Source organism: Primulina tabacum, chromosome 10 (genome assembly GCF_025594145.1).
Source record: "Primulina tabacum isolate GXHZ01 chromosome 10, ASM2559414v2, whole genome shotgun sequence".
Classification (NCBI taxonomy): Eukaryota; Viridiplantae; Streptophyta; class Magnoliopsida; order Lamiales; family Gesneriaceae; genus Primulina; species Primulina tabacum.
Genome location: NC_134559.1, coordinates 9,229,196 through 9,301,284, shown reverse-complemented (window position 1 = coordinate 9,301,284; position 72,089 = coordinate 9,229,196). Strand labels below are relative to the sequence as shown.

The 72,089-nt window shown below is 34.8% G+C and overlaps 4 protein-coding genes and 1 long non-coding RNA gene across 11 annotated transcripts in view; 2 read left to right on the top strand and 3 right to left on the bottom strand.

Annotated features, from left to right (window-relative positions):
* LOC142504832 (uncharacterized) overlaps positions 1-4,242 on the bottom strand; it is a 5,140-nt gene extending 898 nt beyond the window's left edge. For 2 of the 7 annotated variants that reach the window (XM_075617658.1, XM_075617662.1), the window contains exons 1-5: positions 4,087-4,242; positions 1,732-2,426; positions 1,482-1,631; positions 956-1,084; positions 373-854 (exon numbers count right to left, since the gene is read on the bottom strand). In XM_075617658.1, the coding sequence (XP_075473773.1) occupies positions 373-854; positions 956-1,084; positions 1,482-1,631; positions 1,732-2,386 (1,416 nt within the window). In that variant the 5' untranslated portion in view covers positions 2,387-2,426; positions 4,087-4,242. The other 5 variants (XM_075617659.1, XM_075617660.1, XM_075617663.1 and 2 more) reach the window with 5 other exon arrangements.
* On the top strand, positions 2,574-3,561 carry LOC142504833 (uncharacterized). The gene is made up of 2 exons (XR_012804352.1): positions 2,574-3,451; positions 3,516-3,561. It is a non-coding gene; the product is annotated as an uncharacterized LOC142504833 (long non-coding RNA).
* A 10,665-nt stretch (positions 4,243-14,907) lies between the features above and the next one.
* Positions 14,908-24,516, bottom strand: LOC142505742 (protein STRICTOSIDINE SYNTHASE-LIKE 4-like). The gene is made up of 6 exons (XM_075618842.1): positions 24,195-24,516; positions 16,342-16,554; positions 16,182-16,249; positions 15,657-15,893; positions 15,432-15,564; positions 14,908-15,306 (listed from the first exon to the last, which is right to left on the bottom strand). Exons 1-6 carry the CDS (start codon positions 24,372-24,374, stop codon positions 15,034-15,036), a joined length of 1,104 nt encoding a protein of 367 aa, XP_075474957.1. The 5' UTR covers positions 24,375-24,516; the 3' UTR covers positions 14,908-15,033.
* A 3,852-nt stretch (positions 24,517-28,368) lies between these two features.
* Positions 28,369-30,825, bottom strand: LOC142505479 (purple acid phosphatase 5-like). Its single transcript, XM_075618466.1, has 8 exons — positions 30,624-30,825; positions 30,287-30,493; positions 30,101-30,212; positions 29,788-30,014; positions 29,401-29,539; positions 29,059-29,279; positions 28,818-28,939; positions 28,369-28,710 (listed from the first exon to the last, which is right to left on the bottom strand). Exons 1-8 carry the CDS (start codon positions 30,786-30,788, stop codon positions 28,506-28,508), a joined length of 1,398 nt encoding a protein of 465 aa, XP_075474581.1. The 5' UTR covers positions 30,789-30,825; the 3' UTR covers positions 28,369-28,505.
* A 37,823-nt stretch (positions 30,826-68,648) lies between these two features.
* LOC142505602 (guanine nucleotide-binding protein subunit gamma 3-like) lies at positions 68,649-71,625 on the top strand. The gene is made up of 5 exons (XM_075618660.1): positions 68,649-69,440; positions 70,586-70,638; positions 70,802-70,846; positions 71,053-71,103; positions 71,185-71,625. Exons 1-5 carry the CDS (start codon positions 69,297-69,299, stop codon positions 71,462-71,464), a joined length of 573 nt encoding a protein of 190 aa, XP_075474775.1. The 5' UTR covers positions 68,649-69,296; the 3' UTR covers positions 71,465-71,625.
* Positions 71,626-72,089: the final 464 nt, after the last annotated feature.

Here is a 72,089-nt window from a genome sequence, read left to right as displayed (position 1 = left end):
AACAGAGCGTCTGTCACTATACCAAATATCATAGTTGGTGTCAATCATGCAATTTAAACCTTTCAAACAGGAAAACAAACTACACAACACGTTATAATTGTTACATCTTATAGACCGCCATGATTCCAAATAATCTCCAGACAATAATTGCATCAGCATAAAATTAATGAGAATCGAGTTCTGATGTTAGCTCACATACAATGTGTACTTTTCTTCCTCTTGTTGTGTGTTGGTAGGGGAACCCTCCATCGAAGCAAATAAGGTGTTTAATAAAAAAAGTTTGCACTACAAGATCCAAGTGATTTCAAGAATGATTTAAGTTGCAAACATAACCATACGTTAGATATGAGGAAGTTGTGAAGTTATACTTACCTTGTACCAGTGTAACTCACGCTGCATTTGTAGAGCTGCACCAGATACAAGATTGAGTTGAGCTGGAGGTGCAAGTTTCCCAACAAGGTGCAAGATGTTGTTCCCTTCATTGTCCGTAAGCTGGGTAGCCAGCTTTTTATGCTCACTCATCTGATACAAGAGGTTGAAAACATTCTCTCTACGGTTTATAACAGCCAGTAGAAATATATTATGTCCCATTGGATCTATTGACCAAATTGCGTGAGGAAAATACTCCAAAATCTCTTCGACTATCTCACTATTTCCCGAACTTGCTGCTGAAAGAATCGGCATGTGAAACATTGACGCAGCTGTCAAATAATCCAACATCGCAATCTCTTTGCATATGCATTTCACAAGTTGAAGAACTTGCACATGCATCATTCTAGTGTCTCGAATATAAGTCGCTTGTGGTACTAAACATTCAATAACTTTCCAAATTGTTAATTGCCACTTACGGAATGCTGCAATGCCAATAAAAGTACTCGGAAAAAGTAAAAACTGAACTCATTATGATGTTCAATCCTTTTTTATTTACAGATAGTGAGAAGGGAAATCAACGAACCAGATAAACAAAGCCGTTGGAGAAGTGGAGAACAGTAACACAGTTTCGAAAAAATTCCCATGACCACAGATGGATTTTCCTCGACTCTTTCATCATGACTATACAACTTCCCAAACTTTGTAGGCACACCTTTGACATTGAAAAAAAATTGAACTGATTTCTCATAGAGCATTGATATATATTTTCACGTTGAATCATCATTGATTACGTTCTGTAACTCATACAAAACCGTGATCGTAAAAATGAAGGTGAATAGGATATAGAAATAGACCTAACAGAAAACATTAAACTCCTATATCCTGAACGCTAGGTTTGCTGTCATTCTATCTTGAGAAACTCCATTGACCATATTGTTACAGATTGAGACAAACATTGCATCTTAAGTTGAACAATCAAGTGGTAAATAAAGCTAGCATCATGACGGAGTTAATTCCAGTAGTGGACAAAATAATAAGCACGATCATGATATAAAAGACAGAAATAGAACTTTAGTAAATGGGCAGCACAGAATGAGCTAGAAACTAACATGAATATATGAATCGCTCCCAAAAGCGAAGTGAACTTTTTCTGAAGAATGCAGAAGGCTTCCTAGCAATCGTGTTCAGTGCAGTGTTACCAGCGCTGGATCTCAATGTGGCCAAGTAAGGGTAAAGCTGCACCAGATAAAGAGCCAAATCTGTGGAGCAAAGGAAAATGTTGTAATCAACAGATAGTACATAAATAACATATCATTCTCTCTCAAATTCTTTAAAAAATTATGCAAAGTGTATCATTACCATAGAATTCAGCAAGAATCACAAGATTCAGAATATCTACACCAGATCCATCTGCAAAGGGATTGTAACCTGCATCATCTCTCGTGACAGTTAATAAGAAAGATACCATATCCTTGTTGGCATATCCAGCAGCCGCATGTAAAGGGAGAAAAGACGAGTTGCACGGGGTATTTGGCAAAGCAGGGTCTTTTGACACTAACAGTTTTGCTGCCTCAACATTGCCAAATATGGCAGCGCTGTGTAGGGCAGTTTGACCAATCTGATCACGCAGAGTCACCAATGCCTCTGTTGGTATCAATTCTAACAATTCTTTTACAAAATCTATTGCCTTTCCTGACCCAACTGCAACATGTAGTGCTGTCTCTGAAACTTTCGTGATTTTAGCTGTGATTGCATCTGGATCCTGATCAAAGAATTTTCTGGCGCTCTCCCAATCACCATTTATAGCAGCTCTGTATAGTGGTAAATACCAATTGAGATCCTTCTCGTGTTCCTTCTTCTCCACCAGCATTGAACCGTGGGCATTATCGGGTGGTTTTATTTCTACCTCCGTCGAACTTTTAACATTTTTATTTCTTGCCCCGAGGAGCATTTTCGCCAAGGGTCCCGGCTCATTCTTGCTATCTTCTTGTTGTGATGAAAATTCCTTCATCATTCCAGCAACATTCGAAAATTACTCCACGCAGCACAAGGTACTGATAAAATTCAGAACAAGACCGTCAAAAATTACATTGTCATCACTTGCAGTACAAAACCATATTACCAGGTTTTGAGGTAATCTTCCAGCAATTGTAAGCTATCGTTTTCGATAAAGCACACCAAGCGCAGTGGTTATTCTAACATAAAAAACTAGAAATTCATGAAAAACCGACCGTACAACAGGTATATCATATGGCACACAGTTAGGCACAATAGATTCTTAGCAAAGATAACAGACCTTGCATAAATGGGCTGCGGCTTGTCATGATGAAAATTATTACATTATTATTCACAGATTTCAACAAAGTATGACTTTGAAACTTTTTAGTATGATCATATAAACGAATAATAATCATCCTTAACAACTCTAGGTACAATTGACATCTTTACATGTGTTTAGTTCTTTCAAAATATGAATTTGGATTTGGATTTTGATTTGGATTGGATTTGAAAATTCAAGTATTTGAAATTTAATTTCGTGTTTGGTTTAAAATTTAAAATGATATTTACAAATCCATTTCTTGTTGGAAAAAAAAATATTCGAATTTGGAATTTTAAAATTTTACTAAGCTATCCTTAAAAATCATCTAAAATAAATAAAATTTGATGGGATTTCGATAAAAAAGTAATTGTATGTTTTTAAAATCCAAATCCCACCAAATCTTATCAAATTTGATGGGATATGGATATACTCATTGAAATCCCATTAAATCTCATAAAATTCTAAACAAATCCGAATTTTTTTTTTGAATCACCTTGCCAAACAGTAAAAATAGGAATTTGAAATCCAAATCCCATGAAATTCTCCCAAATCCTGGTTGCCAAACACAATGTTAGAGTAGTATTAATTCAAATTATGCAAGAACAATGAGCCATGCTATCTATGTACCACTTCCAACTTCAAGTGACAATATGGTGAAGGATTCTTAATAGGGAAAAAAACTAAAGTTTCTAGTCCTTTCCTTCTACATCCTTATGGTATGTCAGATATTTTGGAAACACCCGAAATGTATTTTTTTAAGTTAAACTATGGCTTGTGATTTATATTTGGTGATGTTATAAATAAGCTATTTTCTCATATTAAGTTTTAGGATTATTTAACTTTTCTGATAATAAATATATCATTTAACAGTATTTTAAATTAAATATTATAATAGAACTATTTTTGTAGTAGTAAAAAGTTAATTTTGAAATAATCGTACAGTAAAATGTGAAAACTAAAATTTAATATATCAAAAAAATTAAAATTAACTTAGCTACGTTTGTCATACAAAGAGTTTAATTACATAAACATTTATTTGTAAAGAAAAAAACTTAAGGGTCAGTTATACTCTGCGCATAGCATTCCTTCTAAAGATAGCAAATTTATTTTAAGAAATACCCACAAATTTGCAGCAAAAGATGACCGAGCAAAACAGCATTTCCCAAGCACAAAAAGGGACGATGTAACAGGCAGAAGCTCAAATTCCTACCAATCAAAAACAAATCTTGCGATTATATAAGCTAATCCAGCAGCAAAATGGAGTACAAAATACAACACAGTACACCAAAAAAGGCCCGAAACAGCAAACTATGGAGAAATTCTGCAGATCGTGCAGTTTATAATCAAAATCGGAAAGAAAATAAATCGATCCAGGGAAAGTAAAGTGAACTGACCAAGCAGGAGAAGCGACAATTCTCCGCATTTACTCCACCTAGTTTCGTTAGGTTCAATTGACTCCTTTTCAACTGCATTTAGTTTTCCTCCAATCGAAATAGTAAACCAGTGAAACTTTGCGTTCATCATTTATAAGTTAGATAAAAGAGAAAAAGTAATTTTATATTTTCCATTGTTCGTCGGTTTATTTCTTTAATTTGAATTTTAAATTTTGGATGATATTGTTGACGTGATATATAATATTGTAATATATTAATATTTCATTGAAAATTAATGTCTTATATATAAGTTCAATTTTTATATTTAGTTATTTTAGTTTATTAATAATAATTTTGTAAACGTACTTATAATTTTGTAAACGTACAACCATATTTTTAAATTAATATTTTTAAATTTAGTTATTTTATTTTATTAATATTTTTTATTAATTAAATTTTTGTAAACGTACAAGAGCAAACTTGCAATAACTTACTACTTCCTTTCTCAACTTTTTTCTTGGTTTCTGTCTCTACAATTCTTTGTTTTAACTCCCTGATTTTCTAAAATTTCCCAAATTACCCTTACTCTTCATACTTAATGGTACATGGCATTATTTGATCTATCGAGCCTGTTCTTAAAGGCTTATAGCCTCAAGACATACAGCTTCGCAAGGTTTTCAGCCTATATAAAATGATTAAATGATCGATTTTTTGGTTGGCCCATAATGCTTCCGTATAATAAATTGAACAATTTACCTTTTTGACCAAAGTGCCGTCAGGTTATATCCACCAGGTTTTACAGACTGCTCCTCACAGCCTAACCACGCAGTCGCAACAGATGGTTCCTAAAGCAGATTCCTTTAACAACACATAGCACAACCCTATTTCGTTTCCTATCTCAGGTGGTATAGTAAAATAATTCAATTTGAAACTAATACATGAGAGTGACAAAAACCTTGGTTCTTTTATTCAAACACACTAAATATTATTACATAGTAACCTCTTGTAGAGGAGGAGAAACTTGTTTAGTAGCTGAACTTACAGGACACATAAACTTGAAAGAGAAAATATTAAAAATATTTTGAAGAAAAACGAAGAGGTTGAGTGATGCATTCACCTTCCTTCTACCATCTTATTTATAGAAGCCATTTGCGAGTTTGAATCCCAGACTTCAATTCTTGGCATAACTTTTCTTTACTGCCTTCCAGCTGTGGTTGGCATTATCTTTTCAGTGGGTCGAGTGAGTGGTTGAGTGGTCAATCCACTTGAATTGTCTTCTTCCTAGATTATTAATCTAGAGTAACTCGTTCTTGTGATATTATCTCCTGGCATAACTAGTTGATATGCGTTTGTATTATATCAACTGAGATCTCATTACCTGATTCTTTTAGCCTTTTATGATAAGTTTTGAAATTCATCAGCTGCTTTCTTGTTACCTTAATCCGTCTTCTAGAAACTTTAAGATATGTGAAATAAATTTTCTTTTGTTCGCAATTTCGTTTTAGGTCTTGTGTCTTTTTATTGTTCCCATTTACTCATTATCTATAGTTGTAATTGGGTCCAATTTTTCTTGTTCATTTAGTGGGTGTTACAAGCCCACTATATTTTGTCGGTGAATCTTTACCTTTTGTTATCCCCAAGGAAACATGATTAGGTTCACATGTCCACTTATTTTTGTCGAGGAATCTTAAACTTCTGATGTCCCCGAGGAAAATGTGGTTGTGGTCGTTCACCACTTGGTCCTGTTTCTGCAAGATGCTTCCTGTCTGACCGAGATCTGAAGCCCTCTCCAAATTCTGGCTCTTTTGGATTCGGGAACTTTAGGCAGATCTATTCTGACTATCATCCCACATGAGCCATATTGTAGAATTTTCGACGAGTTTCTTTACTCCCCGGCAGCTTGCTATTCCACAGAAGATTTCTTTTCTTGTCGAATAGATCATATGCAAAAATTGTGGTTTTTCCTGTCACAGTATTTTACAGGAATGATCCAATTACCGAATTATGATAAAACTTAAATGGAAACTTGACTTTGTCCATCTCAGTAATACAGACCCATAGAACCCATGCTCTTCTGGTAGAAATATCGTCTTCAGTAATTGAAGCAACAAGGGGTGTTTCTTCTGACGGAAGATCCTTGATCAATCTCTGAATATTTGTATCTGGCCTCCTTAACTTGATAAAATGAAAGGCTTCGTGATAGCCTTTTCCTGGTGGTTCTGGTGCTGTACTGAAAAATTATAGTTCCAGAATATCTCATATGGACAAATAATCGTTATTTGTCCAAGTTTCATGAACAACTTCCTGGATCCATTTTGGTAGACCTGAAATTTTTGGGAAGCTTGGTGATATGGTATAAACTGAGGCAAGAGCCTCGAATTCATACCAAGCTTTGACCTCCTTTGGATATGAATTTGGTTTCATCCATACCCTAGGATATTTTCTTGCAACATCAACCCTGATAGTAGTTGGGTTAATGCATACTCTTGTTTTCAACTTCTCCCAATTTTGTTGGTACACCTGTAATGGAGAAATTGTAGCTTCATTAGTATCAACCTTAGATTTACCCTTGTCAGTATTTGGTCTAAGGTTGATCTTTCCTTCTTCAATCCCCGAGGTGAAGGGTTGACTTGATAACTCGAGATAAAGATCTGGAGTCTCAATTTTTGTTTCAGCCGACTCATCTAGAGATGATCCCGACTTAATACTTGTGCTAGGGGTATTTGAATCCCCTGCGCTCCAGGTATAGAGTCATGTACTCGAAAACTCTCCATTTGGGAAACCAGTGGCTTCTCAATGCCTTGGAGAATAGGCATTTGTATTACAGACCATAACTGAGTATAAGCCTATAAACATCATGTAATTCGATCAGAGACAACTCTCTTATCGGCTTGTTGTAGTCTTTCCGCAACTTATGCGTTTAAGACCAGCTTGTTAAACTCGATTTGAAGCATTTCAATGTGTTCTCTCAAATGCCTATGTATTTTCATGATGGCATCGATATCATTGTTGTCCATCTCTTATTAAAAAATCTGCAAGAATATTCTCATGAGATTTTATAATTACAATATGAAAAATATAATTTTGATATAGAGTTTGTCATCTTAATAATATTGCCTTCTCAAGTTTAGATTTTATTCTATTCCTTAAGAAAGCTTTCACCTATGTGTTATCAACCTTTAAAGTAAATTTCTTTGCAAGTAAAAATAATGGGCATTTTTCAAAAGTCATTTTTACTGCATATAATTTATTTTCGTTGATATGACATCTTATGGCTTCTGCATCCGAGAAAAGTTCACTGCAATATCTGCATGGCTGTTCTCCTTCTGGTGTGAGCTTGGTTCAAACTATCGTCCACCATTGATCACTGGCATCTGTATATAATATCAGATCATCTTTATCCTGAGGAATAGCCGTTTTCGGAAGATTTTTACAAATCTCCTTTCGTTGACTAAGTCTCTGTATGTGTTCTTTCGTCCATATAAATTTCGCATCTTTTTCAGTAATGGACTGAACACTTTCATGTGTTTTGCTAGGTTTTTAATAAACATCACAGCAAAATTAACAACTCCTAGAAAACTTTGAAGTTGTTTCTTTTCTTTCAACTCGTTTGGAAAATTTTGCATTTTTTCTATTATATGATCCTGCAAAGTTATTCCTGACTCATCGATTTCTATTCCGAGGAATTTAATCTTTCTTGTAGCAATGACTGCTTTCTTTTCTGATAGAATCAGTCCTTTTTTTTTTGCGAACTTTAGAAAAGATTTCTAAATGCTTGATATGTTCTTCCATATTTTTAGATGCGATTAAAACATCATCAATATAGACAAACATAAACTTAAAATAATCTTTAAATAGATTATCTATTTTCCTTTGAAATATCTGGGGTGAATTAGCCAATTTCATTGGTAATACTTCTCAAATATAGTGTCCTTGTGGAGTGAAGAAAGCTGTGAATTTCTTGCTTTCCTCCTGCATCCGAATTTGATAAAATCCAGAATTGCAATCGAATTTAGAGAATATCTTTGCATTGCGTATGCAACTAATTAGATGTTCTCTACTAGGTATGAAGTACCCATCAAACTCCAGAATCTTATTAATTTCTTGATAATTAATAACTAATCTGGGTTTGTTCCTTTTAATTTCACCATGATTTCTTACAAGAAATCCTGGACTGCTGTATGGTGAAATTTCTGCTTTGATCTAACCAAGGTTCAGATGTTTCTTGATTATAATCTGCATATCCCTTTGATCAATTATATTCATTGGGATAGGTATGCATCGGAGAAATTCATATTCTTTGCCTTCCTTAATTTTAAGGAAAGCTTTGAGTTGATTTTTGTCTCACCATGTCAAGGGATCTTCATTATCCTTTTCTTGACATCCTCTAATGATACATTAGATTCAAACTCTACTTCATTCTTATGTAGAGCTCTCTTAAGGTATTCTATTTCTTCTGGTTGGAGCTCTTTATCTGCTCTTAGTTGGAGCATTGTTTCTCCAAATCGTTTAGAATCCTTCATTTTTGGGTTCAGAAGTTTTCCTTCATCAACACGCTTGCTGTGAAACTGTATGGCAATTTTCTATAAAATTTCTCTCTTTGTCTCTGGACTATAATTTTGTGATCAAAAAGTGTTGTGAACACTGATCTTCTAGTCTCATTTTCTTGCATATAGGACTTAAACATTTGTAGGAAATTGTTTCCTAGCAAGATGTCAGCTCCTGTATCATGAAAATAAATTGGTGGTGTTTTTACCTTGTACCAAGGTGTTTGTCCAGCACTGCCGATTACTATTTTAGTCATCTTAATCTTATCTTAATCCCTTTGCATAAGATTAAGATTCTTCTGGAAAAATATCTTCCAGCAATCTTTGGTAATTCTTCTTCCAAATTATTTGGAAAAATTCATCTTTTTGCTGTACAGATTCAAGTACCTGAATCAATATAAGCAGCAAAATATTCTGCCTTATATTGTTCATATAACATTCATACTGGAATGTATATCGAGAATGAGCTTGTGGTCATTGGATTTTCCACATCCTATCATCTGTCATAATCTTCATTCCATACTCTAGACGTTTCCAAGGTTTGTGTTCCTCCAGAAACTCTAGTCCAAGAACCAGTCGATCTGGTTCTTTCCCTGGAATTCCTTTGATATAAACTTCCAATTCTCCGATATTGATCATTCTTTGGTAAGTTCCTATCATAGGTTGTTCTAAATAATATATGGTATTACAAAAAAATTGATTCATCTGTTTCGTAATATCAAATACTATTTCTACTTTCTTCCACCCTTCTGGGCATCTAAGCTTTCCTATTGTGGAAAAACTTTTTAGCTCCTATTGGGTTTCTTGGACTTGCGCTTTTCCCCACCTGTAACTTGTAATTCTATCTCCCTGAAAATATAGTCTTCTTGATTCCAATATAAGACTTTGGTTCTTTTGTAGAATCGGTTTGTCTTGTATTTTGATATCTATTTCTTGCATTAAAGGAAACTCAACTCTTTCTGGATAAATTGCCTGAACAAATTTTTCAAATATCTCAGGTATTTCAATGAACTCATTTCTAATAAACAACTCTTAATTATGTGTATTAAATAGAGCATATGAAATCTGATATGTAATAAAATATGGTCTATTAACTTCTTTCATCAGCCTTTTTTCTTTGAAATTCTGATGTAATGTCAAAGCTCGGCTGAAATCTCAATCTGCCAGGTTTTAGACTATTCTTGGATTGATTACTCCTACAATCTTTCCTGCGCAGAGATTTCTTGAAATAGTTCCCAGTACTAAATCTTGAAGATTCCTCATTCTTTTATCGCATATAGCAATATCAATGGGTGAATCTATTCTTTCTTTGAAAGTAGCTTTTATCATAATCTGGATTGCTCCGATATGAATCCAGGACATAGTCCTTGCTAATTCTATCTTGAGTTTTTGTAATTCCTCCTTAATTTCTTCATAAGGAATTAGTTGCATCTACATTCTATTTCATGTAAGTTCCATAGGAATTGTCATTTCCCTCCTAAAAACTTTATAGATTAGATTATGCTTTTTGTTTCTTAGACCAAGACTTCCTAAGAACTTTTCTACCTGTCCTGCAGAGAATCCTTGATATCTCTGAATACTTGATATCTCTGAATACTAGGATTTTCTCTCATGATCCTTTAGACCATGTTATGAGACATTGTTGTCTGACTAAAGAAACCAGACAAATCTTCATGTGTTTCGTGTCGAAACACCTCGTCTTCAGTTAGATTCCGATTCAGTTCCATCAGATTCTTCCTGACTCAATACTTCTTCTTCATATATACTTTCCTTTGAGGCAATATCATCAAATCGATATACCTGAATAAGATCTTGGTAATAAACTGCATCTTCAATATCTGGGGTTGGATCGAAGCGTTTAATACCTCTTTTTTTCATTTTCTGGAAAGTTGGTTGAGATATGATCTCTTGCTCCACATTTCCAGCAATTACAATCCTTGAAAATTTCATTGGCTCAAGTATGAGCTCTTCTGAAAATTTTCTTCGCAGGTGTTCTTCCTGGGCTTCGAGATGTACTCGATGCTTGGGATGATATCCTACTTCTTGATGGTCCACTTCTTTGTCCAGGTTTATAAAATCTGGATTTCTGTCTAGACCATACTGTTCTTGGTTTCCAAGAACTTCTTCCACTTCTGGTGTAAGGATGAGATCTAAAATTCTTTATTTTCTGCCTTTGTGGTTTACTTCCAATAATTGTTGGAAGATCATTTTCTTGACAACACAAATGAGTTTTTTTATTGATACCCATTAAACGTTTGTAATTCTTTTGTAATGTTGCCATATGACATCATTCTGCCAATTTTCCTTTTAGAAAAGAGGCTCTTCGTGCCAATGTATCTGGATTGCCAGGTACATATTTCTTATGAGCATTTCTCTCCAGGGACTTGGCATTTAGCGAAGAAAAGCTGCATAGCTATATTTTCTTCGACCCCTGAATTCCATCTATATTTAGTGAATAACATAATATATTCATCCATCAAACATATGTCATGTAATTCAAGGCTATACAGAGCATGAGTATATTTCTTTCTCTTCTCTGTATCTTGACTGTTAAAATAGTCTATCCCTATAAATTGTGCTTTAAATATGGTAGCTATTTTTTCAGCTATCTCACTAAGAGATTCTTCAGCTAGGACTTACTCTTTGGTTTCTAATAAAGTCATGTCCCAAGCAATTTTAACTGATCCCATAAGACTCATTTCTAGGAGCTTAATGAATCCTTCTCTGTTGAGATCCAGTGTTTCTGCAGCGATTCTCATAGCAGATGTCCAGTAATCTATGAGATCTTCTCTGTTTTTTAAATCTAGTACATCAAGGTTAAGCATAAGCCCATAAGGAGGTATAGGTTCTAAAACATTTTTCCCACAGGGTTTTTGGTGCAAGGGAATTTGATTTCTCCTTGTCCTTATTCTCACTGTGTGTGATTCTCCACAAGTATGGAAATCAGGTTCTCTCGTATTTATATTCTGAGATCCCACACTTTTCCTTGGTGGTTTCTGAGACGATGACCACGTTATAGAAGGTGGTTCACCTCCCATTGTGTTCATCTTCAGATCTACTACTTTGAGATTTGCAAAAGATTCTGCAAGCTCTTGTAGATCCTCTAGACCAATAATTTCTAAAGTTGTCATCAGATTAATTTTTTTTCTGAGACACATTTATTTAGATTGATCATTTTTTTTATTCAGTCAAAGGTTTTGACACTACTTTGGTCTTCCTTTGTTGATGTAACAAAAGTTCAGTTCCAAATGATGTTGGTAACATTTCTTCTGAATTTCTCTTACTAGAACTTGTTATTGTTCTAGAATTTGAATTCTTGTTCGAATATTCTTTAATATTCCAAGAATTTCTTCCTGGTTTTCAAGGATTTTCTTCACATTTTATGGTACATAATATAGTATATTGCCATAGTTTTGTACCGTTTTTTGAATTTCTCTAAGATTTCCTGAGAGTTTAGAGGAATCCGGTACAATTTCTAGGAATCTGTTATTTTGATTCATAAGTTTACCTTATGACTATGATAAGTTCCTTCTTGATATCTAACCTTGGTTAGATCTTCTTGCTTCAAATATTCCAGAGTTCTAGAATAAATCATGTAAATAATCAATCTCGAACCTGGGTTCGGATTCATGTTAATCGAGAAATTTCTCCTCCCAAACATTTAATTACTCTGATAATAATAAATTTGTATGTTTGAAATAATTTTTACCTCAGGTCTGATACCATTTCTGACCTCAGATCATCAATCATTAGCTTTTACACATATAAGGGTATTTTCGTCATTTTTATCATTTTAGGGAGTTTAGGCAAATGTTTTTAGGCGTAGGGAGTTAAAATAAATTTGAGTTGAGGTTTAGGGATTTATCAACAATTTACCCAACATGCAACCATATTTTTGAATTAATATTTTTAAATTATCTAAATAGAAATAAAATAAAAAATATATATAAATAAAAATTCAATAATTTTATTAACATGTGCAAAAATGTCAAATCAATGAGACTAATGTCAAACACTTTAAATTGAATATATTCCAACTAAATTGAAAAAATACATGGACAATTTGGAGAAAAATACATATGTATGTGATTTATTTAAGATTCAGTATCATCCGTTTTTTTTTTTTTTGTGTGTTTTAATACTTGACAAAAGTCCAACTTACTTTTTACTCCATGTTTCATGCATTTTTACTTTTTTACCATTTTTAATTAATAAAAAATTTATAAATCCCTATTTTTGTTGGTCATCTTCTTTTTCACTCCTCCTTCCCGATGCATTTGGATGACATGTACATTTAATTTAAATATTTTTTTATTTAAAAATACAAATTCGTAACTAAGCATTGAACTTTTTGAAGTACTTAGTTTTACTTGCGAAATATTTAATTTCAATTTTAAAATATTTGATTTAGTAAATGAGATACTCATAATGAGTATTAAAATACTAGATATTCGAATATGCAAGAAAGTTCACCAAGTGCTCGCATTTCCATCCAAGATCCATTTAGATGACATGTTCATTTCATTTAATTATTTTTTTATTGTTAAAAAAACAAACAAACAAATTCGCAGCTAAGCATTGAACTTTTTCAAATACTTAGTTTTACTTGCGAAATACCTAATTTCAGTTTTAAAATATTTGATTTGGTAAATGAGATACTCAGAATAGGTATTAAAATAATGGATATTCGAATATACAACGTAAGTTCACCAAATGCTCGCATTTCCATCCAAGATGCATTTGGATGACATGCTCATTTCATTTAATTATTTTCTTTATTAAAAAAAAAAAACAAATTCGCAACTAAGTATGGAACATTTTGAAGTACTTACTTTTATTTATGAAATACATAATTTCAATTTTAAAATACTTGATTTAGTAATTGAGATACTCATAAAAGTTAATAAAATACTGGATATTCTAGTAGGCAATGTAAGTTCACCAAGTGCTCGCATTTTCATCAAAGATGGATTTGGATGACATGTACATTTCATTTAAATATTTTTTTTATTAAAAAAAAAACAAATTCGCAACTAAGCATTGAACTTTTTGAAGTACTTAGTTTTACTTGCTAAATATCTAATTTTAATTTTAAAATACTTTATTTGGTAAATTAGATACTCAGAATGAGTATTAAAATACTTGATATTCAAATATGCTACATAAGTTCACCAAGTGCTCGTATTTTCATCCAAGATCCATTTGTATGACATGTTCATTTCATTTAATTATTTTTTAATTTTTTTTAAAAAAAAAACAAATTCGCAACTAAGCATTGAACTTTTTCAAGTACTTAGTTTTACTTGCGAAATACATAATTTCATTTTTAAAATACTTGATTTGGTAAATGAGATACTCAGAATGAATATTAAAATACTGGATATTCGAATATTCAACGTAAGTTCACCAAGTGCTAGCATTTTCATCCAAGATGCGGCGCCAATGATGTGATCCAGGTAAATCGGGTAAGCTGGGTCGGGCAATTTACTAGATCGAGTATAAATTGATGAAGGATGAGAGCACATCGAGATGTGTCCAAACCATAGACTTTTCTCCCAAAAAAAGCTGGTGCTCACCTGCAAGCACGAAGATAATCACGTGAATGGGCGTCGAAGAGGTGTACGGCGCGGCCACTCCGATGCTAAAGTCAACAGGTGGATGAAAAGAACCAATGTAGCAAAGAGAATACCGTGCCAATAATGTATAAAATTTTTGGAGAGTTTTATAGTAAAATGGTGTGGGCAAAATATATATGTGAATGAATGTTTAAATGTTAAGCAAGCCTGATATTTATAGTAAGAAAGTCAATGATGACTTTGTTTTCAGTGTCCACTTACTAATTATAGCAAAATAGTTGCACATACCATGTTTTCAACACAAACTTTTCTGACACGCCAAACTGTTCCTTTCGCCCTGTCAAATCCATATGATTTTGATAATTATTATTACCAAGATAAGTTATCACATACTTGTGCACTCGAGTGCGATGCTATGATCGAGGTAACTCGGGTAGAGGGCCATCACCCGTGAACTCGTCTGAAATCCCAGGCCTCTGATAGCCTGGTGAGATTATGTCTCGAGTAGTCATTTGCCCGGCTGGTATCAGATCGGCCCAAGCTTTTCATGACCTAATCCATGGCCTGAGATTATTTAGAACCCACGACCCGGGCCTCCCCGAGGGCTATCACCAACCAAATTTTTCAAAAATATGAAATTTTTGTTGTTCATGGATCACTCGATCAACACGTTCATTCAAGAAACACAATATCCTGCAAATAAAACACAATTTACAAAATATGGGAATATATTTTATGTATATCATATGGAAGTTTTACTTTTTCTAAAAAAAAGTGTTTACAACGAGTCTCGAACATGAAACGCCGTACCAAGAAAGAAGGTAGGCCAAGAGGCCTTTGGTGAATTACACGGAATTTAATGGTAATTTCCCAATGAAATTGGTTTGAAGACTTCCCAAGTACAGATGGTCTTCAAACTCTAACACAGATGTTACAAAAGCCATCACTTTTCCTGTTGGATCATCAAAACTCCTCTTGATCTGCTTCCCATTACTTGCTACATTCACCACCGTTGCTTTCTTGTGCAAACCAAAAACCCATTTGCTCACTTGGAGAGATGCTATTACGCGTTTTACAACTCTCGAACCGTGTATGAATTTCAGCCTAGGAGAAACTAACTGCATCACCAATATAATTTTTTTCCCAGAAACATGTTACACTCCGGTGAAAATTAGCGAAATCGATTCAAAACTAACATGGATAATCACATATAGTTCATATCATAATTTAATGTAGGAGGTACCTGTAACAAGGCAATCCAGAATGAGCCATCCGGAGCAAGATTAATGTTGTCAGGAGTACCAGGAAGATTATCAATGAAAATCTCTGTTTCTCCTTTAAAATCCCCTTTCAACCAATATTTCAAGCACCTAAATCTGATCCAATAATCACATTAACTCACTCGAATCAACCATAGCATGTAAAAGGACGAAGTAGACAGTAATTTGCTAGAATTTTTACTGCTTACTTCAATGTTTCGCATACGACCAAGAAATCTTGATCTGCAGAGAGAGCAACACCGTTTGCAAAGGCAAGCTTGTCCAGCACGATGGATGTCTCCTCCGACGCAGGATCGTATTTTAGAAGCCGGCCATGAGGCTTCGCTTCAAGCATGTCGAGATGCCAGTCATGGAGGCCGAATTTGGTGCTTGCATCACTGAAGTACAGCGTGCCATCGGATGATTCGATCACGTCATCTACCAGCCTTACATTAATGATAGAATCACGATCAAGATTTTTGAATATTATGTTCTTTAGAATAGAAGAATTCATTATCGGAAGACAAATATGTGCACTTGTAAGCTACAGCCTACAGGCAAGACAAAAATCGCCAAATTCAAAATATCAAAATTATTATGCCAAGAAAAAACATCATACCATGCATTAAAGAACTCAAATCAAGAACCCTTTTAATTTCGAGACAAAATAAAAACAATAATAAATCAATCTTTGCTCAACAAAGAAGCAACCTTCTATGATTTAACATTGTTACCTCAACTTGGAATCGTTAAAATGGGATACAAGAACCTTGACACCCTCTTCATTAACCTTAAGCAAACCCTGCAAGCCCAAAAACATGCATCATCGCAAGTTTTAATCCTAAAAATAAGTTCAACAAAATATATTATGATGTGATACTATGTTTCACTCACATTCTCTGCATCGCATACGATAACATCGCCGGCCCGTGTTACGGTTAGCCCGAGTAAACCTTCACTCTCAACATGCCACCAATTCTCCCATGTTCCATTCTTGTGCAACCTTCTGATCCAACCATCTCTTGTAGCTGTATAAAGTACGCCATCTTCGTCTATTGCAACGTCTTCTGGTTTATCTAGTAATCCTTCTCCTAATTTAATCACTTCCTGTGTTATCGTAACAGTGAAGTTAGCGAAAATGTAATCTCGATCCGCCTGAATTACCGGACAGCATGTAGTAGCCCTTCGAAAAGGTCGAGGGGGGCGGCGATCCTTGAAACTAGATAAATTTTTAAAAAAATCAAACATTATATATTGTTTGTTTGAAAATAATAAAAATATTATATTTTGGCCACCAGAAAATATTCTATTAATTTTAAAAAACTGCAATGATGGTCCATTGTTTCTTTGCAAATTTCTTCTTTCATGTTATCTGATTAGTCTTACTCACGTATTTTTTTAATTTTTTGACGATTTTAGCATTTCTTATATGAAGTTTTGATATGACACTTCATACATTGACTCAATATCAGAGCCATGTAAACACCACATAAGTATCATATTAGCGTCACGTCAGAAAAATAACTAAAATTGCAAAAATAACATTGGTCTGAAATCCGGCAACATAGACTAATAAAGACTAAAATCACATAGAAACATTGGATTTCTGATTACCTTAGCGAGTTTTTCATTTGTTTTTAATGATATACCAAACATATTTAAAATTAGAAAGCAAGAAATCTTTTGTTTTGTTATATCACAAACTGTTGCGAAAAAGTAAAAATTTATGGTAAAAAGTAAAAATCTCAAACTCTCAAAATTTACCAAACAACACACTTTATAATATTTTTCTCTCTACTCAATTGTGATTTTCTTCACAAATGAGAGATCTATTTATAGAAAATCTTTACAAATAATCCAAAAATAAATTCATCATTACCTACATCATCACACACTAATTTTCAATATTTACAATTCTTATTTTCAACATTCAAATATTCAATACACACATTTTAAATATTATTTTTCAACATTCCCCCTTGTGATAATGATCATAGTGATTGTCTTCATTACGTGTTTTTATACTGCATCGTTAAAAACCGTACTAGGAAAAACCCATTGGGATAAAAACCATAGTAAGGGAAAAAGATTGCAGTCACGTAAACTCCCCCGCATGTTGACACGAACAATTATTCACAAATTTCGTAGATTGCGCATCCCAATATTATATATGTGCATTCTGAATATTGTCGTAGGAAGTGCCTTTGTGAAGAGATCTGATGAGTTTTCACTTGATTGAATGTGACAAATATCAATATATTTATTCTTCTCAAGCTCCTTGATGAATGCGAAGAACTTAGGAGGAATATGTTTAGTTCTGTCGCTTTTTATGTATCCTTCTTTCATTTGAGCAACACATGCAGCATTATCTTCATATAGTATCACAGGCTTCTCGTCAAATGATAATCCGCATGAGATTTGGATATGTTGGGTCATTGATTTTAATCACACACATTCACAACTTGCTTCATGTAGTGTAATAATCTCGGCATGATTTGATGAAGTTATTACGAGCGTTTGTTTCTATGAACGCCAAGAAATTGCAGTGCTTCCACGAGTAAATACATATCCAGTTTGGGAACGTGCCTTGTGTGGATCAGATAAGTATCCAGCATGGGCATAACCAATTATACTTGGATTAGCATCTTTTGAATACAAAAGTCCCAAGTCTGTCGTTCCTCGTAGATAACAGAATATATGTTTAATTCCGTTCCAGTGTCTCTTTGTTGGATATGTGCTAAATCTTGCCAATAAATTTACTGCAAAATATATATCGGGCCTTGTACAATTTGTAAGATACATAAGGGCACCGATAGCACTTAGATATGGTACTTCTGGACCAAGAATATCTTCATCATCTTCACATGGACGGAATGGATCATTTTCTATATTTAATGATCTAACTACCATTGGAGTACTTAAAGGATTTGATTTATCCATGTTAAAACGTTTAAGGATCTTTTCTGTATAATTTGTCTGGTGAACAAATATTCCACATTTTTTTTGTTTAATTTGTAAACCCAAACAATACTTCGTTTTTCCAAGATCCTTCATTTCAAATTCTTCCTTCAAGTATGACACAACTTCTTGAATTTCCTTATTCGTTCCAATGATGTTTAAATCATCAACATATACAGCAATAATTACGCATCCGGATGTTGTTTTCTTAATGAAAACACAAGGGCATATTGAATTATTTACATATCCCTTTTTCATCAAGTGATCACTTAGCCGATTATACCACATTCGGCCGGATTGCTTTAACCCATATAATGATCTTTGTAATTTCACAGAATAACATTCTCTGGGTTTTGAATTTTGTGCTTCAGGCATCTTAAATCCTTCAGGGATTTTCATAGATATATTACTATCAAGTGATTCATATAAGTAAGCTGTAACAACATCCATAAGACGCATTTCTAAATTTCAGATACTGCCAAGCTAATTAAATACCGAAACGTAATTGCATCCATCACGGGAGAATACATTTCTTCATAATCAATTCCAGGCCTTTGAGAAAAACCTTGCGCAACAAGTCGAGCTTTATATCTTACTATTCATTTTTCTCGTTTCGCTTTCGAATAAAAACCCATTTGTATCCAACAGGTTTTACACCTTCAGGTGTAAAGATTATAGGTCCAAAAACATTATGTTTATTTAGCGAATCCAATTCAACCTGGATGGCTTCTTTCCATTTTATCCAATCCTGCCGATTTTTACATTCACCAAAAGATTTTGGTTCATGATTTTCATTATTATTTATGATGTCGATTGCCACATTATAAGAAAATATATCATCAATTTCTTCTATATCTTTTCGGTTCCATATTTTTCCAATATTAATATAATTGACAGAGATTTCATGATTCTCGTCAGTTTGTGGTTCTGACAGAACATTTTCATCATCATGTGTTTTTTCATGAACACCATTCTCTATTTTGTGATCATCATGTGTTTCTTCAGGAACATCATTTTTTATTTTGTGATCATCGTGTTTCTCTATGAATTTTCTTTTTCGATGATTTTTATCCTTGGAACCGACTGGCCTTCCACGCTTCAGGCGTTTAATGACATCATGAGTATCTTCAATTTGTTTATTCGGAATTTCAATTCGAGCAGGGACATTTGCAGCATGTATATATGATTTAGTTACCTTTTTGTGTCTGCAAATGCATCTGGTATTTGATTTGCTATTCTTTGCAAGTGCACAATTTGATGTACATCTTTTTCACATTTTTTTGTTCTTGGATCCAGATGTAACAATGATGATACATATCATGTAATTTTCTTTTCGGTATGTTTCTGTTCTCCCCCTAACATTGGGAAGATTTCCTTATTAAAATGACAATCAGCAAAACGTGCTGTGAACACGTCGCCTGTCTGAGGTTCAAGATATCGAATGATTGATGGACTATCATAACCGATATAAATTTCAATCTTTCTTTGAGGTCCCATTTTCTTTCATTGCGGTGGTGCAATAGGCACATACACCATACATCCAAAAATTCTCAGATGAGAAATATCTGGTTCTTTACCAAATGCAAGCTGCAATTGGGAGTATTTGTGATATGCACTTGGTCTGATGCGAATTAATGAAGCAGTATGTAAAATTGCATGTCCCCATATAGAAATAAGGAGCTTTGTTTTCATAATCATTGGTCTAGCAATCATTTGCAGACGTTTAATCAATGATTCCGCCAATCCATTCTGTGTATGTACATGAGCAACATGATGCTCAACAATGATTCCCATAGACATACAATAATCATTGAAAGTCTGGGAAGTAAATTCACCAGCATTATCAAGTCTAATTTTCTTGATTGTATAATCGGGAAATTGATTCCTCAATTTTATTATTTGAGCAAGTAATCTTGCAAATGCAACATTTCGAGTTGACAATAAACATACATGTGACCATCTGCTGGAGGCATCAATCAATACCATAAAGTATATGAATGGTCCACATGGTGGATGAATTGGTCCACAAATATCACCTTGAATACGTTCAAGAAACATTGGTGATTCAGTTTGGATTTTGGCTGGTGATGGTCTTATAATAAGTTTTCCAAGAGAACATGCTTTACATTGAAACTTATTATTCTGAAAGATCTTCTGGTCTTTCAGCGGATGACCATGTGTATTTTCTATAAATCTTCGCATCATTGTTGAACCAGGATGTCCTAATCGATCATGTCAATTGATCAGTATTGAAGAATTATCAACTACCATGTTTGATTCAATTGGACTTATATGTGTATAATGCAATCCAGTAGGTAGCATTGGTATGTGGTAAGACACATATATTTCTTTCCTGATTTGTATGTGGTAAGACACATATATTTCTTATTCCCTTGATTCATTGTTTGAGTATCATACCCATGAGAATGTATATCATTAAAACTCAACAAATTTCTTTTCGATTATGGTGAATATAAAGCATCATTGATCAAAAATTTTGTACCATTAGGTAACAAAAATTGTGCTTTACCACATCCTTTAATCAAGTCTACATGACCTGATATTGTATTCACCGTTGTTTTTGTTGGTTTTAGTTCTAAGAAATATCTTTTATCTCGGAGGATAGTGTGCATTGTACCACTATCGGGTATGCAAACTTCAGCTTTGCTCATAGCATTTTCCATATTTGAACTTCAAAAAAAAATATGCAATGAAATAAAATTACTGACAATACATATGTAAATATAACACATATCATAATTGTACAATAAAACATTATTATATGAATACATGAAAAATAAATTATTGTACATTTATATTCTACCATTATATTGTTCATTTTCAGATAAATCATTGAGAAAATATGTAGCATCAATATTGTTCATTTCTATCCCACAACATATTGATCATTTCCAGAGAAATCATTCATAAAATTAGCAGCATCAAAATGAGTTGAATCACTCAAACGGTCACTTCGTTCAGTGAAGTTGGTCTCTTTTTCTTTCCCCTTTATCGATTCTTTATAGAGCTTGCAAAGGTGCTCAGGGGCTCGACAAATACGAGACCAATGTCCTGGAGTATCTGAAACAAGAACTTTCAAATCTTTTCGAGTGATTTTCATTAACACTCATGTTCTCATGATGCCTTTTCTGTGGAAGATTCGTGACGTCCTTTTGAGATGAGTTATAAAAATAACTATCTCTATTGTTTTCAAAACCACGGCCTCGACCACGACCACGACCAATTCCACGTCCACGTCCACGACCACGACCTCGACCTCGACCTCGACCAAAACCTTGTCTCTGGATTTGATTTTGGTTTCCAGGTTTAAATTCATTTTTACTCACAGCATTTACTTCTGGAAATGTTGTTGATCCAGTGGGTCGGGACTGATGATTTCTCATTAATAACTCATTGTTCTTTTCCGCCACAAGAAGACAGGCGATGAGTTCAGAATATTTCGCAAATTCACGCCCTCTATATTGTTGCTGTAAAGTTATATTTGATGCGTGAAACGTGGAAAATATTTTTTCAAGCATTTCTGATTCTGTAACCTCATGCCCACAAAATTTCAATTGCGAGATTATTTGGTACATCGCTGAATTATAATCACTGACTCTTTTAAAATCTTGGAATCTCAAATTATTCCATTCATCTCTGGCGGTCGTAAGTATAACTTCCCTTATATGTTCGAATCTTTCTTTTAATCCCTTCCACAAAGCAATGAGATCTTTTTCAATTAGATATTCACGTTTCAATCCATCGTCGAGATGTCGACGCAAAAATATCATGGCTTTTGCCTTTTCTTGTGATGTCGATATGCCATTTTCTTTTATGGTCTCACTTAGACGCAATGACTCAAGATGCATTTCTACATCGAGAGTCCATGACATATAATTTTTCCCCGTAATATCAAGAGCAATGAATTCGAGCTTTGTCAAGTTTGACATGGTGGTACTAAAAAAAATTACGATGCATTTTATTAGTTAATGAATATTGCAATACAAAGTAATGGATAAACAACAAGTACAAGCATTTGTAAAAATAAAGAAAACACACGAGTAGGATATTCTCCAATAAATACAAGACTCGTGAGTATGATAACAAAAATAATTAAAAATATCCTTGAGAAAGTCATCTTCTTTTTCTTCGAAAATTTGATGAAGAATAATTTTTAGAGAATAGGAGAAAGTTGGAGTGATTGAAAGAGTTTGTGAGATCATATTTATAGGGCAAAACCTAGCCGTTTTGTTACCGTTTATGACCGTTGGTGTACAAAAAAATAAATGTATGTATTTGTATAATTTTATGGTAATAATATAGTGTATATAATATTAGTCATAATTATGTATATCATATCACATTATTATAATGAAGTGTCATAAGTTATTTTGTTTAAAAACCTTATGGGCTTTTATACTTGTCGTATCCCTTACCGGGCTTTTATACTTGTCGTATCCCTTACCGGGAGTGTGGGATGTCGTCTTAACATCCTTCCAGGATTTATAACAAGTTTTTGAAAAATTTATTTTTATTATTTCTAATAATAACATTATATTTTATATTAAATATATACACAATAAATAAATAACATTAAAATAAATATTATTATTTTTGTTACCTTTTTCTTCTGTTTGGAGCTTGGAAAAGTATGAAGGACTTTTAGAGTTTCGTGCTGATAACGTGTTGTAAAAAAGTAAAAATTTATGGTAAAAAGTAAAAATCTCAAACTCTCAAAATTTACCAAACAACACACTTTATAATATTTTTCTCTCTACTCAATTGTGATTTTCTTCACAAATGAGAGATCTATTTATAGAAAATCTTTACAAATAATCCAAAAATAAATTCATCATTACCTACATCATCACACACTAATTTTCAATATTTACAACTCCTATTTTCAACATTCAAATATTCAACATTCAAATATTCAATACACACATTTTAAATATTATTTTTCAACACAAACAAGTACTAATTAGTGAAAACATTTTTTTAACAATCAATGAAAACAATTTTAGTTCAAAGTAGTGAGAATGGGAAAAGAAAGTATCTCATAAAGATACATTCCATTAGCATTAAAAAAGAAAAATCAAACCACGTGTTTTTTAATCATGGAAAAAGAAAACAACCCAATCAAGCAACATATTAATCCAAACTACTATGTAACAATCAACTATTAAACCTAATCCAAACTTGTCTACGCAACCTGAGGCGTGCATCATCATCTCTAATAAAAAATTATTTAAAAAAAATATTTTAATACAAGATTTTTTATAGTAAAATAGTGTAATTTCTATATCAAATATAACTTTTATCTCTAATTCATTTATTTTAAATCTTACACATAAAAAAATATTATCTAAATATTTTTTTATTTTACATACATTATTTTTATTATGTATTTAATATCTATTTATATATTTAAGGATTAATATTAATATGATATAAAAATATCAAGATTGTTATATATTAATTGAATTATATAATATGAATTAATACACATAAATTATTAAAATGATAAATAACTTGAATACATAAAATTCAGTAAATAACATGATAATTTTATATTTGTACATTTTAAATTGCATTATTAATTTCCTATCTATCAAATTAAATTATTTATAATCATAAACAAATAAAATAATAATAATAATAAAGCTTTTGCTCCTGCGTCAAATTTGGTGCAAGGGATTCGAGCAATCCACCCTGCATAGCAGAGTTGGAGATGCCCTAATATATATTAATACATGTAGAAGATGAGAGAGTACTCGATGCTTAATTACCTGCAATTTGCTGTTGGATTGAACTAGTAAAACAGAAGAATCCGGAGGAAATTCAAGAACTTCAGGAGATATCGGTGAGAAGAAGATAACTTGTAGGGAAACCGCTACTAGACAACCTATTACGAAGCTAGAGCATGTTTTCCAGTGATTTCTTGGTGCTATGGCCTGATCAGAATCCATTCAATTTCTGGGTTCTGTGTTTCTTCCAAGTACTCGAAGAGCTTGATTGGAGAGGCGATATAACTTTCGAAGATAAGAAAAATAATGGGCTAGAAGATAAGTTGGGAAGATTAGACGTGCCAACGGGTCATTGTCACTTCCGGGGGACACATTGTCTGTTAGCCAAAAACGCTGGGAAGCAGTGCCATGCTACGGGTCATTGAGTTACATCGACTGTTGTAACTTTTCTCTTTCAATAATTTATGTTATAGTACATGATATTCATGTATTAATTGTCTTATATATTGTACAAAAGATAAGATATTTAATATAAAATTAAAAAAAACTATATTATATTAACATTTGTTACACTTATTTGTGTACTACAATATCATATATGAGAATATCATATCTGAAATAGTTGATACTGAAATATCATATATTAATATCACATTTTAATGTTGTGTACCGATTTTCATTCGAAAAATGACATATGTCATTAATATCAGTAATTATTATACATGTTTGATAACTTAAAATCATATATTAATATAATATCTAAAACATTTTGTACTAGTATATCATATATCAGTATCATATTTTCAGTATTTTATACTTATTTTCATCCGAAAAAATATGTTTAATTGATATAAGTTATTATCATACATGTTGGAGTACTCAAAAACGATATATATTAGTATCAGATATTCAATGTTTTGTATTGAATTCATCCGATAAAACAATTGGGGCCAGAGAGTGCATGAAATTTTTTTGTGTTAATCATGGATTGCAGAAAACTTTTTAGTCCAACGGAACATAACACAAATAAAACTTTTTAGTTCAACTATAAGAAAAACACGGAACGGTCTCTATTCGGTCTCTAAAGCAAAATAGAGACCGATTAACGACTGATTTGGTTGGTATCAATAACCTTGGTCGCTATATTAGAGACCGATACAACACAATCAGTCTCTAAATTAGAGACCGAAATCGGTCTCTAATTTAGATTTTTTTTTCTCTGCAACCTCTATTATTTACACTAGTCCAGGCACAACACAATATGCGAAATCAATCAATATAACCCTCCAAAAAGCACAACAAAATATTAACATCAATACAACTATTTCAATCCACAACTTATCAACACCAAAATCAATACGAATATTTATACCAACTATTAAAGTGTCAAATATCCAAAACAAATGCCCATTCATTCTACAAAATGTTCAACCACTTCCAAACATTTTCAAGTCAATCTAATCGAAACTCAAAATTTAATTACTGGGACGGTGTCTAAGGAACTTGAGTCTCATCAGAATCTATAATGGGTGAAGAAAAGTCTGGAAAAGCAGAAGGACGGTCTATTGTTTAAGAAAGCACCATACGAGCCATAAATTCACACATCTTTTCCTCTAATTCAGTAACTCGAGTCTTCAAATCTGTGTTTTCTGCCCTCAACTCTTGTATCTCAACACATGAGCTACTTGGACGAACCCTTCCAGTAAAAGCAGACGTCGCCTGGGGAAAGACAACTTTTGCTTGTGAGCCAAGTCCATAAATGCATCTTTTCTTCATCCCTCCAACAACCTCGTAATATATGTCGTTTATGGCATCCTATGATAGAGTATGTGGCTCCTCCCCCTTTGTAGTAGCTTGATATATCTCGAAAATTCTTGTGGTTATATTATCCTATGTCAAAGAAAAAAATTTCAGCAAGTAAAATTAAATCCAACAGAAAAAGATGAGTTTTTAGCACTCAAGCATTGAAAATAGTGGAACTATATTATTTACTAATAACTTTTTAATACTTACATATATAGACTGAGATCGAGCATCGACAAATGTTCCATCCTTGTGACGATGTTTAATTTGAAACACCTCCCAGCATACATCTTTTCGTTTTAAATATGCTTCCTGCACAGACAAGTTTAAATATGCTAAGTTCGTAATATTAACGAATGAAATATATTATTTGAAACTCACCAATTTCAAAGTATGCTCAATTATAGAGCGTGATCCGGCCGTGTGCTTAGTAACTCCAGTGCCTGTGCCAACCTCACTATTTCTGTTATTTTTAGCTATCTCTGATTTTTTTTCCATTTTACCTCACCCCAAACAATCTGCCATGCAGCCCATTTATTAATTGGAATTTGTGTTGGTGGATGAATCCTTTGTTGTTAACAATACAAACTCCATGTTGATTTAAATTGTTCCTCTTCCCCAAGTTGCCATGTATATATCTTCTACAATGTTTAAACCAATAGAAACAAAAAATTATTATTATTGTTCTACTATTATTATTAGTATTTAACTTCTTGCCAAAAACTATTTGTAGTAAAAATCTTTTCCGTCTTCATCTAAATGTCCCCATGTATGACCAGATGCATACTGTCGTAGTTTAAACTTAGAAGTGATATATACAGAAACCCTATGTCCGTGAGGAACAAAACTGCAATAAAAAATTCATCAATATTTAAAACATGAACAAAATGAAAATGGATTAAATATTATAACATCTCAAATGAAGATGCAGAAATATCCTAACTACATCTCAAATGGAAAACTAAGAAAATACTGTATCAAAATTCTGGCATCTTGAAATTCTAGTCACCATTTTTATTCCATTAGAAAGATTATTTTATTGGTATCTACAAAGAAGTCCTACATTTTATCGTGAAGGAATGAAATTGATTTTCTTCATTTCTCCCCTTATTCTCTCTTGTATTTAATAAATTCCCAAACATAACCAATCCCTGTGTGTGTATATAATTGTTCCCAAAAATAATTGTTTCCATACCAAGAAAAATGACAAATTATCCTTTCTCCTGAAATTCAAGAGTTCCAAATTGTTCATGAATATATGAACAAGCTTAATTTAAACATAACCCAAATTCTTGAAGGCGTTTACATAAATACAGACACACAGACACACACGTATATATCTGTATATATGTGTGTGTGCCAGCAATTGCCTCCCCCATTTGATATTCCTCCACACATTATCAGAGACAAACACAATATCGGTCACAAGGATGGAACATTCAGAGACTGATAACATATTTCGGTCTCAAATCAGAGGCCAACACAATATCGGTCTCATATTAGAGATCGATATAATATCTCGGTTCCAAATTAGAGACCGAAAAAATATTGTGGTCTTAAATTAGAGACCGACATAACATCTCGGTCTCAACTTAGAGACCTTAATAAAAATTCGGTGAGTAGAATAAAAAATCGAAATACAAAAATAATTTTAAATTATAAACGCGACGAAGAAAATAAATTTAGCGACCGATATTACAAAACTCGGTCTCAAATTTGAGATCGAAAATATTGTCGGTCTCAAATTCGGTTACAAATCTCTCGTTTCTTATATGGTGTATGTTGTTGGGGATTTATTGATCATTTACTCTCCATTTAAACTGATCTTATATATTAAATAATTTGAGCTATTAAATTCCTTACTGTTACTGAAATGTTAAATATTAACACATTTGAGAATGTGATAGGTTGATTATCACGTGATTCAATTCACTTGTTTCTAATATTCAATAACATACGAGGATTTTATCATATCAGATGAATAAGTCTATGCACCATTTTGGATTAATGCGACAAACAGAAGAGATCAAAATGGCTGAAAAAAGAGAAGAGATAACTGATAGCAATTAGGGCTGGAATAAAAACCCAAAATCTCAACCTAATCATTCCCCAAATTTATTCCGACTCGAATGTTTCGCAAACCCATTTTTCTTGATTATTTCAGTCCCAATCAATGTCGGTACTCCTATATTTATCGGCCTACCGGATGAGGTCCCGAACTTTGGAAATCTGGAATATCCAGGTCCCGATATTATCGGATACGAAATCGAGAGAAAAAATATTTCTCGATTCTTATCGAGATGGGAATAATATAAGAGGGTAACGTCCAATCCCACCCCAAATAGCAATAATACTAAGTTCCAAATTTTTAGACATGCATGAACTGTATAATTCTACCCGATAAAAGTACTCGTTGAAACCAAAATAACACATCCCCATGGTAATGCAGAAACTCCAAGTTTAGCTAGAAAACTTGACTGAAATCCAGGGCAGCAAAAAGAAAGAAAACAGCTACACAATTCCATAAATTATGTTCCATTTATTTCTTCGTTAAACCAAGCTTGAGCTGGAGCTAGGCTCTTCGTGCGGGTACCAATATCTATTGTAAAACCACGTTGAATCGGCAACGGTGGGCTCGTTATCTTGGTTACGATGCCAAGTATAGAATGCATGAGTCCGGTTTTTTATTTCAAGAATCGCGTGTCCAAAACTTGCTTCCCGAAAGGCTGAGTAACTCGGCTGTGGATCGCCAAAGCTGCATATTGTATGACGAATATTAACAAAAAAATAACTTGTCGATGAGCAAATTATGCGACTATAAAGAAAGAAGAGCTATAAAATAAGAACATAAGATGGTCTCACTTATCGGCCACGCCTTCGATGTTTCCACCGTCACCAATGGTTATATACACTGGAGCAGAAGGGTCCTTAACGGGTGCACTTAATCCATTTGTTATGTTGTATCGAATATTCGATATTCGTTCCTTTTACGCACGAAAAAACAACATGAATAGATCAAGAAAAAGACACGCTATGTTTAATTGGAAATGTACACCACATATATGTTGAATCTTCATTTAAAATGTGTAACTCTAAAGCTTACCGAGCGTTCATAGGAGTGAACATGTCCAGAAAACACGAGATCGACTTTGTTTTCGACGAACCATGGTTCAAACATAACTCTCATGCTCTCTCCTTCCATATAGTGATAGTTGTTACTATTATACATGGGGGAGTGAAGCAGCACAATCAGCCATGAAGTTTCGGATCTGTTAACTTTTGGGAATTCTCGTTCGAGCCAATTGTATTGAGGGGTATATTTACCTTATAAAATTAATAAATGAACAACAATTCAGCAAGTATCTCAATTATTTCCAAAAGGGATTTTATAGGAGCAGGCTTGAGATAAAACGAATATCGCGACCAGAGAAGGCGAATTTCTTACCGTAAGCCGAGTAAGAAGATAAGACAATTATGTGTGCTGATGCACGTTTTATCGAGTACCAAAGAGGAGACGTGCTTTTGGATGCCTTGTAAGGAACGTGATACCTGTGCATATACGGCTTGAATGGAGTATTTTCCTCCTGTAAAACATAACCAGTCACATTAAAACACATCCGTTGCTAATCCAAATTGACAGAGCTTGTTCTTCAAGAAATAGCCTCTAATACAAGTCACGATATGTTAAAAGTGAGTCAGCGCATAAAAACAGAGGTGACATGTTTTTCTTGTTTCAATGCTTCTAGAAGGGATTCGCAAAATGGAGAGGACGATCGAGTGCGCAAAGTGTGCCGAGGGGAAGGATTAACTGTATTTGGACAAGAAGCCTTACAATCTCAGGGGCATGGTCGATTTCGTGATTGCCTGCAGTCCATATCCACGGTTGGTAGGCGGTACTCTTCTCAACGAAACGGCCCCAAATATCCCACTTGACATTGTCGTGAAAGGGATAATGATCTGCATATGAAAGATCCCCAACGAAAAGCACTGCTTGCCCTTTTGGGTTGGATACATAATGCTCGAACGTTTGATTGGAGTCATATGTTTGTCCCAAGTCCCCTGGGTGGATAAACAAACAGAAAGACTAAAATCTTGGAAAATTGTACATTTTACCGTTTAGAATTGAATTCTTGAACGATGCTCACCCATAACACCGAATGTGTAAGGGACATCAGGCCCTACTTTAGGAGGAGTTGTGAAGGAAAATTTCCGGGCCGCGTTGTGCTTACCAAGTTCATAGATATACCTCGTATCATACTACACATACGAAAAATCATGCAAAATGCATCAGGAAATTAGAAGAACACAACAAACAAAGGTAGCCTCCTCACCTTAAGCTTTCTAACAGTCGCATGATGAATGAAACCAGAAGTGTAGTTATAGTATCGATAACTCGTGGTCGCAGCGTGAACCTTGTGCCTGTGCCTATTTACCCCCTCCGCTTCCCAATACGTAACCACATTCGGATTCTTGTGCACTCGCGTAACCCAAGAAATGATCATCCCTCTCCCCTCATGATCTCCCTGCGTTATATGAACCTGCAACATATTCACGAAAACGACCATAAACTACGAAAACACACCACGAATCGGTACACATTTAGTCGGGTTCGCATCAAAATTTCCCGAAAAAGTCGAAACATCACAAAGTTCAACTGTAACTCTTAACCTGTTCGGGTGCATTGAATATTGCAGGAGAAGGGAAGTGCTCCGGCGGCATATCAACGGATGCATGCGGTTTTCTCACGTACTTGCTGGTGATTCCGGCGTTGCATATTGCGGAAAAATGGAGCCATAGACAAAGAATTGAAAGTATCCACGTTACAGAAGCCATTAGAGTTGAGAACTAGCTCGTTACCTCGGTAGATTTTATAGGAGGAGGGAGGATTTATAGAGTCTAATTTGTTAACTGTTGGGATTCTGATTACAAGAGCCAATCTCGAATATTCTACCCTTTTTTGAGATTCAGTTTAGTTTTCGAATCATTTGCTTAATTTACTTTTATTCCAATCATGGTATTGATTTAATAAATTTGAATATCATATGTATATAAAAACTCATATTTAGATTTGGAAATCAAAAAGAAAAGAAAAAATAAAATAAGATTGTTCAAGAAAATATAATTTTTGACGTGTAAAAGAGACCAACAAAATAAGAGAAAATTGTTTTTCAGTTCTTTCTGATTTTGGTAATCTATATTGTCAAATTTTAGTTTTAGTATGTTATCTATCAATGTTGGTTTTCTTCAATTTTAGTCATTTCCGACATCGTGCCGATGTGATATCAATGCAACGATGATGTGACACTGACATATGTTGTGACACACAACCCGAATAAAAAAGACTAAAATTTTCAAAATCGTAAGATGCATGGTGTTTGCACAATATTTCGATTTGTGGGTCTCTCAGGTGCAAAGATGCACCGATTTGTGTGAAAACGGTAAAAATCTAACTTCTAAGAACACAACGACTGTAGATACTGAATTTGACCGTCCGTTATGATCTCCTAAACAAATATGACGCTAAAAACAAAGAAACTAGAGAAACACTACTGGAAATTGAAATATAAACTCCTAACATTATCTATACTTTTAATAAAATGTACGAATTCACGTAATATTAACATAAAAACAAAAAAAAGAACGTTCCTGAAATACGAAATAAAATGACTCGAACTAATGAAATCTAGACCGAAAACAATGAAAAATGACTGATTGATGCTACGAGAATTTTTCAGGGATTTTGCTAGAATTTGTGCGAGAGATTATATGTTTTTTCTTTGTAGCCAATGCCCCCTTTCTTCCTAACAACTGTGCGATCTTTCTCCACTCCCCCGTGATCTCCTCCTATATGCTCCACGATGTCCTGCTACAAACACGTCATTTGACTTACTCAAATCAATTTAAATTATTAATGAGTTTATCTTTTTCTTTTGATTTTTTTTTCCTTTTGAACTTGAGTTTGTTTATTCTTGAGCCTACTTAAAATATTTTCCCAACAATGCACCACCCCCCCCCCCCCCAGCCTCGAAAAATAACCCAACAGAGTGTCTAACAAAATGGAAGCAGCTTTGTCAACTTTCTCGTGGATATCATTGGTGAGTTGGGGATGTTGTTGCTACATGATCATGTTTAACCATTCATTGGCCAAATTGTGAAATTGTTTGATGGTCTTGATTGAATTCTGGAGTTTTTGTGATGTGGGGTTGCTCTTTTTTACGTATCATATACCTCTGGTTCTGGTGTTGGTTCTGAACTTGCCAAAAAAATAACTATTATGTGTGGAATCGGCACATAATTAGGAGAAAAGTCCAGATTATAAGTTGTTGGAACGTTTCATGTTCGCAATCTTGATTTTGATGTTAATAAAACTTGTTATTGTGTTTCTAACATATTTACTCAAGTGTGAAGTTATTAAAACAAGAAGCAAACTGAAACTGAATTCTGCACAGAATGAATTTCTGGCAAGCTTCAGTATTTTGATGATATCTCTCAACTAGGTGATTCAAATGACAATCCGCTAAATTTATTGATCAGAGAACTCAATTTTGAACAAGTCGTATTTCACGTCAGTTGGGCAAAATCGGATGTTATCAAAGTCTAATGGATCGCTGAATTACCGAACTGATTGCACGAAAACAGCAATCAATTGGATATGCGCAGTTGCGGTATTTTGGTCATATGTCTCAGCTCGTTTATTGGAATCAAGCGATTCAGTATGAATTGAAAAGATAAGATGATGATCTACATATCATTTTCAGAAGTTAAAATCTGAATCCAAGCCTAAGATGTTGATAAATGACGATGAAGCTACTGGTTGTGCACAGACTGAAATCAACTAGGCTGATTTTAGCTGACCAACTGAACTGAACTGAAATAGACCAGCTCAAACTGAACTGAACCAAACCAGTTGAACTGAACCAGATCAATTGAAACTGAACCGAACCAGTTGAATTGAACCAGCTGAACTGAACCAAACAAGTTGAACTGAACCAAACCAGCTGAAACTAAACCAAACCAGCTGAACTGAACTAGTTGACCAGAGTTGACCACTCGGGAAAATGTCCAGCAAGGAGAATTTGACCGTTGCAATTTCAGAAACAGTACATAAACTTTCCAAACGGTCATAATCTTGTATCTAACGTATATATCATTGTTGGAGCCAATAAATACATCTTGAAGATAAAACAAAAGCTTTTGAAGGGGATTCAAAGCATGGACAGTTAGCATAAAAAAATCAGCTAATTAATAGCACAAGCCCTTGTGTAAGGATATATTTGAGATGTACACTGTCAATGATAACTTCCTCACGCACAGTCATTCACATATATACAAGAGAGTTGAACTTCAAATATTAGTTGAGTGAGTCTTGCACAAAGACAATAAACTTGTGTATGTAGTCTTTGCATATGAGCTATTAAATAATATGTTGATTGTGAGGTGTTGTCTGCAATATTGAGTGCTAGGAGTTTAAATTAGGTAAGAGATAAATCCTAAGTTGAAATGAGCTTGTACAAGGTGTATAAATCAAAGTCTTCTAATGGATCCTTCCCAAGAGGAAGAAGTGGTGACGTAGGAATATTTGAAGTCTCCGAACATCCATAAACAAATTCGTGTCTATTTATTTATTGCATTTATTTATCATTTTCACTGTTTTAAAGATACATTATTGAAGCAATTTAACTGTTATTCAAATGCCAAAATAATGCATACCAAGTGCTTGATAAAATGCTTCAACCAAAATATTTTTACTCATTCAACTTGCATATATTTTAAATAGTTTACAAAATGTTTAATCGATTTCTACGAAGGATTATTTCGAGTATTTTTCGCTTTGTTTGAAAACCAAACTCGATTTAATTCATCGGTGTTCAATATTTCAAGAATCGAGCTATTCTAGCTCAACGATTTTCTCCCAAATCGATCTTGTCACAAGTAGAAGTAGAAAAAAGAATAAGTTAGTGGCCCTTTTCTAAACCGAGCATGGCCAGTTGCATCCAGTTCAACCATAGCTGGTGCGCTGCTTCGCAGCTCTGCTTGATGTAGTAACTAACATCAACCGTAAGAGCTCACTCATGTTTGCCCAATTTACTACTTCATCAGTGATTGGTTCAACTCCCCCTTCAACCAAGAGTATTTCTTTGACTACCCCTGTTGCGACTTCTGTCACTCTGCACGTTCATTCTCCATCCTCTATGGCCATTGGTAAATTTATTGCCTCTTTCTTGAATCTTATGCAATATCCTCTGATTTTTTGATCTATGAAATTAATCAATGTTATACTTGAACTTGTTGTGAAAGATGATTACCTTTTATTTCATATTTGCATATGTAGCTTCCAATCTCACATAAGTACAAAGATATGTATGTCCTTGGCAATCAACTCTTCACTCTCTTTATTGGGCATCAAATCCCCACTCTTTTTTCAATAATAACAACAACAACAACAACAATAATAATAATTTTATTATTATTATTATTATTATTATTATTATTATTATTATATAGTGTTAGCATGTTTGCTCGTAACAGGTATCACTGGATTGAAATTGACCATGGGTTGGCCTCACTTCCCTAGTGCACTCGACACTTAAGCCTTGGTGTCATTTGGGGCTTCTTGAAACACATGTAACTTTTAACTCTTATGTACTCTTACGTGCCCTAGCATGCTGCATCCACTCAAGAAGATTCCCTTGTCCCTCGCATTTATGCATTGCACTTCAGTCGGGCCCTTTTCTCGCATACACATATGTGCATTTGCACTTCAGTCAGACTCATTTCCCACACAGATGTATATGCATTTGCACTTAAGTCGGACCCCTTCCCCACATACATGTTTACTTTCTGTTCTTGTATGTTGTGGCTCCGCTTTATATTTGTTGACTGTTGGTTTCGTGTTGTGGATGATAGAGGTGGAATGAAGATGAGTTTGTATGTGATGTTGTGTATTGGATGATGGGAAGGAGTTTCTATTTGTTTTTAAAACAAAACCCAACTCACTTCAATAGTTTCTAGCAAAAGCATATGTTAGCTTCAAATTCTTCGCTCTCTATTATTTCCTCACTGACTCCCTAATGAAACAAGATACCTCCAAAATGATGAAAATTGCCTACTAGCCCATTTAATTTGATCAGTCTCATTATTGAATCATAAACAACGGGTACTTACATCAGCGACCCTAAGGCCTGCATCACATGAAGTCTCAAAATAAAGAATTAAATATATACAAAAGTGAACAGTAAGCATACTCTTATATCAAAACAAAACTTCCACGCCCTTCTGTTGTTTGCACAGTGTTCTCATTCTTTGTTGTTGTCTGGTTTGGCGAGCTTTAACTCCCAACTCTCTAGAAATCTTTCCAACCTTGTTTTGGAAGCTGAAATCCCGTCCCATGTAATTAATTTCCTTTCAAGTAGCCCAAAAGCTACTGTGGACTCGAATTTTCATTATTCAAACAAAATTCGGTCCCTGAAAGTGGCTGTAGAGTCCACTTGGTTCTCCATATTTCACAAGCAAGTAGTAAAACAAAGGTATTCCAAAGTGGCCCAAAAGCCAACTCTCCGCTGGACATCAACCTCTCTACTTGCTTTACTCACTCGCTCATTCTATTTATTCCCTCACACTGGAAAGTACAGCTTTAGGTACTTGTCATTTATGCATCTTTTGTGTGGTTGGCCATCTAAACTTGATAGCCAATATGTATTTCCGTCCAGGGTCTTGTGCTTCGTGTTGGCCATCTTCCATTTGAGATGGCGCAATCAACAATTCATCAACTTGGAGTTCATCCTCTTCGTATTCTTCTTCTTGGACAACATCAGTTCAATAGGTGTCTCATGCTTCCTCTTCCTCTAATTTTTTCAATACTTGTTGTACATGCGCCTTCCATATAGAGGTTGCAACTACCTCTTTTCCTTTTGGGTCAACTCAATCATCAATCTCTTCAATTGGTGGCTGAATTATCAGCCTAGGCGGCACGATAATTGTTGGCTTGAAGATTCTTTCCTACACCGAGCTTAGAGTTAGTGTTTTCATGTACACTGGAATTTTTTTCTTACTCTTGCTATGAACTTTGATGGACCCAAAATCCTCATTGTAATATCTAGCCTCGACTGCACTTGCACTAGTTTGAAAAGGTTGTCCATCCATCCGCTTCCACAACCTCCACATCATCCATTTTCCAAAATAATAATAGTTGGTGCATCAAGGATGAGATGCACTGGTTTGCATGGATCCAATCTCTGCCTAACAACGCTTGGAATTTGGCGGACAAGTTTACCATGAAAAATGTACACAAAGATGACATACTCCCCACAATAACATCAGTGGGGAACACCCCAATGGTTTTGGTGGTTTTCTCTGTAAATGCAGCAACAGTAACTTCTGTAGGAATTAAGTCTTCGTCAATTTTGCCCAAACTTTTTAACATTCTTACCGGCAGGAAAATCACAACTGACCCATTGTCAATCAAGACCCTAGACACTGGCTTCTCATTTACATGGGATTTGATGTACAACGACCTTATGTGCTTGGTCCTGGCCTTTGTGGGCTTCTCAAGTATCACTTGTTTAGGCTTATTTGGGTAATCATCTTTGACAATCACTCTTGAACTCCCTTCAAGGAGTTTATTTGCATAATCTTCCTTTTGCATTGATTCTTTGAGCGTCAACTCTTCATTCTCTTCTTCCGTCATTTTAAATCTCTTTGGTAGTATTATCGCTTCTGTGGCACAATCCATAGTGATGTGAATTTCTCCAACACAAAAATTGATTGTTTTTCTTCTTTAATCATCATATTCACTTAACAAATCATCATCATTGTCAACTAACTTATCCTCAGTATTTGATCTTCCAAACTTGGACTTACTTCCCACCTAATCCCTGGTGACTACAAATATCAATTGTGGGTTCATTTCTCAACTTAACGGACTCTTCTCTTCTTGCAATATCTATTTCTCTCAACATTCGTTTCTTCTGAATCCTAATAAGTGGCCTAGGGAACTTTTTGTGTTGGGCCACTGTCCAAGACTCACTGAACTTGCATCTGGTAGGAAGGACGTACCTAGGCTTTGCTCCCTTGCCCTCAATCATTTTTCATTTTGAGACTTCATCCACACGCCGCCCTCTATCTTGGTCAGCCGACTTTTTCTTGATTTCCATCTTTTGCGACTCAACTCTATATGGGTTTCTCCTATTTGAGTATCTTTCGTGATGAGTGTGAGACGACTCCCCTCTGAACCATTGATTCTCAGGAATTGGTCTCTCAAAGAAATGTTGGTTCCTTGGCCTAGAGGCCGTGGATTCACCAACACTTCTGGGGAAACGCTACTGGAATGTTCTTAGTCGATCAGTACTATAACTTCCAGTAGCTTCAAACTGTTGACCCTTCAGGATCCATCATTTCTTAATTATTCGATCTTTCACTGCAAATGATCGACTTCTTTTCTCATTGAGAAGATCCCTTCAAACCTGTCATATTCACATTAACATAAGATACTGGGGGAAAAGGATCATCATCCGATTGCCATGAACTCTTGTTTGTCAAGGAACTTCAAGACTCCCTTGTTAATTTTGTCCTGCAAAATTTTCTTGAAAGCCCAACAAGATTTAGTAGCATGATTGTTTTCAAGGAACTTCAAGACTCCCTTGTTAATTTTGTCTTGCAAAATTTTCTTGAAAGCCCAACAAGATTTAGTAGCATGATTGTAAGAATTGTGGTACTTACAATATTCTCGACCTTTTAGCTCTTCTTTGGGCAGCATCCTGTGATCCGATGGAAAAGTGGTGAATTTTTCTTTTACATGAAAATCATATATGTCATTTTTTTGGAAACATTGAATGTGTACTGCTTGTCCTTGGGAGGTTGGGTGGTGCTCTTCTTCTTTGACTCGGTGGATTTTCTCTTGATTAAATGGACTATGCACGAGCCATTCGATCAAATTTCGGCCAGCGCAATCTCTTTCACTTCCTGGTAATAAGAGCCCATTGTTGTTTTCTTCTTAGACGACTCTTCTGTCAATAGTTCCTCGTACTCCCCAACTTTTGCTGCAAGTTCAAAGAAATCTCAAAATTCCATACTCTGAAACTTCTTCTACAGCTCAAAGTCTAGCCCCTTTAGGCTATTTTGACAAACTCAGGTCTCTGGCATAAACACCTTGCACCTGTTCTTTGTTTTCTTGAACCTATCAATGAACATATCAGTTGTTTCTCCTTTTTTTGAGACATCCTTGACAAATCAGCGATGCACACCTCAGGCTCGGTTCGGTAAAACTAAGAATGGAATTGCTTCTCCATATCTTGTCAATTTAAGATTGAGTTTCGGAGAAGTGCGGAATACCACGAAAAGTCGTACCAGTAAGGGTATTTGGGAACAATCTCAACTTCAAACTAGTAAAGTATTCCAAGTTCGCCAGCTCCCCACATCTTATAGTAAACTTAGCAATGTGCTCAAGGCAAGATTTACTATCTTCTCCAGAAAATAGGCAGAAATCTGGTACCTTGTAACCTATGGGAAATGGATTGTTGACACCTATGTGGTTGGAGTATGGCTTGTGAAACTCTAGGCGACCAATTCGCTCAAGGCCGGCCCATACATTTCTTGCACAATTTCTCTCATCATATCAGGATCGATCATTGCTGTATTTCTGTTGGGGAGCGGATGGTGATAATAGTTTGTCACCGAGTCTGAGCCTGTGTACTGTAACCATCATTCCATCCTTGAAAACTTACATCAACTCCTTGATAACCCAAGTATGGTATATCATCATGCATTCCTGGTTGATACAAAGGATTAGTAATCACATAGACTTGATTGACATGTTGTTTCGAACCATCTGTACTCGGATATGGCCGAACTCTTCTACCTAAAGTTTCCTCCCTTTTATGTGGTGGTATGTACCTTCCTTCCTGTTGGTTTGGGAGTGCGAACTTTGGGCGGTGAAGATTGTCATCCTTGAATGTCACGCTCCATGTTCGAGTTCAGTGAATTGATTATTCCCCTAATCAGCCTCTTTGATAGTGGTATTTTGCTTCCCTCGGACAAACTGATTCGGTTTAATCAAAATGGTCTTCAAACATTCAGTCATTGCCTTAGATAATGCATGTGAAATTTCCTCAATCTTTATAGAAGTCAATTCTTCCATCACACTGTTTGAAACTTGATTGTGTGTAGTCGGAACATGGAGATCCACTTCTTCAACTTGGGTTTCAACAACATGTTGCTCTGGATGTGGAACCTGAGTTCTCTTTTGATTAGCCAAAGACACCCCACTTTCCTGATTGACGTTTTCTTTCCTCCTTTGCGGCATATGGTCCCACCGGACGTGCCAAAAATTTTTTTGCACAATATTTCGATTTGTGGGCGTGTCAGATGAAAAGATGCACCGATTTGTGTAAAAACGGTAAATATCTAACTTCTAAGAAACAATGATTGTAGATACTGAATTTGACCGTCCATTATGATTTCCTAAACAAATATAACGCTAAAAAAAAAAACTAGAGAAACACTACTTGAAATTGAAATATAAACTTCTAACATTATCTATATTTTCAATAAAATGTAGAAATTCAAGAAATATTAACATAAAACAAAGAACGTTGCTGAAATGTGAAATGAAATGACTCGAATTAATGAAATCTAAACTGAAAACTATGAAAAATGACAGATTAATGCTATGAGAATTCTGCAAGGAGTTTGCTAGAATTTGTGCGAGAGATTGTGTGTTTCTTCTTTGTAGCCGAGGACCCTTTTTTTCCTAGCAATTGTGCGATGCTCCACGATAACTCCTATAAGCACATCCTTTGACCTGCTCAAATAAATTTAAATTATTAATATGTTTATCTTTTTCTTTTGTTTTTTTCCTTTTGGACTTAGATTTGTTTGTTCTTGGGCCTACTTAAAATATCGTCCCAACACATGGTTAAAAACTAAAATTTGATAATTTAGATAACCAAAATCGTAAAATGACAAAACTACAGGATCCAAATGCATTTTCCCAAAAAATTATATAACATACATGCTAGTGCTACCGCTAATTAATTTTAGGGAAAACTAAAATATTACCTCTATATATATATTTTTGAATTATTTCGGTCCTTTGTATTGTCAAATTTGAGTTTTTTCCGATATATTTGTTATTTTTGCAATTTTGGTTTTTCCCGACATGATAATGATATCGCACCTATGTGGCACATATGTGGCTTTGACATGACATTGATATGTGGAGTGTTTCATCAACATTTCCAATAAAAATTAACTAAAATTAACAAAAATTGAACATTATGAGCCAAGACTGAAATTTTACAACGTACAAGACCAAAATTAAATTAAAAAAAAAAAACAAACAAAACCAAAATTACAGTTTTCCTTTAATATAAATTTAATTATAACCTACACGTCATAAATCAAATATTTTACAAATATTCTCAGTATAAATAATTTAATAAGACCATTTTAGTAATCTATAATATCTATATTATAATTATATGATAGTTTGAAAACTCGGCCTTAACAAATACTAATAGGGGTGTATTCAATATAGGAAATTTATTGACTTTTAATTACTTTTGTAGATTTTAAAAATCTAGATGTATTCAATTAAAACTTTTACATATTCTATAAAAGTCTAGTGGTATTCAAAATAGACTTTCATAGAGTTTTAAAAAGTCAAGTGGTATTCAACATTGACTTTTAAAAATTCTATAAAAGTCTATAGGTATTCAAATTTTCCATAGACTTTTAATAACTTCATGAAATTCATTAACATACAAACATTAAAGCCTAAGGTACAACTATAAATTGTAAAAAATTGTATTTGGTTAAACCCAAAGATTTGGATGGATTTTTAAAACTTTTAACTCATACACAAGCTATTTAATTTCCTCTTTGTTGCTTCACATCACATATCTTCTTATATTCTCTCCTCTCATCTATCTCTATCACTCTATCAAATTTTCGAAGTGTATCTATATATATATTTTCATCTTTTCTTTTCAAAATTTTCATTTTTTGGCTGATTGTTCATTTATAATTTTTTATTTTAATATCACATGAAATTTTGAATTGTAGAATTGATTTTGTGATTTTTAAATTATTATTTATACAAATTAATGTAATATTCAATAATAATAAAAGATGATCCAAAAAATGTTGCTTAATTCTTAATAATTGAATAGTCTCATAACAACCATGATTTTTTAAATTCATTTTAGTATTTTCAATTAATATATAAGCTATGGTATTTTATACAAAATTATATTCACACAATAACAATATTCTTTTCACATGTATATTATCAATTTAAAAATAAGGTTACAGATTAATCAATTGATGTATTTTAAAAAATTTCCAAACATGCATACAAACCCACATATATACACATGTAAGGATTAAATGATTTAACTTTTAAATAAGTAAATTTATTTATTAATATAAATATTGAAAAATAATTTAAAACTGAATATGTTATATATGTCAATTAATTATTGGTTCCAATAAATTAATAAAAAAAATAATATGTTATGATTAAGTACAAAATCTATAAAATTTTATAAAAAAAATCCACTAAAGTCTATAAAAATCTTGCAAAAAAGGCTACATAAATCTACATAAATGTGTTTATAAATCTGTGAGATTCTGTAAAAGTCAATAAAAATCTATCAAATCCATAAAAGTCTATCGTTTGAAAAAGTCATTAAAAATCATCAAAAATCTGGATTGAATACACCCCATTAAATGTTTGGTCTTTTGGTAGAATCATATTTCCATATGGTCATACTATTCCAATTCCACAAAACAAATTATACAGATATTTGATAAGTCGCTAAATTTCATAGACAAAGTTTCACATATTATCCACACACACATATATATATATATATATATACATATATATATATATATATATATAATATTAATATATTATTCACTAACCACACTCACATATGTATCTACCACTGAGATCGCATTCATCTATTAGACGTAATGCAGCATATCAAAATAGTGCATCAATTAAGTGAGTATCAAATCAATAATGTGCACAAAGATATATATATATATATATATATATATATTATATAATAATAATAATAATAATGCATCAATCTCTTAGAGTAATTGTCACTGTCATTTAACGAATTCACAAAAGTACTCCTTTCAATAAATAAATATTTTGATAAAAACATCTTATGTTATAAATATGTGCGTGTGAATTATCGTGTGGTAGATTACTAGTATATTATTATTTGTCTTGTTTGCATCTTATTTTTATGGTTATTCATTGAATTATTATTTGGCTTGTATTTTGACAAAGCTAAAATATGTAGAAAATTGGTGAAAAATTCAACAAATTGATGTCACATAAGCAAAACACTCGAGACTGTCCGGGAAGATGGAGGAAGAATGGTCAAAGTTGAGTTAAAAACCAAGAAAGAACTTACGTGTGTGCACTGGAGTGTGGATTGAAGGATTTCAATGTAAAAAATTTCTGTCAAACGCAGAGGTGGGCAAAAATATCGAATTTTCGGTATACCGAGTTACCATACCAAAAAATACCAAATTTATCGAAATTTTTGGTATATACCGAAATAATATATATAAATTAAAAAATATATAATATTTTTAAATAATAAAGTTAAATTTTTAAAAAATATAAGATTGGTATAAAACGATATATATCGATATCGTACAAAAAAAAATTGAACTTCTGTTTGGACTCATAATGTTGGAATAGTCCAAATCAAAGTTCAACTCGATTTATAGTTAAGAATTTAAACTGTTGAGAAGACTTATCTCTGTCGCATAACCTTACGGCTAGCTAGAGGACCGTGATGGGTCTCGACTTGTTAAAAAGCTGACAGCCTTCAGAAATCACAGGATCTCAGACATTGTTACAAAGATAGTGGATGAAGAAGTCACACTATGTTGCGGTTGAAGTTTATTGGTGTTCATTGATTTCTTGGATCTCTAGACACACGTTGCGGTTGATGTTTACTGTCTCGATGGATTTGTTTTGTATATATATTTCTTTATCTCTGTGACCGTCTTGAGGGATTTGTTTAGTATTGGTGATCAATGGCTTTAGAATTACAAGAAAATGAATTTTTTATATATATACTTTCGGTAATGACGATATTTTAACGATACTGTACCAAAACTTCAACATACATCGAAAATCGGTACGATAACGGTATTATTTTTCTCATACAGATATTTTCGGTACGGTATACGATATCCGAAATTTCGGTACAATATATCGTATCGACCAGCTCTAGTCAAACGTAAATTACAACCCACGCTGAGTGTGGGTGTACCTCTAATCATTGGTTTCACAAATCCTGAAAAATTATCCTGCTAGAATCTCGAAAATTTGGGGAAAAAAATCAGATCTTTTCAAATCTTTATCTATTGGAATTTGATTTTCCCCTGTCCAAACATATTACGAAATCTATGCATATTTTTTAAGGCTTTTTCATGGAAATATAAATATCAAAGCCCAAAATTTCATTAAGGATTTTTTTGGGAGAAAAGAAACACAACTCCGAGGGAGATTCACATCATCCACGCTGGATTTATATATTGATTTATTTATTTGCTTCGAATTTATAGAGTAGTTTCTTTTTTTTATTGAGGTCACGATAGGGCTGAGATGATACACATTTTGATATTAGGTTTTGATTCAATCTAATTACTGATTGAAATTTGTTTTATTATTTCATGTGAGAAATCTGGCCGATTATTGCAAATTTGTTTTTTGATATCGAACCGAAAGACTCGAGATTGAATTTTAGCTTTACAATATCAATTAACGCGTGGTTTAACCGATTAGAAATAATATTTGATTTTAGTGTGTGATTTTTGGCGAAAATCGTGAAATCATAAATCCTAATGTATTTTTATTTAATCAAATTCAAATAGAACAATTGAACTGCTAAATAAAAATATATTTATTAATTCTAGAACTAGGTTAATAAATAATTTGTGGAATTTTACCGTAATTATGCATGATTTTCAATAGGTTATTGAATTGGAATAGTGTCACATATTTGAGTCTAGTATTGTTATGTGTTTTGGTCAATTTACTTGAATTTTATTAATTCATAAACTAATCTTTGTCGTCCAAGTTGATTTGATAAATTCATCAAAACAATATTAGTGAAAATAACAAAACAAAATTCCTTGACACTCCAAGGAATTAAAATGCATCAAAATAAACCAAACTAAAAACTAGATGTATAAATCGAAGTTTTTTAAAACAAATAATAGAACACTCTTCTATCAACACTATACGTCAGCGTTATTCTTCACGTGTCTTCAACACCAATCAGCAACACGGAATAAATGTGAATCAATCACTCAAATTCTTCAACATAAAAATCTTCAACTCTGATCTTCGGGTAGTTCAGAGAATAATTTCAGCAGATGCGTAAAAATCCTCTCAAAGTCGTCACTGTTCTTCTCTCAATATTCTATATATATAGGTCTCCATAACTTGATCTAATTATATTTCCATAAGAACAAAATCCTACAAACATGGAAACAAGAGTTTATTAGGAATAAGACTCTGGCCAAATCTAAGATATTATATCTTAGGGATAAATACAAAAAAAAAAAAAATCATAGGGGATAAATACCAAGATTAGATTAGGTCAACCAAGTCTAGGAATAAATCTCATTATTAGATCAAGTCAAATTAGTCTAGAAATACAAAACTCTTATTTTTGAATTTAAATAAAGGACAAAGATTAATTAGGAATAAAATATTCCTTTCAATCTCCCTTGTTTTGCATTTCTGGACACAACATTCCAAAAACTACACAAATGATCATCTTTGCATTCACTATAGCTCCCCCTGAGCAAAAGAATATCTCCCCTTGAATAAATGAGTATCTCCCCATAAGTTAAACAAGTTAGCACAGTTTATGAGATAGGTGTTGTTTACGGTATTGTCAACACGAGTGCAAAACACAGTGCAAAACATAAAACAAAAGAGAGTTTTATACCACCTGGAACCCAAGAAACAACTCAAACTTAACATGGTGACAAATTAAAGCTACGAGACCAAAACAAAAGAGGAAACAAATCAGGCTTGTCTATCATTCTCCTCAGGGTCCTCTGCAGCTTCTACATCATCGTCATCATATTTATCTTTATCAGCATCAGCACCAGCTGCACCAGTTTTTGTTTTTGTTACTCCCCCTTTGTGTCCATAATGGACTGCAACTTCCAGGAGCAATATGTATTGAGCTATCTGATCTTCATTGTGCGCAGTCAACTCCTTAGCATTATGAACTTTCTTCAATCCAAAGTCGATTTGCGCCTGCAAAAAAGAATGAGACACAAGAAGATAACCCTGTGATCTTGTGGTGGAGGAGGAAGTGATGTTGTCAACATCAGTGGCAACACCAGCTGCAGACCAGGGAAGATCTAATTTCTGATTTCCCTTGAAGTAGGTCCATCAAGTATTCATCATCTTCCTTGACAAAGCCTTGCGACTCTAGAATTCCATAGATGAGTTATGGGAATGGGAGTCGAGTGGACTTCAGTCCACCTTCTGCAAATTGAAGGACAATTCTAAACACTAACTGTCCAAATTCGAAAGGGCGACCACACCAATATCAAACAGAATAAAGGCTTGCGGCCTAGTGATCACTGTGGTATTGGAGGAGGAGGTCCAATTTCGAATGGTTGTTTTGTGCAGTACAGAATAGAATGACGTTAGATTTGCATCAGCCAATCGATGAGGTCGAACCGGAAATCTGGTGATGATACCACCACCAGTCAGTATGTCAGTGATATCATCAATATCAGCAGGAGGAAGGTCCTCTGCAACAGACGAAGTTCGGTAGTATTCGTTAATAATCTCGGTGGAGAATTAGTAAATAGCATCTCGCACAAACACACGTCCGTACCAAACAGAATTTACATCTCCGATAGCAGCAGTGAGGTTGCAGTAAAATTACCGCAAGAGCCTCTTCAGATAGGGCATGACATAGGTCACCATTGCGAGCAATCCTCAAGTTGTGCGGAAGGAGATCAAATTTCGCCTTTAATAGGCCCTGGTATCAACATTCCTCTCTTCAATGAATTCTCGACGAACATACAGATGTCATCTTGTCATGGCATCCTGAGATTAGAAGGCATTGGATAAGGCATCAGTTCAATCATAGTTTGTACCAATGGTGTTGTCAACACCACTGACAACATCAGCTGCACCTTCATTCTCTTTAGCGGCTGTTTCAGAATCAACATCAATGGACTCTACGTCAATATCTTCTTCATTCTCAAAATCTAAATTGGATGAAGGACTGGAGGCTGAAGTTGGGCGATTCTCCTCGAATTCTCGAGCCATCTCTTCATCGAGCTCATCATCAGATTCATGTACTGTTTCCTCTCTGTTTTTGGCTTCTTTGAGGCTACTTAGGAAGTCGGTCCTTAGAGAAGGAGACTTATCGATCTTAATGGACCAAGTAGAACTGAAGTAAACAAACTAAAGTTCTCAAATGAATTTATAAAGTCTCAAACTGATAAATTGAAAATTGACAAACTGAGCGTTACCAGATCTGAAGAACTGAATGTGTTATTCACAGAACTGGTACAGCTTAACAGAACATTGAACTGGAACGTTCAAACTGAAAGGAGATCAGTTGGAACTGATGTAGTCTAGCTGAACTGATCAGCCGAGCAGTTTGACTCCTGATCAATTAGTCACGTCATAAGTTTCAATTTGAATATCAGTAGATAAATTGATAGTCCGTACAAAAGTAGAACATATGAAGCATAACAGTTTGATACATCGTACCTCTATCAGAAAAGACATTTACATGGATTAAAAGATGATTCAACAGATATTAACCAATAAAAGAATTCAATGTGACCATTAGAATCAAAGACTATATATAAGGTCCAGGAAATTCGATCTACATAAACCGGCGATTACCAGGAAAAATATTTTTATTGAATGATTAATTTTAATTAACTAATTTGAAGTGTTTTAAGGGTATTTTTAGAACATTGGGCATTGATAAGTTTTTTTACTCGACGGGTCATATTTTTAATCGATACGCAAATTTTAATTATTCGGAGGAGTTTTTGAGGGATCGGGCAATATTTTCAAAAATGTACATAAACGAAATATTTTTCGGGAGCATTTTTGGGCTTTAATGGGTTTGTTTTAATGCTTAATGGGCTCAAAACCCTTTTTAATCATTTTAAAATTTAGATTAATCCCATTAGTGCATGTTTTATTTATTTAAATCCTACCCTAGCAAACCCTAACCCTATTCCTTCCTAGTGGCCTCCCCTTCCCTCCCCATCAGCAGCCTCTCCCTCACGTTTTTGCAGTAGCAACCAGCCCCCATCGATTTTCCTCCATTATTTCTCAAGCAAGTTTCCTCCCCGCTCCTCCAGTGCTTCCCCAACGCGCATTTCTTCGAGTTTGTGAGCATTTACACGATAATGCATGCTTGTATCCCATATCTCATCATTCACATTGTATATGCCGCCATGTTTGTGTCAGTGTGTGTTGAATAAGTGAGCTTTGCACGTTAAACTTTCTTTTATGCATCTGTTGTCATAATTTCGCAAATATTTTGCATATAACTCACGACTGTTGTGATATTTGTGCAAGGGGACTGTCGAGGGGGTTGCTAAGGGGCTGAGCATGTCAAGGATTAAGGGACCATTAGTGTTGGTGTCGAGTATCCCTCGAACCATGCAAGGTTTGATCGAATTTAGGGTAATTTTGGGGTGTTGGCGGCTAGATCGGGCAAGGGGGAGACGATCGGCTGCAGTGGAGTCAAAAGAGCCATGGTCCAGTCCTTAAGGGGCCTGAGACGTGGCTCATGATGGCTCAACCGTGGCTGGTCACACTTTATGGGTCAATCGTGGTGCTTGAAGCCGAGGGGTGGTCGGGTGGTTTTGCTTGTGTCGAGTGTTCTTGCACGACCGAACTCACGCGCTGAAGGTGTGACTAGTTTGGCCCAGCAGGGTGCCCTTGTTATGTTCTTGGCTCTAAGAGACGTTGGTTCAAGGCTTGGTCGGGTTGGCTAGGTCTAGGAGCGAGTTATGGAAAGTTGGTGCACTAGGGTTTTGGCTTGCTTGTGCATCATAATTTCCAGCAGCTTTTGGTTTTAGTTTGGGGGTCATAAGGGGTCTGGAATTATTGGTTTAGTGGCTGGTCTAGTAGAGTTAAGTCATGGTTTGAGTTGGGAAAATTTTGGTTAAGTTTCGGTTTGATTCGGGTTAAAACCAGGATCCCGGTCCAAGTTTTAAAACTAATCGTGTAAGTTTTGAATCAGGCTCGAGTTTACGCCTAAGAAATGCTTATAAACATGTTTTGGGATGTTTTAAGGATTTTGATAAGCTTCCGGTCAAAATTTAGAGGTCCAAGAGTAAAAAGATCATTTTTGGTTTCCTGGGGCAAAATGGTCATTTTGCTCCCCGAGTCGAGATTTTTTGTCCTGGCAGCTCTAAGCATGATTTTTCATGTTTTTAAATGTTTATGTATCATGTACAAGATTTTTATGTAAATATGAAAAATACATTGCATGCTTGGTTTCAAAGAAAATTTACATATATGCATGATTTTATTAAGTGATGAATATGATGACATGTTTTGAATTATAGGAGTTGCTTGTGACTAATACGATGACACGATGACATGTAAGGCTAAGGCTTGGTAGACATGTAATGTTGTCGCTGATGTCCCCGCCGCCGGGTACCGGGTTACACGTAGATGGATCCATCAACTGACATGATGATACGAAAGTCACAACTAATGAACGAAATTCAATTAAAAGAAATGAACATGTATATGATGTTATGTTGAGATATGTTGTTACACGTATGTTTTATTGTGTTTACGTTTACGCTTTAAAGATCATGAACTGTATTTTTATTACGGTACTTTTCATTGTTGCCTGTATGGGTATGTACTTGGTATTAATGTTACAAGTGTGTTGAGTCTTTAGACTCACTAAGTGTGAATGATGCAGGTGAGCATGTCGATGAAGAGGCTGGAGGTGCCGAATTCTGAGTAGGCAGGGCTGGATGTCCGCATATGACCCGAGGACCATATTTTCCACACATAACGTTTTATGAGTTTTGAGTAGATTTGATCAGTTTTATTCGCTTGTTATGCTAAGTTAGGGTTTTTACTTGTTTATTATTGATGGTCATGTTGGAAAACTTTAAAACTGCAGTATTTTATTGTCATCTGATTACGATTATGTTTATTAAAGGCGTATTTTTCAGCAGTCCTGCATGCATGCATTTAAATGTGATTTTTGTGTATTAGGTTTTTTTAAAAAAAATGTAGCATTTTTTAGTAGTAGACGTTACACTATATATAGCTGATTAGTTTAGTTACGAAAAAGGTTAACAATTACGAACAACACCAACAACAAGATCGAATCAGTGAGTTGCGATTCACTTTCGATTTTATTCATTTTACAAATTACAAATCCTAGATCATACTTCATTTTTTTATTCATAGCATTCAGGCTACTTATTTGAGCTATTCGGTTATCAACTGATAATTGAAAAGAAAAACTAAGAGTTTCAGTTTGACATTGTTTAACTATAACTGAAGTAAGTTATTATAGTTCATTGTAATCAATTAAAGTCTTTTAGTGAATTCATATCCTTGAGATATAAGGGGCGACGTAAGAGCAGTTGAAGTCTCTGAACATCCATAAAACTTTTTGTGTCCATCTTTTTACTCATTCAGTTATCATAATATTCCAGCCATAATATTCAATCTATCTTTCGGTTTCTTTCTGCTGTAGAGGCCCGTATTTCGTATTCGTAATTTTGCGGAATTATTAAAAAAATTTCTCTTTAAATAAATAGCATGCATCATTCGTAAAATAAACTGATAAATAGATTTAACTTTAAAATAACAGCGGAAGTAAATATTGTGTTTCAAAACAAAACATAAAATAGTGAATAAACTGAAACATGAGGTCATCGGGTTCCTACTACTGCTGACCCAAGCTAGCTCACTGGTCCCCGCCCTCAGTCTCGACCTCATCGGTACCTACAACAATCAAGTCTAGTGAGTCTAAAGACTCAGCATGCATATACCGTGAATAACAAGTAAATATATCATAAAATTTCGTGTAACGTAAAAATATCGTATTGTAAAGCGTAAGGTAAAAATCGTGTCAAGAGTAAACATAAATACGTGCATATCTGAAAATCGTACGTAAAAGGTTTGCTCGAAATAGCCCTGTCATAAATTATCATATCGTAATTTTTCTGTAGAGATAATGTTTCTACGCAAGTGGCCCATAACATAACATGAACGTCTGATCAGACTAAACCACAGTATACTGGACGGTATAGATCACCACAGCCCTTGGACTGGATGTCCGTACCCATACATGAATATAAACCGATTGTAAATCACCGGGTAGAGATCCCATAAGCGTGAGGTGGCCACAAGACATAGCGCATATATCTCAAAAATAAATATTTTATATTTTATGCACGTAATATAATTATAACCAGGCTTTTATCGAGTGATTTAGATCGTTCCCAGGCTCAGCTGCGACCTAATTCTAACATGAGGAACATACAAATAAACTCAACTTGACCAACACTTCATAACAGAACCAAAAACGAGACAATTACGTCCAACAAACTTAGTATCCAACCATGGCTTCGTACCAATCCGAACCAACATTGAACCATCGTTTATCCATGATTAAAATACACCTAAAATGATGGAAAATATATACTTAGGGCTGTAATACACGAAAAAAATGTGAATGGAGGCCAAGATCATGAAATGCTCTTTCGAGAGTCATTTTGGCACATTGCACCGTAAATTCTCGTACGACTTCTAAACTTAACCAAATAACAAACGGCCAAAAACATGGCTTTTCTAACTCATTGAGGTACTGTATAGTCCAAGCCCATAGGCTAAAAGCCAACCAATAACTCAAAACAGCCTCCTGAACCGCAACAAGGCTGCTGTCAAATTTCAGTGGCAGCTGTTGTGCTTGTGTTGCTTCGTTTACAAGGCTAATGGCCATTGGGGCTTGAACCACTAACCAGGGCCTCTTTCCAACATCCTAAGGTGTGGCTGGAACCATGGTTAAGGGCCCTAGGCCAATCACAATCCAAGAAAACACCTAAGACAACACAAAGCTCCACCCGAGAACACCATGTGCTGTACCGTGGGGGGTGTTGCTTCATCTTGCTGTCAAATATCATTCCATTGGCCATATGATCGATCATGGCTTGATCTATACATCATGAGGTATTGTGTGAACCATGGCTAAGGGCTAGTAGCCAACCAAGATCCACCCAACACCAAGAAGCCGAAGCTTCACTCACACAGGAAATGAGAAAATCGAAGGGGCACTTGTGTTGTTGCTTTGAAATTTCGATGGATCCATGAATCAAGCCTTGAAAGGCCGTCTTGATCACGTCCTAGACATGCTAAGGGAAGGTTATAACCATGGTTACAGGCCTTAGACCAACCAAGATTCGAACCCTCGCCTTAGACAAACAAGAATCGAGAATCGAGACTCAAACTCGCAACTACGGAAGAAGTTGCTGTCAAGTCTCTTCCTTGCGTGCATGGGCTAGAACCGATGAACCAACATGACTCTAACCCACCCTAGTACATGCCTAGATGCAGCTTGGAGCGCCTGGAACCGATCGACTCCCTGAAATCATCAAAAACACACAAACCGTGAAGCACAAGGAAGTGGCCGAGAGGGGCTGTGCAGTTTTTATGAAATGTTGCTGTCATGTTTCGGTTTTGCTATTGAAATCATGAACATGTGATGTTTTAAAATACCTATAGGACTTGATTGAAGAGCCAAGAACAGTATAAACACGCCTGAGATTTTTGTTTTGAATAAAAACAAACAACACGACGAACACGACGCGGCGGAGACGGAGTTTTCTTTTCTCTCTTGTTCTCTTGTTGATGGTTCACGATTTTGCTGCTGGTTTTTCTTCTGAAATTTCGAAGGTGGGGTGGGGGAGGAAGGCTAGGTAATGAAGGTGAAGGTTACCAATTAAATGAGGAGGTTGCATGGCAAATAAAATCTTTCTATCCTAGTTGCTTGTGAGATATGGAATGAGGTGTGATATTATTGGATTGAGGGAGGTTTAGGGGGATGTGATGGCCGAGATTTAGTGTCTAAAGTAAGGTAAAAATATTGCTTAATCTTGTATTTTAAATTCCTAAAGCTTTAAACACTCAATATGTATTTTAGTGAATTAATAAATTAAATTAGGATAATCATTTCTTGCATGGCATGACTTGATCCCTCAAAATTAATTATTAAAATGTTATGTTATAATTTCTTAAATATCTTAGGCCTAGATTAATTTATCCCAAGTGGTTACATATTTTAATTTAGGTTTTTAATTAGCTATTGAACATAAAAGAACTTATTTAATAACTTAACTTCAATTAATTAAATAAATCCTAAAAACATTATTTAACATTAAAATAAATTATTCCCTGGCTTAAATTAAATTTAGGAATATTTTCTTATTATTAAATTTTATCTCAATTCTCCAACTCCAGTCCGGCCTCGCGTATTTAACCGAAAGGCTAAAACTAAACTTCTGCGATTCAAAATAAATGAACAAATTTTAAACGACTTAAACACTCCATAAATATATAAAAATTATTTTTAATTTAAATAATAGCAATTATGCATGGCTTATACGTAGTCTGATTTATCGGGTTCTACAACTCCCACCCACCCACCCGCCCTTAAAAGAAATTTCGTCCTCGAAATTAAAACTTACCGAATAACTCGGGGTATCGACTCTTCATCTCTGGCTCAGATTCCCACGTAGCTTCCTCCTCCGAATGATTAAGCCATTTGATTTTCACTAGCTTAACCAGTTTGTTCCGAAGCTTCTTTTCCTGTCTGTCTAAGATTTGCACTGGTCTTTCTTAATAAGACAGGTTCGGAGTGAGCTGCAACGGTTCGAAGTTCAAGACATGCGAAGGATTCGCCATATACTTCCTCAGCATAGAGACGTGAAACACAATGTGTACTCCGGCCAGATTCGGCGGAAGAGCAACACGATAAGCTAACGTCCCAACCCTGTCGAGGATCTCAAATGGTCCGATGAATCTCAGACTGAGCTTTCCTTTCTTCCCGAACCGCATGACACCTTTCATAGGTGCTATCTTCACGAAAACATGGTCGCCAACGGCAAACTCTAGATCTCTCCTCCTCTGATCCGCATAACTCTTCTGTCGACTCTGAGCAGTCCTCAACCTATCACGGATCCTGACTACTATATCGGTAGTCTGCTAAATAATCTCCGGACCCAATTCTGATCTCTCCCCTACTTCATCCCAATGAATAGGCGATCTGCAGTTACGACCGTACAGTGCTTCATACGGAGCCATACCTATAAACGACTGAAAATTGTTGTTATAGGTGAACTCTACCAATGGCAACTTCGACTCCCAACTCCATGAGAAATCGATGACACATGCACGGAGAAGATCCTCCAAAATCTGGATAACTCTCTCTGACTGCCCATCTGTCTGAGGATGGAAAGCTGTGCTAAACAACAACTTCGTACCCATAGCCGAATGCAAACTCTTCCAAAATGAGGAAGTGAATCTAGGATCTCGGTCAGACACTATAGAAACGGGAATACCATGCAGTCTGACTATCTCTCGGATATACAATTACGCATACTGAATCATGGTGAAAGTCATCTTAATAGGCAAGAAGTGCGCTGATTTGGTAAGACGGTCAACAATCACCCAGATAGCATTTGATCCTCTGACTGACTTCGGCAAACAGACAACGAAGTCCATGGTAACATTCTCTCACTTCCACTCGAGAATAGGAAGAGGCTTGAGCATACCTGCTGGTCTCTGATGTTCCGCTTTCACTAGCTGACACGTCAGACACTCGGATACAAAACGTCTGATATCCTTCTTCATCCTGGGCCACCAATACAACAACTGCATATCTTTGTACATCTTCGTACTCCCAGGATGAATTGAGTACGGCGACATGTGGGCCTTGGATAAAATATCTGCTCGAATAGAATCACTGTTAGGAACCCACATTCTGTCTCGATATCTCACAATGTCGTCGCTAACTGTATACAAGATACTGCCCTTGGCCTCATCTCTCTGCTTCCACTTTGCCAACTGCTCATCTGCTGACTGTCCACTACGAATACGATCTAGAAGAGAAGACTGAATCGTCAAAGTAGATAGACGGGGAACTCTACCTCGAGAATATGTCTCTAGATCAAACCTCTGCATCTCAAACTGAAGAGGTCTCGGAATCGCCATATGAGCCATCACTGCGAATTTTCTGCTCAACGCATCCGCAACTACATTAGCATTGCCCGGGTGGTAGCTAATGTCACAGTCATAATCCTTCACTAGCTCCAACCAACGCCTCTGACGCATATTCAGCTCTTTCTGCGTAAAGAAGTACTTGAGGCTCTTATGGTCGGTAAAGATCTGGCACTTCTCTCCGTACAAATAATGCCTCCAAATCTTCAAGGCAAAAACTACGGCTGCCAACTCTAGATCGTGGGTAGAGTAATTCTTCTCATGGATTTTCAACTGGCAAGAAGCATATGCTATCACCTTCCCATGCTGCATCAACGCTGCGCCTAAACCGAGCTTCGAAGCATCGGTATACAAAACAAAGTCTCTGGGCCCTGACAGCATGGCCAGTACTGGTGCTGAGATAAGAGCTTGCTCCAAAGTATCGAAGCTCTTCTGACACTCATCGCTCCACACAAATTTCGCATTCTTCTTTGTCAACGACGTGAGTGGAACTGTGATAGAGGAGAATCCCTGAATAAACTTCTGATAATATCCTGCTAGCCCAAGAAAACTACGGATCTCTGATGCATTTTGCGGTACAACCCAATCTCTGACTGCTGCAACTTTCGCTGGGTCTACCTCGATACCGCTGCTAGAAATGATGTGGCATAAGAATGTCACCTTCTCTAACTAGAACTCGCACTTACTGAATTTTGCGAATAGCTTGTGCTTCTGTAAGGTCTGCAAAACTGCGGTCAGATGTCTGTTGTGCTCCTCATGATTATTTGAGTAGACGAGAATGTCTTCTATGAATACTATCACGAACTGATCAAGATACGGCTGAAATACGCGATTCATGAGATCCATGAAGATCGATGGCGCATTCGTCAAACCGAACGGCATCACAAGGAAATCGAAGTGGCCGTAACGAGTCCTAAAAGCAGTCTTGAGAACATCGGCATCTTTCACCCTCAACTGGTGATAACCAGAACCCAGGTCAATCTTCGAGAATACTGAAGCTCCCTGCAACTGATCAAATAAATCTTCAATCCTTGGGAGTGGGTATTTGTTCTTTACTGTAACCCTGTTCAATTCCCGGTAATTAATGCATAGCCTCATCGAAGCATCCTTTTTCTTCAAAAATAAGACTGACGCGCCCCATGGTGAAAAACTCGGGCGAATGAACTCCTTGTCAAGAAGTTCCTGAATCTGCTTCTTGAGTTCTACCATCTCTGTCGGTGCTAGTCGGTACGGTGCTTTTGAGATTGGTGCGGTACCTGGCATAAGCTCAATAGAAAACTCCACCTCTCGCACAGGTGGCATACCAGAGACGTCATCAGAAAAAACGTCTAGAAAGTCCCTGACAATTGGGACATCGGAGGCCGACTGACTGGGTGTCTCGGAAACAGATACAAAAGTTGCTAAAAATGTGCGGCACCCTCTACGCATAAGCTTCCTAGCTTGGACACAAGGTATTATACGCGGTAAAGGAAAGTACCTGTCTGGTTCGAATAATAACTGCTCTCTCCCAAGCGGTCGGACTAGAACAGATCTCCTCTGGAAGTCAATCAAAACTCTGTTCCTTAATAGCCAGACCATACCCAGAATGATATCAAACTCTGACATCGGCAGTACGATCAGATCCGTATTGACAAGATTACCATGAAGTTCGAGGTCTATGTCTCGGACCACATTAGTAGCTGTCAGCTCCTCTCCAGAAGGCAGTACTACTGAATATGCTATGTTTAGCCCGATGGTCTTGACCTTGAGGAAATTTGCAAAGGTCTCCGAAATGAACGAGTGAGTAGCCCCTGAATCTATCAAGGCATTCGTAGCTGAACCAGCTATAAAAATTCTCCCTGAAAGGTTGGAACATCAAGCTGAACCCAATAATTACAAGAACTAAACTTATAGACATGCGAAGATCAAAGTTCTCCTAACTTAAATTCCCGAAAATAACACTGATTAGAACATGCAATCCTATCACAAATTCTAAGTTCAAAATCTCAACCCAAAACATTAAATCTCAATATAGACTTATACCTGTCAAGAGCATCGTCTCCGGGTTCGTCTCCGCTGCATGGAGGGCAAAAAATCTACTTTGGGTAGGCAGACTCCCCTGAGGGCAATACTTCAGTAAGCGGTCAGGACTACCACACTTGTAGCACTTCCCTGAGCCATACATACAAGCTCCAGCGTGACGGCGTGTGCACTTAGCACAGACTGGATACTCTGATGTCCTCGGGACTGTCCGTCAATGCTGCTACTGTCCCCTGTTCCTGGATGAACCGTGGAAAGGCTTCTTACTCTGATGCTGCTGATGGAGAGGGCGGTGCGGCGCTTGGACTGGTCGCTTGCCCTGGCGATCCCTCTCAATATCATTCTGATCCTGCTCTGCAGCTAGAGCTCTGGAGACAGCGACATCACAGGTAGTAGGGCCAGCCAGCCTAACATCATGGCACAAGATCGACCGCAGACCATCCATAAATTGCCTCAACTTGGCTCCAGCATCATTTGCAATAAGTGGCACGAAATGACAACCCCTCTCAAACTTACGGATAAACTCTGTAACAGTCATGTCTCCCTGCCTCAGGGTCATAAATTCCCTGGTCAACCTGGAACGCACCTCATCAGTAAAATATTTAGAGTAGAATACCTTTGTAAAGCGCGTCCAGCTCAGAGTGGCCAAATTCAAGGCTACAGATGCTCCTTCCCACCTCAAGCGAGCGTCTCCTCCAAACAGATAGGTCACACAATGAACCCTATCCTCATCTCCAAGCTCCATGAATTCGAAGATAACCTCAAGGCACTTAATCCAGCCCTCGGCAATCATAGGATCTGTCGTCCCTGAGAACTCCTTCGGTCTCATCTTCATGAACCGCTCATAGGTAGCCTCAGGCCCCGTCTGCCTGGCTACCCCAGCATTGTTCCCCGCAAACTGTGCGAAGAACTGAGTCATTCCGGCTAACATCTGGGCGTTCATGTCCTGTGGAGGGGGTGGTGGTAAATCTCTCTCTGGCCTATGGTCCTCATCGTCCTCATGACGATGCTCATCATCTCTCATGCGCTCAGAAATGCGTCTAGGAGGCATGTTGTTCCATACATACAACTCATACGTAACCAACATGCATAATTCTATTATTTCTTTAAATTTAAATAAATACTGCATAATCATAATCTTGACATAAAACATTTCATGAAAACATGCTGTTAAAATATTTCATGCTTTAAACGAAATGCGTAAACGTATAACTTACAGACCGAAGACGTGACTTCATGAGCTTCTCGAGATCAGTAGTAATACAACCCTTTACAAGAACATAGGCTCTGATACTAACTGTAGAGGACCGTATTTCGTATTCGTAATTTTGCGAAATTATTAAAAAAATTTCTCTTTAAATAAATAACATGCATCATTCGTAAAATAAACTGATAAATGGATTTAACTTTAAAATAACAGCGGAAGTAAATATTGTGTTTCAAAACAACAACTTAAAAATCATTCAACATATTAAAACTGAGTTTGAACATAAAATAGTGAATAAACTGAAACATGAAGTCATCGGGTTCCTACTACTGCTGACTCAAGCAAGCTCACTGGTCCCCGCCCTCAGTCTCGACCTCATCAGTACCTACAACAATCAAGTCTAGTGAGTCTAAAAACTCAGCATGCATATACCGTGAATAACAAGTAAATATATCATAAAATTTCGTGTAACGTAAAAATATCGTATCGTAAAGCGTAAGATAAAAATCGTGTCGAGAGTAATCATATATACGTGTATATCTAAAAATCTTACGTAAAAGGTTTGCTCGAAAGAGCCTTGTCATAAATTATCATATCGTAATTTTTCTGTAGAGATAATGTTTCTACGCAAGTGGCCCATAACATAACATGAACGTCTGATCAGACTAAACCACAGTATACTGGACGATATAGATCACCACAGCCCTTGGACTGGATGTCCGTACCCATACATGAACATAAACCGGTTGTAAGTCACCGGGTAGAGATCCCATAAGCGTGAGGTGGCCACAAGACATAGCGCATATATCTCAAAAATAAATATTTTATATTTTATTCACGTAATATAATTATAACCAGGCTTTTATCGAGTGATTTAGATCGTTTCCAGGCTCGCTGCGACCTAATTATAACATGAGGAACATGCAAATAAACTCAACTTGACCATCACTTCATAACCGAACCAAAAATGAGACAATTACGCCCAACAAACTTAGTATCCAACCATGGCTTCGTACCAACCCGAACCAACATTGAACTATCATTTAGCCATGATTAAAATACACCTAAAATGATGTAAAATATATACTTAGGGCTGTAATACACGAAAAAAATGTGAATGGAGGCCAAAATCATGAAATGCTCTTTCGAGAGTCATTTTGGCACATTGCACCGTAAATTCTTGTACGACTTCTAAACTTAACCAAATAACAAACGGCCAAAAACATGGCTTTTCTAACTCATTGAGGTACTGTATAGTCCAAGCCCATAGGCTAAAAGCCAACCAATAACTCAAAACAGCCTCCTGAACCGCAACAAGGCTGCTGTCAAATTTCAGTGGCAGCTGCTGTGCTTGTGTTGCTTCGTTTACAAGGCTAATGGCCATTGGGGCTTGAACCACTAACCAGAGCCTCTTTCCAACATCCTAAGGTGTGGCTGGAACCATGGTTAAGGGCCCTAGGCCAACCACAATCCAAGAAAACACCTAAGACAACACAAAGCTCCACCCGAGAACACCATGTGCTGTACCGTGGGGGGTGTTGCTTCATCTTGCTGTCAAATATCATTCCATTGGCCATATGATCGATCATGGCTTGATCTATACATCATGAGGTATTGTGTGAACCATGGCTAAGGGCTAGTAGCCAACCAAGATCCACCCAACACCAAGAAGCCGAAGCTTCACTCACACAGGAAATGAGAAAATCGAAGGGGCACTTGTGTTGTTGCTTTTAAATTTCGATGGATCCATGAATCAAGCCTTAATAGGCCGTCTTGATCACGTCCTAGACATGCTAAGGGAAGGTTATAACCATGGTTACAGGCCTTAGACCAACCAAGATTCGAACCCTCGCCTTAGACAAACAAGAATCGAGAATCGAGACTCAAACTCGCAACTACGGAAGAAGTTGCTGTCAAGTCTCTTCCTTGCATGCATGGGCTAGAACCGATGAACCAACATTACTCTAACCCACCCTAGTACATGCCTAGATGCAGCTTGGAGCGCCTGGAACCGATCGACTCCCTGAAATCATCAAAAACACACAAACCGTGAAGCACAAGGAAGTGGCCGAGAGGGGCTGTGCAGTTTTTATGAAATGTTGCTGTCATGTTTCAGGTTTTGCTATTGAAATCATGAACATGTGATGTTTTAAAATACCTATAGGACTTGATTGAAGAGCAAAGAACAATATAAACATGCCTGAGATTTTTGTTTTGAAGAAAACAAACAACACGACGAACACGGCGCGGCGGAGACAGAGTTTTCTTTTCTCTCATGTTCTCTTGTTGATGGTTCACGATTTTGCTGCTGGTTTTTCTTCTGAAATTTCGAATATGGGGTGGGGGAGGAAAGCTAGGTAATGAGGGTGAAGGTTACCAATTAAATGAGGAGGTTGAATGGCAAATAAAATCTTTCTATCCTAGTTGCTTGTGAGATATGGAATGAGGTGTGATATTATTGGATTGATGGAGGTTTAGGGGGATGTGATGGCCGAGATTTAGTGTCTAAAGTAAGGTAAAATATTGCTTAATCTTGTATTTTAAATTCCTAAAGCTTTAAACACTCAATATGTATTTTAGTGAATTAATAAATTAAATTAGGATAATCATTTCTTGCATGGCATGACTTGATCCCTCAAAATTAATTATTAAAATGTTAGGTTATAATTTCTTAAATATCTTAGGCCTAGATTAATTTATCACAATTGGTTACACATTTTAATTTAGGATTTTAATTAACTATTGAACATAAAAGAACTTATTTAATAATTTAACTTCAATTAACTAAATAAATCTTAAAAACATTATTTAACATTAAAATAAAATATTCCTTGGCTTAAATTAAATTTAAGAATATTTTCTGATTATTAAATTTTATCTCAATTCTCCAACTCCAGTCCGACCTCGCGTATTTAACCGAAAGACTAAAACTAATCTTCTGCGATTCAAAATAAATGATCAAATTTTAAATGACTTAAACACTCCATAAATATATAAAAATTATTTTTAATTTAAATAATAATAATTATGCATGGCTTATACGTAGTCTGATTTATCGGGTTCTACATCTACACTACTATTAGTTAACGATCGATATAAGCATATAATATTTCAGGATTATTTTCTTAAAGAACTGATTCATATCTGAAAAGATTTCAAAAGCGAAAGTGCTTATTCAACTTCTTTCTAAACACATCATCTATATTAACCAATCTTGACAATCTTATTAATGGAAGGGTGCATCGACAGACCCAAAGCTATTTGAGATCAAATATCACATAACTTATTTTATGATTCCTCTAAATGTTATTGTTATTGGTTATTATTCTTTTATAACGACGGAACCATCAACAACTACTATTCGGTGTGTATTAGATAAATCTTGACGTAGCTTACAAATCACGTTAGTCAGGTAAATCACACTGGGCAAATATTGTGTAACAGACTCACTAGAGAAAATATTGGTAAAGAGAATCGAACTTCTAACAATTGGTCAAGCGTTCATCTATTTCATCAATTCCGACACCCCGTTGGGACAATATTATTGTTACTATTATTTATAGCTTAGCATTACCATGACAACATATGTTTTGAAACTAATTTTATAAAGGTGGCAGAGCTTATATCCATTTTCAAGCTCAAATTCAAAAGATGGAACTTTCATGCTTGACCAGCACTAACGTTAAACCGAAAAATTAAATTTTAAATTTTGAGTTTTGATCTATTAAGTATTCAAAGTTAGTTTTTTGTATACTAACTTTCAGTTTTCGATTATTTTAGTCCAATTGCTGAAGTGCCACAGATATATCAATATTTTCTGGTATCATGTCAGCAATCCGACGAAATGAGATTGAAGCCTAAACATAAAATAAAAATTAGTTAATCAAAAACCAAAATTTGAAAACTTGATTGATCAGAACCCAGAACTGAATATGTTAGTAGACCAAAAGATTGGACAAAAATTCAATTTTGTTCATGCATGTTTGTTTCTCCGCGATTATAGTTTTTTATTTTATTCATTTCAGTTTTATTCATGTCTCTCAATTTTAAAAAATTTAGTAATTCTTCATCTTATGAGTGTCACATTATTATCATTTCGGAAGAGAAATATAATGATAGGATCGATTGGGCAATAATAGTTGAGCTACAATAACTCGGTTCTTGAAATATTGAAATTGTTTTCAAACCAAGCAGAAGACACGCAAAATAATCATTCGTAAAAATCGATTTAACCTTTTGTAAAACATTTAAAAGATATACAAGTTGAATGAGTAAAAATATTTTGGTTGAAGCATTTATCAAACACTTGATATGGAATATTTTAGTATTTGAAATACACATAAAATACTTCAACAATATATCTTAAAAACAATAAAAGTAAATAATTGCGATAAATAATATCTACAAATTTGTTTATGGATATTCAGATATTAACAACTCATATGTCATCTTTTCTTCTCCTTGGAAAGGATCCATTAGAAAACATTGATTCATACAACTCCTCGTACAAACATATTTCAACTTAAGACTTATGAATCAAAACTCCTAGCGCACTCTCGATTGTAGGTCAAAACCTTACAATCCGCATAATTTTAAAGTCTTTTATGCCAAGACTACAAACAGAATCTTTAATGTTTTTGTGTGAAGACTCACTCAACTAAACTTTGAATCTCAACTTTAATGTATATATATGAGTGATTGTGTGTGAGGATTTAATCATTTATAGTGTATTTATCTCTCAAATGTATTCCTACACATTGGGTTTGCTCTCATTTCTTCATGTAGGCTACCCATGCTTTGAATTCCCTTCAAAATCTTGTAATTGAACTTCAAGATGTATTTATATGCTCCAATAATTATATACGTTAGATACAAGAATATGACCGTTTGAAAGGTTTATGTATTGGAATAAAACGATCATTTCCGTCTTGATGACCACTTTTTCCAAGCCCAACTGATTTTGACGTTTTTATTCAATTTTGCTCGTCTGCTCAACTGATAATTCAGTTTTTCTCAACCGAGTCTGCCCAACTGAACTAAACTCAACCTGAACCAAACTAATGAGATATACTGAAATCAGTATTGTTGATTTCAGTATGCGCAAAACTCGTATCTTCATTGTTATTTATTAGCATATTACACTCCGATTCAGACTTTGACTTGTGAATATGATGTGTAGATCATTGTCTTATCTTAGTAACCCATATTGAATCATTTCATTTGGATCATCGTGCTGATCAGGATAAGCAAAATACCGCAACTGCTCTTGCTTAACTGATTGTTGTTTTTGTGCAATCAGTTTGGTTTTACAATTGTCAGTTTGCCTAGATAACATCTGATTCAGCTCAACTGGCGTGAAATGCTACTTGTGCCAAATTGAGTTTTTTGTTCATTCGTTTTGGCAGCGGTCATTCGGATCAATGAACTATGAGATATCATCAAAAAATGAAGCTCGTTGGGTTCTCAGTTTAGTTAAATTTGAGTTTCAACTTTTATCTCGAGTTAGCAACTTCACATAAATATATTAGAAACGCAATAATAAGTTTTATTATCATCAAAACCAAGATTACTTATATGTGTCAACCCAACATATAATAAAGTTAAGGAATATTTATCGGAAGAAACTTAAAAAGTGAAGATTCTTACGTATATCTAGCTAATTTTCCTCAATATTTGAAATCGATTTCGAAAGAGATTTTGAATGATAGTAAATTGCTAGAAAAATACAAGTGAGTTGAGGGATATTTATGAGATTTTGGAAAAAAAATCACTCAACACACCAAAGTCGTTAATTCAAGTGGTTTAACTTTATAATATAGTAATAGATATTATGTTAAATTTTCGTTTTATCGTATTACTTGCATGTTTTTCAATTGTGATTATATTTTTGTTAATTTACGATCTTAATGTATTAATTTATACTTTTTAATGTCAAATATTATTTTTGTCGGAGTGAGATGTGATGGGAAATGATTGTGTGATATCGAACTAAAAATATAAGTTTCCCAAATGTTGTCAACTCAAACTCGAAATCAATCTGCTCTCCTTAGCCAATTTTCCTGTGAGAATATCTCGTCTCCCCCTTTTTCCATGGGCATACAAAGTCGGTCGATTATTAAATCTATTTGAAAAAAAATTCAAAACTTATTGATTTTTTAAACCTTGATAAATAAATATTTTTATTATTTATATATTTATATCATACTCATAGTATCTTTTTCTTTAATTCATCTTTTTCTTTAATTCGTTATATTATTTTATATAATATAATAGTGTTCTGGTTCAATCAACCGAATGAACTCATCCAACTAACTAAACCGTTATTTTAAGGTAGAATGACTCTATGATCCCATTCAAAGCCGGATCTCTTATGAGGCCAACCAAGCTGTTGCCTCAGGGCCCGATCCAATAAGGGGCCTGATACTCACGGGAAATTTAGGGTCTGATTCCAGCAAGTGTCACTAGTACAGACGCAGGGTTCAAAATTGTCCCGAGCTTGAAATCACGAATAAGACCATTAGAAAGGGGCCAGGAGGGTGTCCTAACGTAGCCCCTCCGACGCTCAAGTCAGTGACTGAGGATATGAGTGAAGAGCAGCTAAGGGTGCTGCTGAAAACAATATAGTGAATGAATGAACTGAACACTCAAATCTGGTATTTATAGGAGAATATCTGATCTCTTGATAGGTCTGTCTTTCATTTGGGCTGGGGATGGGCCAGGGGTAGTATGCCCATCCCTGGGGTATCAGGGCCCAAATTTATATATATATATATATATATATATATGTGTGTGTGTGTGTGTGTGTGTGTGTGTGTGTGTATTTATATTATATATATATATACAAATATTTATATTTGTAGATTGAGCTATCAAAAGATCTTTACTGAAAATGAAATTTACTTGCGATATGGGCACTGTAATGTGCTTAGAGATCGTGTTAATTATATATATAGCTAAAGCATGCATCGCATTATTTAAATTTTTTAATGAATTATAACTGAATTATGAGTTTTATATAATTTTTATGCGCGGATTGTGTAATTAATAAGCCGATAATATAAGGAAAAAAATAAATTGTGAATAGAGCTTGAATGTGTGGACCGTTGAAAGATTAAATTCATTGTTTTTGGGATTTTTTTCTTCGATTTTGTAGTTTGTTATTTCTATTCAAGGAATTCTTTGATTTTGTAGTTTATACAGTTATAGAGACTAAAATTGTAGTTTTTACAAAATTATCTTCGATCAAAAATGTCGCAAGATAGATTAAATATGCTAGCTATGTTGTCGATTGAGAAAAAAATGGTCTGACAATTGGATTACACATATTTGATAAATATTTTATGCTCTAAAACAGCTAGACGAGTAGTATTTATGTAGTTATTTTAAATATTTATTGAGTTCTTATTGATGTAATATGTTGGTTTTGGTATATTTATGTATTTATTAGTATATTTGTTATTTGTAAAATTGAATTTTATATCTATTATTGCAACAAAAGGGTCGGTTTTTCAATTTTCGTTTCAGGTCTCATTCAACACAAGAACGGCTTTGACTCTAATCCCATTATGAAATCGTTTGTTTGTATACATTATTGTCCAAACTTCGTGTTGAGCATCGGGTTGAGTTTAGAAAGGGGGGTTGAATAAACTCAATGACCAACTTATTAAATTCTTTTCGAATGATGTGCTAAAATCCTGTTAGAGATTTTAACGATTCTTGTTCAAGTATAAAGACCAGCAGATCACAAGATAATGTGCGGAAAACGATCTGTTGGTTAGTGGGTGAAAAATGATAAAGCTGAAAAGCAGTAGATAGCACAAGGTTTGTTTCTGGAAGTTCGAATATGAATCTTCTACGTCTCCCCTTCTTCTGTTTCCAGAAGGTATCACTAAAAGACTTTGGTGAATACAGCACAACAATTGTACACACCCACTTCAAAAGGACTTGCCCTTCGCCTATTGAAACTCTTAGCTTTACAACTCAACTTCTTGAATGATCTTAAATTCTGGAAAAGACTATTTTCCAGTTACAAATTCTTCTATCAATGAATTGATGAAATAAATAGCTTAAGAAGATATAACTGAAGTAACTAGCACAATATGATCTCAATGATCAACAGTATGCAATGAAGCGTGTGCTGCCTTTTTCAGTGTTGAGCTCTTTAGATAACTGAAAGTTCTAACAATGCTCGAATGATGTTTTTCAATTCAGATTTTTGTTCAATACTTCATTTTACTTCACAAAATCCTTCATCTCCATATATAAGTTCTATTCAACGTTCAAAAACTGAACGGTTCTTTTCTTTTTGGTGGTTCAACTTTATTGCTTAAAATGGACCCTGCAGAATACATTAAAAGTAATCAGTCGCAGTTCATACCAAAAATGGTATACCGTCTTAAATGTTCTTGTATAGCATTTAATGGCATTTAATGAAGCAATAAATGCTGGTATCACGTTAATAGATCAACGGTAATATTTAGAGACTTTGAGATACGCAAGATTCTGTTAGTGTATATTTCGAATTTTGTATCCTTCTAGTTCTGGTTTTAGCTAAGAAATTATTTAAGCAGGTTTTAGAGCGATACAAGTACTTCTGGTTTACAACATCTACTGGTTCTACTGGTTTTGTACTAATCCAACATCTACTGGTTCTACTAGTTTTGTACTTAATCCAACATCTATTGGTTTTTCCTTAACATCTCCACAGTAAATTTAATTCTAACACTTCGTATTGATTTCTCTTTTGACCTGTTGAATAAAAAAATCTGTTATCTTTTGCATTTACAAGTCTCGATATGCTTTAACATATTCTCAATTATAGGATCCACCAATTGCTGGGGATCACGTCCTTAGTATTACAATCCCAGCTTTATTCAAATAGATATTTCATCACATACTTCAAGCTATTGACTGAATTGGAAACCAATATCCGTGAAGCTACATTTTGGTTCGATTTGGAAGAGTAGGTCTCTTATGAGACGGTTTCACGAATCTTTATCTGTGAAACGGGTCAACCCTACTGATATTCACAATAAAAATAATACTCTTAGCATAAAAAAGTAATATTTTTTCATGGATGACCCAAATAAATGATCCGTCTTACAAAATACGACCCGTAAAACCCTTCATATAAGTTTTTACCGATTTGGAAAACCAACTAAATGGTAATATGATAGAATGCAAACCAAATTTCACCTTAAATATTCTAAGAAATATGGCCACTCATTTAATGAACAAAGACAATTAGTCCATATTCGGCAGCCACGACATTGACATCGTAAGTTTGATTTTTTGAGAAAAACTCACAAAATTCTTATGCGACGAATAAATGAACACACTAGGCTTATAGGCGAACCAAAAAAAAAAAAAAAAACCAAACATTATACTACAATTTTGAAGTAAAACTTAGAGTAAATTGAAAGATTTAAACCTGGCAAACTTAAATAGCCATAAACATTAATTAAGCCACAACAATTACTGGCTTGTAAAAATCAACACACCTAAGGGGTATTGGTCTTGGTTAGGCCATCGCCAAGACTATATCAAAATGATAAACATTTTGGTACAATTTAAATTCCTCCAATGAGGGGCTGCGCTATTTTGGAAAAATATATGGCGCAGGGATGGCGTAGAGTTTTTCTTTTTTAAAAAAAAAATATTATTATAATAATTATTTAAAATATTTATATACTTAAAATATTTATTTATTTACTTACGTTAATTTATATAAATTTTTTGATTTTTAAAATATTTATTTATTTACGTTAATTATTAATATTTAAAAAATAATTTGTTTTATGATTTTTAATTATTATAATTTAATAAAAATACAAAAAATTAATATAATAGTACAATTCATAACTAAATTGAAAAAAATAATCGAAATACAAATGCTATTTGAAACATATAATTATGTATTGTGTTTGAATTTGTATTCATATTTTTCAATTTAAATAATTTTCGTATATTAATTCATATTATATATAAATTAATTTATGTTATGTAATTAAATTATAAATTTAAATATTATTATTTAAATTTATTAATAATAAAACATTAGTCATAATAAAAATATATTAAATAAAATGTAATAATTAATATATGTAAAATAAAAAGAATATTTCGGGAATATTTTTTTTAGTGTAATAAGATTTGAAGTAAATGAGTTGAAAATGAATTGTATTTGGTGCATAAATCACATTATTTTAGTGTAAAATTTACGCCAAAATAGATTTTGTGGTTGGAGATGAATCTAATGATCAAAATGGGGTTATATACGTCACTCTTTCTTTATTATGAAATTTTATTATAAAATTCTGACTTTGATTAGATTTTTTTATTAGATTTTCATTTTTTTTTTTTTTAAAATCTTAATCTAGGCGGTTGGAGTACTCGAGTTCTGAATATTTATCCTGAGAATTTCAGATAAGACCACCAGATCAAACACCCGATCTCATTATATTTTATTTTAGGGGGATTATGTTTGTTATAATTGAATCATGATTTTGATTTCAAATAGACTATAAAACACAAATTAGCATGTGATTTCGATTATATTAAACACACAAACCAATTGAAAAAAAAAATTATAATTGAATTTTGAACTCGATATATTAGGGATGTAATCGAGCCGAGCCGAGCTGAACTCTTGAATGTTTGAGCTTGGTTCGTTTATAATCGAGCCGAGCTCGAGCTTTATTTAACGAATATATACATGGCTCACGAGCTTATTCAAACCTTTATCGATCCTAAACAAGCTTAATAAATATGAATTATACATTTAAATTTTCATTAAATTAATTAAAAATAAATTATATATTTAAAAAAATATATATTATTCTTATTAAAATTTATAAATTTATTATAATAAATAAATTTAATAGATTTTTCTATACAAAATCAATAAATGAAATATCAAAACTATTATTTTTTCATCTAAAAGATTACTCATGAACTTACCAACGAACATGTTCACGAGCTAACGAGCCGAATACTGTAAACCTTGAGTTTGATTTGTTTATCTTAACGAGCCTCATTAAACAAGCTCAAACGAGCTTTTATCGAATCGAATTTCGAATAGCTCACAGACGATTTGATTCATTTACATTTCTAGATATATCTCCAACCAAACCAACACTGTAGTAGTGATCAAATGGTATGTAAACAATGAACGTAATACACTATTTAGATAAGATACAGGAACTGGTGGGTCGAGCCTCTGTTCTGCCATTACCTGTGCAACTCTGCAACACCTTCAATGCATTTACACACACCAGCACACTCCAACTGCGTGAGAAGGAAGTGACGTTTGCTCTTTACATCGACTTCAAAACTTCGTTTAAAGCTTTGGTTTCTGCCTCAACTTTTCCCCAATCACAAACTCCTTGCAGCCTTTTTCACTGCCTTCTCTATCATCACATCAGTGCTTAAAAAAAAGCACTCTTTTTTTTTATCTGCAGGTACTCGCCATCATACCTCACTTTCTATCCTCTTTCATAGTAAAATGCTCGTGGGTTTATTGTTTTTTTAACTGTTTCCTCAGTAAATTCATGCAACTACAAGTAAACGTGTACTGTAGTATCTGTGCGTGTGTTTGTTCAAAGTGTAGCTTTTGTTTCTGGCTATTTCGGAGCTCAGTAATTATTTCTTCTGTCTTTTCGTCTTTATTTGATGCTTCTTTTTTACATCTCGGTTCCATCGTTCATCTCTCTTTGCTGTGATTCATTCAACTCATTCCGGGTTTTGTCAAAGATTAATGGCGGCCAACATGAGGAAGCATTGAGTTACAAGGAAGGGGTTTGATTTTGGTGGATAAATGGAGGGTTCAGGGGGCAACGGTTCGGTGTCGGCACTCCCGCCGCCGAGGCCGAAGTCGCCGCCGGAGTATCCGGATTTGTATGGAAAGCGGCGGGAGTTGGCCAAGATTCAGATACTGGAGAGGGAAATTGGCTTTCTTGAGGTTAGTTTCTTGGCTTAATAGTGATGTTACTTCATACTTAACTTCTAGGATAAATCAGATGGTTTGTTTGGGTTCAGAATGAAGTTTGAACTACGACAAATGGGAGAAAATCCTATCATGGAAAAAAAATGAGTTAAAATTCGGTTAAAAAATATTTTGTTTCCTTTTGGTATGAAATTGACAGTTAATTATTTGGAAAGAGAGAGGACCCTGTCATTTTCCGGTGATTGAAGGCTCGCTTCGGAAAAGAGTGGTTTTGGTGGTGCGAATCTTTATATAGCTCCTGTTTGGGAAATAAATTTTTTTTGTGGTTTGAGAGAAGAAGAACTGTCATTACACACGGTGAGTGTCACGTAGACATAAAGTTGGCATTACGTCGGAAATTGGACTAAGATTGAACAGAAGACGTCTGAAATCGATGATAAATAATAAATATGAGAATTTTTTGAGAAAAATAATTTACGTTCGTCTCCTTCTTAATTGATTATTTTAAATGTATTTTTTCTTTTTCCTTATTTATATTTTAAATATGTGTTGTTAGACTTAATTTAATTATGGTGATGAGAGTCAAAACCAGTAGACTATAATAGCTAAATCAGAAGACAGTATAATAAGCAGAAGCTCTCGTATCGCTTAAACAGAAACAATATTTTTCGAGTACTTAACGAATTAGAAAAGCAGAATCAAAACTTAGAAAAGCAGAACTTAGCTTAAACAAGAAGAACTTAACGTCTTTTGTTTGATAGTTACAAGTTTAAATGTTACCGATACTTTACCTAATACTAGTATTAATTGCACCATTAATGATGTACGAAGACATTTAACGCTCTTATTAGTATATACATACATACATATATATATATATGATATTAGAATAGGAGAAAAAATATTCAATTTCATATCGGATGGGGGTTGTTAATAAAAAATTTCAGAAAGTTTTTTTTACTGAAAACTTTATGATCATACGTGTGTTTCTTGCTAAAATAACCTGGTCCGATGTTGAGTTAAAAAAATAAATCTTTTTTATTTATTAAAATTTTAAAAGCTAAATTGCCAAATTTTAGTTGTCCCCGTGTGCTGCCCTTGCACATAGATATGGAGAAGCTACGATCTTTTTTGTTTAATGATAATTTTGGGCCACGCAGGAAGAGTTGAAGTCTGCCGATGGGTTTCAACAAGCTTCAAGATCCTGTAAAGAGTATGTTATTTATTCGAAAACATGTTACGTACGTATGAATTTCGAGTATCTAAACTTCATACTATTTGAAAAAAATGCATTCGATTGTGTCACCTTAGCTCTTTTTATCGATGTCAATCTTGATCCCGAGCCGGAGTAAAATGACTATCTTTCGACCTGCCAGGGTTGCGGAATTCATCACATCAAATGCAGATCCTCTGATACCTACGTAAGAATTGAAGCGATCAATTAAGGGGATGCCCAAAAGTATCGAGATTTTATTTGTGCTTTTTCAATTACTACAAGTTTTCGTTCCAAAAAATTTACTCGGGCGATCGACGTTGCCCACGTCCGTGCTCTTGCATGAGGCGTCAGCCCTGGTAATTATTTTGTTTACATTTTATATGTTTCTTATCTTTGTGTTTTTATCTAAAGAAGCAGAACCAAGGAAATTCGCAGGCCTCATGGCTTCGGGAAATGGCTCTGGTACACTCTTATCTTCTTTAAATGTGAGCGTTATCCCATTTAAAGTCAAGTCATTAGTGATCAAATTTCGTTTTCACGCAGTGGAGTATCTTGTTTAAAGGTGTCCGGGATCTGCACAACCGATCCGGAGATACCACCATGCAGCAAGTTTCCTTGCAGCGGCGGCCTATGTGTGAGATGCCGAGTGCCTGAATTTTCTTGTGACTCCTGCTCGAACACAGGACGCCTTAGTATTCCCAAGTTTCCTTCATGTATGACTTGCTCTTGCTCCAGTAGTAAGTGTACGTCTCCCAAGTGTGTGGAGGTAAATTTTTGTTCTTGCTACAAAAACTGCTGCTGGCCTAGCTACTTTTGCTATTAAAGTACATTGAAATCGTGCAACGCTATCAGTTTCTTGAATCTTTACCTTCAGAACCAACAGCACTTGATCTGAGACGCACGATTTACCCAAAAATTGAAATTTATATGATTAATTGATAGAGATTTCACTCATTGAAAACAGCGCTATAAAAGGCAGTACACGATAACACGATTGCCCACCGCCCCCTTTTTTTAAAAGCGATGCCTCTGGCATTATTCTAGTTGGCTCAAAATCTCGCCTAGACGGTTTCCTAATTTAATTTTTAATTTTTTTTAGAAAGATTGTGCAAATATATTTTTCAATCAATGTGTCGGATAAAAAAGATAAATATGTCAATGATTTTAAGTTTGAATTCGATATAGAGAAATTATTGGAGAAATATGTTCATGAACAAAAAGAATTAGATATTTTTTAGGTTTTTTGTGAGACGGTAGTCGGTCAATCCTACTTATATTTATAATAATAAGTAATATTTTTTCTGCAGTGACTTAAATAAGATATTTGTCTCACAAAATTTTGGGTTAGACTTAGGAGTTTGTATTGTAGATTTTAGAAGTATATATGTTTTCAATTATTAAGATTTTTACATATTCTATAGAAGTCTAGTGGTATTCAAAATAGATTT

Excerpts from the sequence above, each read along its gene's own strand:
- LOC142505742 (XM_075618842.1), bottom strand. The coding sequence starts at position 24,374 with ATGGATTCTGATCAGGCCATAGCACCAAGAAATCACTGGAAAACATGC. Across the intron at positions 15,565-15,656 it reads GTCGTATGCGAAACATTGAA|ATTTAGGTGCTTGAAATATT; the intron begins GTAAGCAGTAAA and ends TTATTGGATCAG. Across the intron at positions 15,307-15,431 it reads TCTGGATTGCCTTGTTACAG|TTAGTTTCTCCTAGGCTGAA; the intron begins GTACCTCCTACA and ends TTGGTGATGCAG.
- LOC142505602 (XM_075618660.1), top strand. The coding sequence starts at position 69,297 with ATGGAGGGTTCAGGGGGCAACGGTTCGGTGTCGGCACTCCCGCCGCCG. Across the intron at positions 69,441-70,585 it reads GGGAAATTGGCTTTCTTGAG|GAAGAGTTGAAGTCTGCCGA; the intron begins GTTAGTTTCTTG and ends TGGGCCACGCAG. Across the intron at positions 70,847-71,052 it reads GCAGATCCTCTGATACCTAC|AAGCAGAACCAAGGAAATTC; the intron begins GTAAGAATTGAA and ends TTTTATCTAAAG.
- LOC142505479 (XM_075618466.1), bottom strand. The coding sequence starts at position 30,788 with ATGGCTTCTGTAACGTGGATACTTTCAATTCTTTGTCTATGGCTCCAT. Across the intron at positions 29,540-29,787 it reads TCGACCATGCCCCTGAGATT|GAGGAAAATACTCCATTCAA; the intron begins GTAAGGCTTCTT and ends TATGTTTTACAG. Across the intron at positions 29,280-29,400 it reads ATCTTCTTACTCGGCTTACG|GTAAATATACCCCTCAATAC; the intron begins GTAAGAAATTCG and ends TAATTTTATAAG.